General features: G+C 34.4%; 1 long non-coding RNA gene across 3 annotated transcripts; it reads right to left on the minus strand.

Annotated features, from left to right (window-relative positions):
* Positions 1 to 1,593: 1,593 nt before the first annotated feature.
* Positions 1,594 to 31,046, minus strand: LOC111925733 (uncharacterized). Of its 3 annotated transcripts, XR_015284467.1 has the most exons (7): positions 30,958 to 31,010; positions 20,826 to 21,338; positions 16,359 to 16,453; positions 15,142 to 15,300; positions 8,738 to 8,846; positions 8,438 to 8,535; positions 1,594 to 5,248 (listed from the first exon to the last, which is right to left on the minus strand). It is a non-coding gene; the product is annotated as an uncharacterized LOC111925733 (long non-coding RNA). The 3 variants fall into 3 exon arrangements; XR_015284468.1 differs by lacking the exon at positions 8,438 to 8,535 and having other exon boundaries at positions 2,409 to 5,248; positions 15,142 to 15,366; positions 30,958 to 31,021; XR_002862440.2 differs by lacking the exon at positions 8,438 to 8,535 and having other exon boundaries at positions 3,822 to 5,081; positions 30,982 to 31,046.
* Between the last annotated feature and the right edge of the window lie 41,043 nt (positions 31,047 to 72,089).

The raw sequence follows: 72,089 nt of genomic DNA on the forward strand, positions 1-72,089 counted from the left end.
TAGAAGTAAAATATAGAAGTATAGAAGATTTAATTCAAAAATTCAAAATTCAGAAGAGCCCTTACTTTTTTTAAATAGATGTACTGGAACAAAGTAAAATACTCAATAGTTTCACAGGTATTAACCTTTCTTAATATAGACAAAATGTGAGTATATTTTCATATGTGTTCAGGAATGTTGAAGTTGTCTTCTTAGCCATTAGCAATATAAATTAAAGAAATTTATGTGAAAACTTCTATATTCTTATCTCTTTAAGAGCTTCCTATTTCTTTTGGAAAAATCATAAAGACACCAAACATTATTTTGTAAAGACAGATGACAGAATTATTCTGTTTTATTTCTGAAGCACTGAGAAAAATATTCATCAGTCTGAAGAACTTGAAGTTGTCTACTGATAGATGTGGAACTACTTCCAGTTTCCCAGAGGCACTAACAGAAAAATTACACACTCATTAAACAGGTAACTGTAGCCTTTTTACAAAGCTCAGAGAAATCAATGGGGTATTTTTATTTATCTTTCTGTGATTTATATCAGATTCTATATTTCTTGCCCTCTGTGTTCAATTTCCTTTACCAGCCTGGAACAGGAGGGGTTTCTAGCATTTAACAATATCAACTCCTGTTCTTGACCTTTTTGAAGACATAGTTTATATATTTTCTCTTCTCTAATGTTCAAAGATCTTTGCTCTTCAGGGCTTACACAGAAGGGGCAACACTGAAAGCTTTTTGTAAGGAGTCTGCAAGATCCTCAGGGCAAACAGTTTTTCTTGATTCTGTCTGTAAAGCACAAAACACACTTTCCACAGCATAAAAATAAATCATACTCCCCATCATCCCTGGTAGGCAGTCTGACAAATTTTATATTAGGTAATTGTTTTTGGCTTGCTTCTTCAAGATTCCAAGCATCTTTCAGTTCATGATGGACTTTGGGGTAGGGAGTGATGTTTCTCAGACACTTGCACCAAACAAACAGCATCTTTAAATATTGAATGCTCTACAGTAACTTTGTATTTGTTGAAAAAAGTACTTTTGAACATCGAAAATAATTGTGGAATTCATTAAGTCTGAATTTTATTTACCTATTGGTTTTTAAATGACAACCCATTCTAGATTAGGAAAGTATTATCCTGTTTTATTGAATTTCATCTCTTCTGGACATACAAAAGATGATTGAATCCATAGTGCAATAGTCCTGAATGCATGCACTGCAGACCAGTCTTTCTGAATACATTAAGTCCTGATTAGAAATGAAATTCTTAGAGAGTGTCCAAATACTACTGTTAACATAGCTGAATTTAATAAAGGTTAATATGGGTTTTGCATAACATTCACATTTCAACTTAGAAAATGCTTTGACATTACACTTGATATAATGAAATAATTACCAGTGTATGCCTTAAGTTTTAAATAAAAATACAAGTCAATAAGAACAATAACATTTCACTCAGGATTTCTACACTATGAATGGTACGGTAAATAGAAATCCTTTAATTTTGTATATCTTTTAAAAAGAGTACAGAAAAATGTTTTTAATATGGATTAGGGACACAGAAACCAAATAAATATTTTAATCCAAAAGTTCTTAAAAGAATATTTCAAAACAGGTGAATTTTATTCAGAGATTTAATAAAGAATACATCCCAAAACTCTGTAATAGCGTTCCAGTGAAAACTAAGATTTATCAGTAAATTTGGTGAGTAGTCTAAATGTCTAAGCAATTACGTAATTTCTCTAAATTTTGCAAGTAACTTTCAGTGATTTTAAAGCATCTTTGCATTGATGATTAAGACTAAAATAGCTTTTGAGCATCTAGATTTAAATTCTGTGTGATTTTAGATGAGTAAACTACTCCCACCCTCCCAATGACCTTTGCAGCCTTTTTTGACATTGGAGAAAGCTTCTGCTGAAAACTTTGATAGAGCTAAGTGGGTATCTAGACAAATATCTTCTGTCTGAGTTTGTTTGGGATCCACTGAGTAGAGATCCTCCTTTTAGGTCTCTGAAGTAAATTTCTGCACAGAAATACCATTCAGAAATACAGCAGTTGGTAGTGCTGAAGCTTTTTATCCTAACAGTCTTGATAGCATTGAAATCTACACATTTTCATTCCCCGAGTACTCTTCTCATCAGCAGAGAAAATGAGGAGAGACTTCAGTCCTTTAGTTAGAAGCAGACCACAGTGATGCTGAGAATGTAAAAGAGCTGTTCAGCTGTTCAGATGAGGAAAACTATGACAGTGTAGAGTATCTAATAGGTCTTGATGGATAAGCTAAAACTTCTAAGATTTGGTGCTTCTTCTGTGACTTGTTAGGTGATATGCCAATTAATTAAATAAATAAAAATCCCCAAACACACAAACTACCTGCACAATTAATTTGCTATCTCTATTAATTAGGCATAAGTTCTTTGTTGGGCTGCAAGGTATTACCCAATTCTAATTTATAGAATTCATAGATCTACCTCCCAACACAGAAATAATATGAGGAATAAAATTATGTTCCCTTTCCTTTTCCCTTGTCCATCAAATCAGACAGGGGAAGAAGATGAAGAAATGTCATCTATCTGGATTTTTCAAAAGTCTTTCAGTATTTAATGGGGGCATATAAGAAAGATGGAGAAAGACATTTTACAAACTCCTCTAGTAACAGGACAAGAGACAGTGGATTTAAATGAATGAAAGTAGATTTTGGCTGGATGTTGGAAGAACTTCATCACTGTGAGAGTGATGAAGCACCGGACCAGATTGCTCAGAGAAGCTGTTGATGTCACATCCCTGGAAGTGCTCAAGAACAGGTTGGATGGGTCATTGAGCAGTCTGATCTCATGCGTGATGTCCCTTCCAACAATAGGTGATTTAATCTAGATGATCTTTAAGGTCTCTTTAAGCCTATTTTATCATTCTGTGATACTAGGATTTATCTAAGGTAACATCACAAATATTCTTTCCCATAGACTTGTTCATGGGACTCTATGAAGATACCTGTGGTCTCTTTTGCAATCAAAATACTGTTCTCTGACGCATCTTAATATACATTTGTGGAAGTCAGAGGACATCAAGTAGAAAAGGGTAACATTTAAGGGAAGGCCAGAATTAATTATAATATAAATGGATTAGATGCATGTTTTGGAATCAACTGAGAGAGTGAAAAGAAGTAAGAAAAGTGATTGATGTTGCTTCCCACTGTGCATTCAGATGAGTCTGAAGACCATGTCACTATTAATTTGCTCCTAAATATATCACAGCTTCTAGGCTTGTCACAGTAGGAAATTTTAAAGGCTTGATTTGCATAAGCAATCACTTTTATTCCTTTTCAAGTACAATTATACTTTTTTCTTACTCTCTGTGTGGAGTCTTAGGCAGGATCAAAGTCCTGAAGTGTAACGTTTCATAGTGTGATTCAGTACCCTGTGTAGTGCTACTAGAATGAAGATTATTAATTTGATGTGTCCTTTTGTAATATCCTTTGTCCTGATAAGATGCTTGGGCATCAGTTATCTTGAAATTTCAGTCACAGGAGGAAAGGGGAAAGGTGTTTCCCTTTCAGGTACATTTTGAGGCTCAAATACTTCCACCAAAAATGTGTTTTAGGGTCACAGTTCCTTTGTGTTGTCTCTTCTTACTTTGGGGCCAATCAAGGGGCACAGATTTTCTGTGGCAGTTCTTGGCTGCTCAGGAAAAAGATATCCCAAGGCTTTAGATGTTGTTTCTGAATTTCCTACAAGAATAGACAGTATTTATTTTTCATAACAAGCATCTGCTTCTTCATCAACAAACCCTCCAGAAACACTTTGCACTCAAAGAAATAATTAGCATTTACAGTTTGGGGATAATTTTGATTTAATTCTTTGGAATGGCATGATAAGACAAACTAGGAGAGAGAATTAGCAAGTGAAAGAGCAATAAAATCATCTTAAAAGATTAAGATTTGGATTAAAGTAATCAATTCATATGATATTTGTCTTCCATATTTTATATGTATAAGTGCAATTCTCATTCATTTCAGAACTAGAGTAGATAAATGAAGCACTAGAATGCTACCACAAGTATCAGTTTCTGTGTATTTAGCCAACATTTTCCTAAGTTTTAAAATTAGTTTTCTAGGTTTTAAATAACACACCAGGAAATAAAAAGAAAAACAACACCAAACTATTAGAGAGTCCTAGCTCCTACCTAAATATATATATTTATAATTTAAAGCAATCTATTTATACAAATTATCCACTAGGCAAAGAACATAATTGCTGAGTGTAAATTGCTGACTGATAATCCATGAGACTGGATCATGAAAATGGGACTCTATAGCTGAAAAAAATTAATGAATTTGAAATTTAGAGACATCATTATAAAATACAAGACCTCCAGAGGGAGAGATGGAAGAAATTAATACGGCAAAACAGTAATACCTTATTCGAACCATAAATGTTGCGGCCAATCTTAATAAACTATTTACATTTTGTAAATTGTCTATTGTTGTGCATAGGTAGTTTCTCTTTTAATTAAACAGGCAAGATGCAAAATTAATGAAAACTCATGTATTTGCATGTCTCAATCCAACGCTGTAAGAATCCAACACTGATAAACTGCACACTGACAAAGAAAAGCAAATCACTGGCTCCTCAGATTTCCTGCTGGCAAATATCTCCTGAATTCAGAGGTGATATTGAGACATAGGGGATATGGTTAGAGAAAGAGGCCACTTGGATCATAACACAGATGTTTTGATCTCAAGGAAGCTAACTGGAAAAAACCCCAACCAACCATCTCAAGATACCTGAAGCACAGATCTCTGCATAGAGCTACCTGCACACACAGACATGCACACACACAGACATACATGCTCACCTTGCTGTTATTTCTCCAGCAATTCCAATGAACTGTGTAATGGGTAAGGGGAATGCCACTGAGCTCCTGTTGACTCAGGGAGCTGTTTCGCAAGAAAGCAGTGTGGCCTTTGTGCAAAGAGATATCCCTGGCACTTACTGACCCATGATCAACTGATTGATAGTATCTATCTTGCAGGACTCCTGCTGATCTCTTGATGGTGGAAATACTGCCGCCTTACATATCACAAGCTGTCAGTCTGTGCAAAAACGGGAAGGTAGAGACACTATTAGATAGGAGCAGGTGCCTTGCTTCATTGTAGACAATCATCTGTTCTTGGAAAAGGAAAGCCTTCCTAATCTTGCTGAGTTCTCTCAGATTCAATGAAACAGACTGCCTTTCTCTTTGTGAGGCAAAAGTTCCATGCTGTCAGAAAACAAATAAAATAAAGGAAAAATACAGAAATTGTCATTGAGAGTCAAAACCATTGTTCGCAAATGCAGAGTAGTGACATTTTACACTGCTTCGTCTCCTATTCTGAAGCCTTTCAGATTTTTCCTGCCTTCCATATCTAATTTTTAGTTCTCTTTGCACTTTTTTTGATATCCTGTAATTCTCTATAGACTCCATCCAGCTACAAACCTGCTAAGCCCTTAGTGTCTTTTATTTGCTGTTACTGGTAAATCATTCCTTGAGCAATAAGCAAGCATTCAAACAAACTACCTCTTCCTCAAAACTTCTTAAAAGTAGAAATGTGCTCCAGAAATTCTGGAGCGGTCTTATGGGTACAGGAAAAAAAAAAAAAAAAAAAAAAAAATTGGAAATCACAACTCTTCATTTCTCTTCACAGACAGCAAGAAAAAAAAAATTGGAAAATGGAAATATAAATAAAATAAAGAAACCTAAATTTATCCAGAACAGTTTGGAAAAACTCAAAGAAGAAAACAATGGTTTCAGACTGTTTGATAAATTGAAGGGGTTATGCCAACATATGTAAATGGGATATTCTTAAACCTGATGAACAAACCATGGAAAGTATTTCACAGACTTTGCCTGAGGATTTAATCCAAGATAGGAACAGTATTTCTTTCTAAACTAAAGAGAATTGCTTCATCTGAGAAGCCTTAAATGACACGTTACAATCCCTTAGGTTGTTTTTTTCTCCACCAGTTATGAGTTTTTATCTTGGAAATAAATAAGGGTGTATTTGAAAGAAGAATGCTTTTCAGTAAGGACACTGTTTTTTTCAGTTGTTAGTGATGAAAGGGAATGTTACAACACTGGGTAAAGTACATCAGTATTTCAAACCAATATGGCAAGTAGCCAGACTGCTTTTCAGCCCTGCTCCATTTAAGACATTTCTTATTTTAAGTTTTATGAATTAAGCGTATCTGCAGAGACGTGTTAACTAATTTGGTTACTAAAAAGCTTAAGAATGTGGAACTAATATGAAATGAGTAAAACATTATCATTTATTCATAGTGCTTTCAACTGTATCTCATTCTCCATTGTTAATCTCTAAAATGTCAATCTAGATTAAAAATATTTGAGATAAAAACACCAGATTTAATTCTTAAATCTGCTGCTGTGGTACACAAAATACCCAATGGATCTTTTTCCTTTTTTTGCAGGATAACTAATTCACTACAGCTTTTAAAGAAAATGGTAGTGACAAATGATAGCTTCAGATTTATTGCACTTGCCTTTTCAGTCTTTTGGGATTTTTGCAAATGGGTTTTCAGTAGAAGCGCTGGATGTCCCTGGATTGAAGGGCCACTAAAACAAATTTCTTTCTCTCAGAAAACTCTAAGCCAAACATAATCACCTGAGACTTCTTTCAATTTGTCTTTGTGTGATATCTAGTATATAATGATCCCCACATATGCAAACATAATTAGAGGGGTCATCTAACACAGACTGCATTAGAGAAGCTTAGCATTGCCTGGGAACTTGAGAGAGGAAGGAAAGATACTATGGCAAAAACCAAGTCACTCTTGCCCACTAGGCATTCAGCTGTTGTGGTTGTCTGTGCACCCAATATCAACAATAAGAGTTTAGGACTCTCCATAACCTTGGAATTATTTTGGCAGGTGCTTTCAACAGAAGATGCAGCCATGACTTCAAAGAATATTTCTTGCCAGACCACATCAGTATTTAACAGGATTTAGGCTAAAGAAGCCAGCTTCCTCTCTCTGTCTATACCAAACACAGAGTTACTAAAGAATCAGCTCTACTTGGTTTTGATGTGGAAACACATAGCTGATCATTGTTGGAGTACTGATGATAATGACACTCATCTCACCTGACACCTTTGAGTTACAGATTTGTCTAGCAAGTGACAAGACCAAATTATGTCTGTATTAATCTTAAGAACAGAGGGCAAATTAATCAATGTATTCAACTCTGGTTTCATAACAAAAGGTGTGAATAAATTCACCCTACTTTAATTTCATAAAACTGCGTCAAATCTGTAAATTTCATTTGAATAGGTAATGATTAAATTGTAAGTATTGTTTTTGTACCTAATAATAATAGTGATGTCACTTCTGGTTATTGCATGAACATATTTGCTAACCAGAATTACTCTTCTCTTTTCCATACCCAAGTCTGAAGCATTTGCTTAGCCTATGCTACTGGAATGAGTGTGTGAACAGATACTAAAGAGCTTCCCCATTTATAAATAAATAAATGAATTAATAAATAAATTAATGAATAAAATATGAAATGAAAAAAAGTGAGGTAGCAGAAGAGGAGAAAATTTGAAATATTATTACAGTCAAAGGTCAGTATTTGAGCATTTAAGTGTAAAGTTGAAATAATTCTAAACAGATCACATTTGGGATAACCTTGATAATTAATCATGGATGAGAGAAATTAAATGACAGTGCCTCATAAGAGCTAGTCTTGGGCGATATTTAAGTTTATTTCTTCAAATCAAGTTACTTCTAGCAAAATTTATTTCCTACTCTTCAAGTATATTTGCCATGTTCTGTCATGGAATACATGGACTATCATGACATACAGATCCAAGTCAGTCAAAAAATAGGAAAATTCCAATTCTGGTCTTTATACAGGGCCTGTACAAGGTACTTTCTGTATTTTACTAGCCATGAAAGGCATAAATTAAGTTATGTGAGTAGGATAATCTAGGGAGCCCCAAGTCTCTGGCAGTGCTATTGAGTGAAGGTGATATAAGGACAGCAATGCATTAGCTTTTCCTTGGCCTTTTATATATTATGTCGAGTTTGGTAAATTTCTCTTTTGTATGTATCAAAAGGCATTCCCACATTCTATTCATTTAGATGTACTGTCTATGTCTAAATACATGTTATTTAATTACTGAGTTGTTTCTCAGCATATATTTACCCTTCATTGTACAAGATCACAGTTTTAATCAAGGAATTTCTATGTATTTCTAACTTTTCTATTTAATGCAAATTATTTTAAAAACAGGGCTTGTCATGTAAAACAACAAAAAAAGCATTCTACTCTGTCTCTGAGAGACTATGCTTATTCAAATACTGTGTTTCATTAAAAAGTCAGCAGCTTACTTTACTGGTATAGCCTTTGTTCCAAAAGCATTTTTATCCAGCCATAACTAATGTGTATTCATACCTGCAATGCTAAGGGTTGAAGTGCTGTCAGCTTTTGTTGGGGCTGCCCTCCTTTATCCATTAAATTACCTCAGGGGAAGGTAGAACTTCTGAGGCAACCTAAATTCCAAGCAAACTTCTGTCAGAAAACTTTTTTGGAAAAGACGCTGTGACCAGGCATGGGGCGTAAGACATACTGGGCTTGTCATATTTTGTCCAGGTATAGAGCAAATGCTGTGCATCCTGACAACTGCAGGCAGCGCTGTCAACATCATTCTACCCAGGATATAAAGATAATATTTATGAATTTATTTCACTTCACCTCCAGACACTGGCTACTGGCGGTTGGTTTGCTTCTGCAAAATGCACTGTAGTAGCCGGACATAATCCTCCTCTTCTTTCCTTCTTTCATCTTCCATCATTCTGGTGGGCTAGGCAGAGAAACAAATGGTTAGAATCTTTAAAGTTTGCTCTTTTAGGAGATTTATTTTACCTGAAAATGCTTACTTTTGAAGATGTCATTTCACCTTGGTTTTACAGTAGGATTGATAAAACAGTAAAATCCCTTTGAAGTGAAAATAGGCAAAATTAAAGCTTCTTCTGTTTAACCCACTTTTTAGAAAACATTTCAAGAGACAAAATGGCTTAAAAGCAGACATTTTGTCAGGAGCCATGAGCTTCAGAAAAGCTGAGCACCAGCTCTCTAACACATTTCTAATTAAATATGCAATTAAAAAGCTTTCACTGGCCCCTAAGGCTTCCCAGCCTAGTTAATAGAAAACTTCTCATCTTACTTTAACAAGCAAGATAAAACTTTCTTAAAAAAAATTATCCAGTGTTAAATAAAGTTCTTGCCTACTTTGTTTCCTCTCTGTGCTTCAAAAATTTATTTTATGATGAATCAAGTGGCTTGGGATTTTAAAAGCAGAACAGAAAAGATAATGAACATTAAATAAGTTTGTTGGAAAGTTAAAGTAATGTAGACTATATTTTAGGCATTTTCTGGGGGGTGAAGTAATATTCAGATTACGTGAAAGAGTCCTGTTTATTTAGTAAATTGTTTAGTTGGTAATTTTAAAATTTAAAAGTTTGCATTTCAGTAAAAGAATTTAGAAATAATTTTTTCAGTTAAACTGTTTTTATTTCGGTTTGACTATCACAGTTTTTCTACTTAATGGCACAGATGGTGCAAGTTTGATCATAGTAGCATAAATTATAGGATGCTTTTCTTTTTTTACTTAGTCCTCCAATTATTTTTTTTTGTTGGTATTATTATTTTAGTGGGACTGTAGTATTGGCATGGTGTTGGAGTCTGGGATAGAGAGTATGTGCCCTTGTTTCTGATACTTTGTTCTAGGATCCAGAAAAACACTGAATTTCATGTAACATGAAATTTATGGGCATATTTTCATGGTGATACATGAAAACAACTGTTAAACTTTTTTAGAAAAAGCTAAAAGAGTAAGTGTGTAGATTAGAAAGCTTTCTTAAGTTGCTGGGTGAAAAAGTTAGAGAACAGGAGACAAGATGGAGGATTTAGGGTGTTGTCTCTTTTCCCTTCTTTCTTCTTCAAGTTCTTCTCCTAGATGGTTTTGGGTAGTAGTAAGTGATTGGACAGAAAATGCCCCAGTGCATCACAGAGGTGATGGGTCATTGGGTCATTAAGAAAAATAATATACATGTCTATTGTTAATTGGGTAAAAATAGGTATAAAGATAAAAGAACTGCGTAGTTCGGTGCCATTTTGTGCATCAGACACGAAGTGTGCCACAAAGCCTTGTTTGTACCATCAGAAGAAAGAAATGTACCAGATTGCAAAGATTAACTTTGTGTAGCCAGCCTGGGGAGATCTGTCAAGTTTTGTGATCACCTGTTAATAAACATGAGAAACAAGATTTTAAAGAGCTCAGGAGTTTTCTTCAAATCATGAGAACTGAGATAAGCAGGGCTCCCCACCAGGGAGGATTCCAAAAGAATTCAGTCCAAAGGTGGTTGAGAAATCCAGGAAGAGAAAGAAAAATATATAGAAGAAATGCAGCAGAGTCGGAGAAAGAGAAAAAGGATTTTTTAGAAAAAAGCCACATGGTTTTTTCAGTTAAACTGTTTTTATTTCAGTTGGACTATCAAAGTTGTTCTACTGAATGGCACAGATGGTGGAAGTTTGATCATAGTATCATAAATTATAGGATTCTTTTCTTTTATTACTCAGTCCTCCAGTTATTTTTTTTTTTCTTGGTATTATTATTTTAGTGGGACTGCAGCACTGGCATTGAAGCATGGATGAAAGATATACATGAGAATGTCATGTGGACACCTAGGATGGGCGAGAGCAGTCAGAGTACAAGAGAGGAATGGACATAGTCCTTGCCTCAATGGGTAGGTTGAAGCTGGAAAGTGTACGCTGGGAAGCAAATGCAGAAGAAATAAGCCTATGGAAAGTGTCCAGAGATATAGTGAAAGCATTTTGTGCTGTCAAAGAGCCAGCTAAAATTAATCCATGCTGAAAAAATTCCTATACAATATTCCTGTTTTTGAATTGTGGTGATTGGAATATTCCTAACACCAGAATTAATCATAATAATCAAGGCATTTAATTTTGCTGCCAAGTTATACATTTCTTGTGTTAATTTCCTCTCTTTACTGTTAATGCTTACGCACATGCAAATCATTTTTTTTTCTTAAAAATAGCAGATGTCATTTCAACCCACCATATGCTCATGGGACATACAGTGGTTAAACAATTTATATCTAGCTCCTAATTCCTCAAGCCATCTGAAAATAAATCTCCTTAGGTCCTGCAATACATGTTTTGTCTTATAGTCAATTTTCTGTCACAAAAATTTCTCTGGAGCATTACAGTCTTTTTGACATAACAGAATTATAATTAATAAAGAAGTGAGAGCCTTACTGACAGATTTGTTTAGCACAATAACTACCTGAAGGTGTTTTTCCCTTGAAAAATATGGTCACTTTTGGAAGGTGGATAGCTTACCAACTGGATAGAAAACTTTCTACAGTGTTTCAGAACTAAACAGAGTAGGTTACAAAGGATTTTTTTTTTTTTTTCATTTGTCTCCTCACATACCTATTTCTCTAAGCTTCTTTTTAACATTTTATCTTTTCTAGGATCATTTTTGTGACAAATGATTCATGTCTTTATGTGGCTAGTTTACTTACATATTTGAATATATACATGATAAGGTAATAATCATGTATGTATTATATATGTACATTTATATGTACATATAATCATGTATGTATTATATAGGTGTATGTATATAATCACAATAAAGTAATAATTAATTTATTAGTACTAAAGAGCAGCAAAAGAAATATCTCTTAGAGATAAATGCACATTTTTAATCTGAAAACAGAACTGCATAAACACATTCAAATAAATCCAGCTGAATCATTATATGTTGTCTCCAATGACACTCTAAGTACATGATTTTTAAGATCCCACAGTCTTCTGAAAATATAAAAATGTTCAATATATTGTAGCCCTGATCTTGAGAACCTTGTCCAAAATAAATTCTTTTCCAAGATAAATTTTCTCCTTTGCAGCTGCTTTTCTAGAAAAAAACCAAATTTTCTATCTCTTTGGTTTTGCAAATATAACAACCTCCTGGTAATCTAGCTAGCCAACTACTTCCTGTGGTGAGTGTTTTGAAGAGATTTAGATCCTATTTCTCCCATTTAAAATTTTATTTATTTATTTATTTATCTATTTATCTATTTATTTATTTATTTCAATTTATTGTTATGAAATTCAGGAGCAAATACCAGAAAATCATAACTATAATGTTCCCTTGTATGCTCTCACAAATAAGTGTTTATATAATACATATTTAATTTGTGATGAGGACAGGTTTTGTCTCAATAAATTAGTATAACATAGTCAGGAACTCTTGGATTACCCTTGTTTCCTTTGATGACTGGTCTACTCCACTTTTTTTGTCCAGGGAAAATAAATAACTCAGAGTTATATTAATTTTTTTGATTATGCAAGTCCTGAAAATCACTGACTAAACTAGTAAGTAAACTCTTGGGATTGCAGTTCTGTATTGAATATTCATGTTATTGAGTTAAAAATCTGTGTTTTAGCAGTATTTTCTAATATTCCCAGAAGAATTCTTGTAGTCTATCTATTGACTAAAACAGTAGTGTCAAGAGATGAATTCAGCTACAGAGCTGAATCCTTAAAAATGCAAGGGAAAAGGGTATGAAGAAGCACTATCTTCCTGTGCATCTTCATCAAGATTTACTACCATGGAATTTTTGTTTTTGATTTGGAAAGACAAGTGGGGTGAAGTTAATTTTAAATAAATAATAGAACTACAGTTGGAACCTGTACTTGGGTGACTCACCCAAGGCCAATGTATTGCTGTTGGAGGAAAATTAATATTTTTAGAGTAAGTTTAATTTGACCTAAGTCATTCAACAGAAAGATGAAAATATGTAGGATACTTCAAGGGAATAAATAGTGAGTAAATAAATATTTGAAGGAAGGAATAAAGACACATAAATGAAAGAGAAATAAATGTAATCTTGAGACAATGTAAACCACAGATGGGATTTCTGAAGCAACATTGATAGGGCTGCATTAACCAAACGGAAGTAATAAAAATGAATAAGGAATAAAAGTTGAAATGCAGACAATATATCTGAAAATGTAACTACAGCATTTATATATTCCATGCTTTTGAGGAAAGTTGTAATTTTCTTTACCAGACCTGCATGAATAAACAGTAGTAACCTCATTTCTGTTGAGGCTTGTGGCCCAATATCCAATACATATGAGTCACCAAGAGTGTTTAAAACTAGGTAGTATTTATGGCAGAAAATTACATCAGCTGCTATAGAATCATTATTATTGAGAGGTTTCAGAATAAATTAATTTGATACCAGAAAAAGGAATTTGAAGCAATATGATAAAATGTCCAGCAGAATATTTTATGAGTTGAACTGAGCAATTTGGTAGGCAACCCTGGAAGAGCTTAATTCCAAATATAAAAAAAATATATATAACCCTCCCTCTTCCAGTTCCTCAATACTAATTACTAATAGTATTAGTATTGCTAGGTAGTAGTAATTAGTAATATTAGTATTAATTACTAATAGTACTAAATACTAATACTAATTATTTATTCACAGGAGTCATAGACTAGTGAAGAAATCCACAGGAATTCTTTGTCTTATCTTTAGAAGACTATTGATTTGCCATTATCATAGTATTTGTCTTCAAAGTTTATAGATTTATAATGAAAGATGGTGAACTATCTCAAAATATGCCAAATTTTGTGCCCTGTATGAATCAAGAAATACATAAAAGAAGGATTTTCAGTACAGAATCATTTGCACTATGGGAAAACATATTCCTGGTAAACATAATAACTTATTCTTTAAAAAACCTCAAACAAACAAGTAATTTTTCTTCTCCTCTTTCACCTAAGAGATGATTGTCTTTCTTGGCTCTAAGTGCACATTGAAGGCTCATGTGAACTAAGGGACAAAGTAGCATTACATCTATTCATAGAAAAGGTCCAATAGCTTAAGCCATTTACTCATCATAATAACTATGGCAGTATTATGAATAAAAGCTTTAAATACCTTATCTTCCACATCTCAATTTTCAATGGGATTCACAGAGATTTAGTAGCATGTCCCCTATTAGAACATGTCAAATACATAAACGAACACACTCTACTCTGAAAATTGAGATGTTCAGAGCCAATTCAGAGATCATATATTCAGGCAAGTAACTTATATTTGCATTTTCTTTACATTTAGTGGAATTACTGAATTCTGCATATTCAGGATCAAGCTATTAAATGTAGCACAGGAGAACAAATTCCTTGCAATCCTAATTCTAAACAGGAAAACTTTTAATGTGAATAATTTCCTACAGTACTGTGGATTCATAGTTTCTGAATTGAACATAGTAATTTTCAGTTACCAAAAAATTAGGTTATTTTTTTAAGATTGATACCTGACTATTTTTTCCCTCTTGAAGTTTGTCTTACATAATCAACTAGCAATTTGTTGCTGTTAAACATTTCTATAAAATTAAGATCAAAGATTCTAACATGTGCTAGGTTATTTAATTAATCACAGAATTACAGAGGTTTAGAAAGGACTTAAAAAAACATCTAGTTCCAGCCTTCCTGCCACTGAAAGGAACACCTTCCACTAGACCAGGATGCTCAAAGCCCCATTCAGCCTGACCTTGAACACTTGCAGGAATGGGACATCCACAACTTCTCTGGGCAACCTGTTCCAGTGCCTCGCCACCCCCATCCTATCACTACACGATCTTGTGAAAAGTTCTAGTCCAGCTCTCTCGCAGAATCTCTTTAGGCACCAGAAGGATAGCAGGCGATATCTCACAGGAGGGGTGTAGATGTGGAGAACCACTGCCCTTGACCTGTGGATCACACTTCCTCTGGTGCCACCTAGATGATTGTCTTTCTGGGCTCCAAGTTCACATTGAAGCCTGACGTCAAGTTTTTCACACACCAAGACTTCCAAGTCCTTTTCCTCAGGGCTGCTCTCAATGTATTCTCCTCCAAGAATGAGCTTGTACTCATCCTTGGCACCCTGCCCCCTGTCCTTTGGCAAATGTCAGCAGTGTAGGCAGGATGCCTTCCATATTATCCATAAAGGTCCTGTCTGTATCAAACCACAGCGCCATCAATGGAGCAAAGGGCTGGTGTGGCTCTTACTCACCTTCAAGCATAATTTGTGTCACTGATTGTTGCTGCCAGAAGACCCAGCTCAGCATCCCTGGCAGTCCAGCAGAGCCATGGCATCACTTGTGACCCTCTGTTTGCTCGTGGGGACTGAGTCAGTCACTGTGTGAGCGCACTGTGCCTTGCCTTCTCACACCTACATGGAGTCAGAGTACGTGGAGTTGTAAGGTAGCCATCAGGATAATCAAGTCCAGCTCCTGGCCTTCCACAGGACAGCCCAAGAATCACACACCATGATTTAATAAATCTTTCAATAAAGGCATCAATAAAGTTATACTTTTCAATATTAAACACCATTACTATTTAAATTACAGTCAGTCTTAGATCAATGAATTTTTTAACATATAGACAATTAAAGAAAAATATTCATTCTTGAAAAAATATTGAATATACTATTGATTGAAATGCATGAAAACCAACAACTGTTACAATATTAAATCACAGAGCTCCTAAAAATAAGTACACTAAGTCATCTATGTTTTACAAATGTATTTATTAATGTTTTATAATGTTTTAAGTATATAAATATATACAATGTCCAGTTCCTTTTATAATCTCTAATTCTATAGTCCACTTAACATTAATTTCAAAAACAACGTCTGTCACATATTAGCTTGCATAAAGGCATGCATGTTAATATTCTGATTTTGTAGCAATATTCTTCTTAATTTTTACATAAGAATTACTGGCAATATGGCTTTTTTTTATTATTATTATTTTTTCATAGCTGTGACTAAACCACTGTAGAAAAACTGAAAAACATGGAGTAAGTTGTGATGGACTTTACACTCAGTATATATGATCAGAAACTGTATAAAACAGTAATGTCTTTAGTAAAGGAAAAGCACAAAATGCAGATTCTGTGGAACATATTTCTGTTGCAAACTCTGGTGTGAAGATGCAATGAAGTAGAGTATAATGGATGGCACTAGTATTGGATGTGATAGGTAATTCTGGAGAAACATGATTTGGACAAATTCCAAGTCTGCTCATTCATTCAATCACTCTCAGATGTCAATGTCATTAGACCATCCCTTGAAATTATAGCATGCACATCAGAAAAACAGTAGCTTCTCTGTAGTAAAAGTTCTTTCTTTGAAGGAATTTAGCCTTATATTATTTAAAAAAACCCCACAAAATTAAACCACCACAAACTAAACTAAACCCTCATAAAACAAACCAACCCCCACTTACTCAGGTTTCCTGTGAAATGAAAACTGGATTAATATGTTGGTGGCCAGGATGTGCTGTCATCTGCATATATATGTACATCAGTTTCCTGAAACAACCTATAAATAAAAGTTTAATGGTATTTCTCAATACATAAAGTCTTTAGCTGCATTTATTTTAGTTACATTTTGTTTCTGTAATTAATAAATTATTCTTTGTAAAGACTAATGGGAAATGTTTTAGTTTTTTCCACAGTACAAATGCTGACCACATTATATATTAGAAAATGTGGTAAACAGAGTTTATGCACAAAAAAACTCTTTGAAATATAGACAGAATCTTCTCTGAGGTAAACATCAGTGTATTAAACTCATTTATCAAACAGCTCTTTGCCTGAAACAGGATGCAAGCAGCCTTTTTAAACACTGCACACAAATACAGTGTAATGAGCAGCAAAAAAAAAAAGCTTCTTCTTTCTATTTTGTTTCCTTTTTTTTTTTTTAATCTCCTAGTTTTATAAATTACACTGAACAAATCATGCAAATAATGAAAAGAAAATCTGGGTTTTAGGTTTTTGGGGTTTTTTCTTTTTTTCTTTTTTTTCCTTATACAAAAAGGTTTTGCCTCTGGTTGTTTTTTTTTCTTTCAAACAAAATTTAAGATTAGAAACAATCACTCTGAAACCATAACTATTATTTTTTTTATTATTATTTTCGTGCTCTTACACTCACATACTGAAACCTAGCATTTAGTTTGTGATGACTCTTCAAAAACCAAATTCAAGCCTATTTCTGCTTTTGTGAAGTCTGAGTTTTATCAAAGTTCACGAATTTCGTCTTCTCTTACTGCCTCCAGAATCCCTAATGCTGTGTTTTCAATGTAACAGCTAATAATAATAATAATAATAATAGATAGGTAGAGAGATGGATAGATAGATAGATAGATGATAGATAGATAGACAGACAGATAGATAATAAGACATCACTACAGGTTTATTTGAGAAGATTTGTTGCGGGTATGCAGATGCAGAAGGTAATACAGACCCTCCTAAATATAAAACACATCAATATCACCAAGATTTCCATGCATGACTGAAATATGCAGCATTTGGTGATCAGAATGAGAAGTAATGATTAAAAATAAATTCTTTATGTAGTTTGAATATTTGCTTCAGGATGAAAATATTTGAAGACCATCGCTGAAGCAAAATACATTTGGATTAGATTATATCACTGAGTCAGCTTAATAGTTGTGTTCCCTGCAAGTTGCCCTAACAGTGTCAGTCGTACTATTTTTGGACAAATATGTTATTATCGGAGGCAGGACAATCTAATTCTTTTAATAATTATGTATTATTCATCTGCATTAAAGCCATTGGTTTGAACTGTTATTTTTTTTTCAGAAATTGTAAATCAAAATTATTATAAAATAATTTAATCTTGAATCAACTTGCATTTTTTTTCTTTCTTCAAGAAGTTTAATGAGTATGTTTAGGGAATGTCCTCTGCATGCAAATATGCTGAAAAGAAAGGGTGCTCCACCAGCACTTCCATATATTTATTATACAACATGATGATCATCAGCAAAAAAATCTGCAGTTGGTATATTCTCAACATAAACAAAGGAGTGTTAAGTTTATGGTGACCTAAGGGATGCTATAACTTATTTTAAAACCATTAATTTGAAAACTTGTGCCAATCCCTCTGGGTCAAACAAAGAAATAAATACATCATTGCATTTTCTTTGGCAATAACATTTATTATCTAAATAACAGCCAGATTGCTGGTTTTAATGAGTCCAAAGTGATAATGCAGAGGAAGACAAAGATTAATAAACACACGCAGCATCATACTAGATATTGGCTACATCCAGTCTGAGCAGAGAAAAGGATCTATTTGCTCTGATTAACAACTTCAAGATCAGGCCTAACAGCAGAAGTAGAAAAATATTTATGTTTTTGGGTATGTTTTTAAAAGTTTCTGGGTCACAAACAATAGTTCCCATTTATATGAGATCTAGCTCTGCTTTATATTTACATTTAGACAGCTATAGCAACTGGTAATAGTTCTTGCTGTTATCTCAACCATGCAAAAGTAAAAAAGCATTACAAGACCATCTGTTTGCAAATGTGGTGATAAATTTAAAAATGCAATATTAATAAACTGCAAATCAGCTTAGTTTCATGATTTTTTTTTTTTTTCTAATGAACCTGTTTACATTTCCCAGCTGCTGAAAACTTCATGGGTTGAGTAAGGGTAAGCAGAGATTTTGAAACTTTAAGATTAATGATTTTTTACTTACAGGTAAATTCTGCTTATCTCTGAATTAACACCTGGCTCAGAAAAGTCGAGCATGCTTCTTGCTACATCCTCATAGAGTATCACTTTACTGCTTCAAATTCTGAAGTAGCTATGGCAATATTGATATCACTAAAACCTTTCCATCGTAGTATAGAAGAGATTAAACTGCCTCTATGAAATGAAGAGTGAAATAACTATACCTGGAATCTCTCTTCATGTCCTATTTTAATGATGTGAAAGGAACCAAGGAGAGTTTCTGTCCTGTCCCTGCCCCCTGACTTCTTAGAGCAACAAGAATCCCTCTTCCAGCCTGGATCTGTGTTTTCAACTTAACACATCAATGTCCCACCTAAGTCTTTAGGCAGTAAAATAATTTAAATTCTCTGCTTTGAAGGCTAAGCTGAAGCTTTAAATAGCACACTATCAAAAACCTAAATAAAAACATGAGTTCTCTGAATCTATTTACACCTCCAGTGTCACCAGAGCGAGGCAACATAAATGTACTTGAGCAGGTGACAGCTGTCTACTGCAAGTACCCTTATACCCTGCTGTTTCAAACTTCAGAGGAAAATGCTTGCAATCATCCACTTTTGCTGTGGAAGTTCCCAGCCTTACTCAGTCCTTGGCTCGTGTATTGCAAATTGTCAAGCAGTAAGAAAACACAAGTTCTCTGTGGTGCTTTAAATAATTTACTGGTATTGAGTAGCTGAAAATTAGTCTAGCCCACAGATGCAGTGTGAGTTAGCACTTTAACTGATTGCTAAAAAAGTTGATGATAATGAATAATAGAACAACCAATAGTTATCCAGAAAGCATATATTGTAGCAAGTTGTCATGCAGTTGTACCCACAAAGCAAAACTATGTTCTGTATCTGGCTCACGGATACAGATTAAACGAAATCAGCAACAGCATCTTGAAACAAAATTGGCCTCCTGTCACTTCAGATGAATGAGATGCAGGAGAGACAAAGCTTCTTTCCCTCATGCAGACTATGTCTATAGTGGTAGGCTCTTCCTATTTATCCTCCCCTGCTTTGGTACCCTCCATGATGGCAGAACTGAGCAGGTTAGCCTCAGCTGGGCTGTGTGTGGTGCAGTGCTGTGGGCTGCTCTCCCTCTGGGGAGCTGGACCACCTGCCTTGAGGTACTCTCTAGGCTTGCAGCTTCCTCTCCAGGAAGGGCCTGATGTGGCAGGTACATTCTGACAGGAGACATGTGCTCTAAGCCCCCAGCAAAGGAGCCTGGGGGTGCTTTCCCATCTCCCAGCTAGAATACATCATGCTGAGCTAAAGCCTGTGACCTCAGGACTGCCTGGGCCTTTCCTCACCTGACAGCAGTGTGTCTTGCACTGTGCCTATTACACCATGCCATTTACATTGCACTTCAGTGACAACTCTAATTGCATGGTTTTGTATCACCTTTCCTTTTTCACTGCTGCCTTCTTGCACTTCATGTGTTAGTGAAGTACTTTATTATTCCTAGAAGAAGGTAGGAAAGACATCAAAGATAAAAGGGGGGGAGGAGGGAGGGAAGTGAGAGAGACAGGGAGGGAGAGAGGATGACTCAGACTCATAAAAGTTTTTGAAAAATTCTGAAAAAAGGATTCAATCGTAAAATCTTTTCTAAATATGTGCTCTGATACTGGAGAAATTACTGACATTTCTCCCTTTGCTTTAATGGAGTACATGAACATTTTTAAGATAAAGTACATAAAATTTATTTTCAAAATGTCTCATCTTGGCAACTGTAATCTGAAATCAGTGAGAGCCAGGAGGGCTCTTAATAGGTGCATTCAAGTCCCCTTAAAGAGAAGGATTTCTAATAAGAATGTTCCATTTCCCAGAAGAGTTTATAGCTGCTAATTTATTCAATAAAAGAAAATGTCACTGTTTTTCCATTTATATTTTCTGTAAGGTTAACCATCTTGGAGAAAATCCATTTTTAACCCTAGCTGACATAAGAGGGAAAACCCTTAATACTAAATTCCAGTGGTTGCTGAGATTGGGAAAGGCCTGTTCATTGTTGACAAAATACCATAATTTGATGCAGATACTTAAGCGCCCAAAAAAATTATTACCAGTAAAGGTTGGTACCTCTAGAGTTGAAGGGCAAAAGGTTTGACAATGTTAATTTTGGAATTAAAGTATCTCCTTGTAGTGTACAAAAAACAGCAATGGACAGAAACACTTACTAGCTCCAAAAGCAAGATTTGCTGAAGTCATTTATCCTTGTGAGGTGGCTCAGGTGGGCTGTCACTTTCAGTATTTTGTGGAGTGCAGCTACTATCTTTTAATGGGACTTTTCTCCTTTATTTCAAAATACCAGCCTGGGTTTGAAGCATTCATAGGCATTTTTGTGCAGTCCCTGTGGTGCAGTATAGGCTATGCTAGTGGACACTCACAATCCTGAGCTGTAGTCCTCAAAGACACACCAGTATTTCTGCACAGTGTGTTGTTCTCACTACATCAACAGGGACTTGGATATTAAACACCTTTGTCTGCCCAGCACTTAAATCCTTTTAAATATCTAACCCTTAGATACAGAGGTGAGCACGATAAAAATTAAAGTTCAAACTTCCTTCCAGTACAGGTTTATGTAGTATTTAGGGACATATTGCAGGAGGAGGGTGAGGGATCACTCAGTAGCAATTTCTTCCTTCTGTAAGCAGTGGCTATCCTCCCGTGTACAGAACAAAGCAAACATCCTGTGAGGAAAACAACAGCATATGATAAATACTCACAATAATTTAAAATTTTGCTTGAGAATGGAACTAAGCTTAATGAAACAATTTTGTGAATTGTGATCTTGATGGCTTGATTGGTTTATATTTTATAAGAGATATGTACATATATAAATGTTTGCACCAAATAATAATTTTCTTCACTAAGAGCAGCACATACTGAATAAGTATGTTCATAATTTGCTATAGACATAATAGAACCACATAAACTACTATATATGATTGTATGTGTGTATCCTTAATTTCTGCCCTTCTTCCTTCTACTTAGTTGTCTCAGAAATTAAAAAAAACCAGCAAATAGTCCACTCTTCTGAGATGCAGGAGTGTCTAGTGCATTCGCTCAGCTTCAGAGCTTTTTGGTACTATGGAAGAAAAGTGTAGTGTAAGGACATAAAGAATAGGAAAGAAAGAAAGTTAGTGAAAACGTGTTAATTTCTGCAGAGGTGGAACCAGCAGGAGTCTCTCTTGTTCTGTTCTTTATGAAAGCACATGCAGTGTTTCAAAAGGAAGGGTTTTCCAGCTGATAAAGAACAGTAAATTGTAATACATTTCTTACTGCAGAAGTAATTACAACCATTGTAATACTGCTTACACGTATATGTTTTCCTATTCAGCACAAAAACTCAGAGCTGCAACATAATGAATGTGTTTTTGTTTTTCCTTTTTAATCTCAGCATATTAGGGAAGTCATCTTGATGCAGGCTGCATTAGTCATAATCATACCTGCTGTTACAAGGAGAGTGTATGGAATAACTGAAGCACCGACAAATCTTTAGGCTCTTTGTTTGATCAAAGATGCATAATGTATGTAACAGAAGGCATTAGGATAATTTTCTGTTAACAATAAACTGATATTAGCAAACTTCCAAAATGTTGTATCTATGTAAGTAATGACTTTGGCTGTTTATAGTTAATCTGAAAAGGAAGAATATAATGAAAGGGACATGTTAAGAAAATGGCTTTCTTTTTTTAAAAAGAAAACCTAGGGCAAAAGAAAATATTATGTCGAGTAACTGAAGTTCAGTACATGTAATTTTTTGCAAAAATCATGCATAGGTTAAAAAGAAATTGAAAAATTGATGCTAAGATTTTTTTTAAAGGCTGTTTTTAGGTGCTTATGAGTTTGGATACTTTTTCAGAAGGGTTATTAACTTACATCACTTTTCTGAACATTTGCAAGCATGAAAGTGAATTTCTTAGGTAGATATTTACAAGGACAAGTTACTGTGACATTTTCTAAGATTTTTTTTTTTTTTTCCCAAGAAGTCCTGTGAGAAATTCAGCTTTTGGGAGGAAAAAGTGTATAATATAAATTAAAAACTTAATCAGTATTCAGAAAGCATATCAAACATGTTTAAGGCAAAACATGTAACATAATGACAATGAGATCGTTTTCCTGAGTGTTTATACCCAGTAATGGTTCTCCAAACAGAATACAATTCTTCAGTTGAGTAATGACAAAAGAGAGGGCCCACACATTTAAAAAAAAATGATTTTTTGAAGGAAGTGAGGGATGGGAGATTGACAGGAACAAGGAACTAGGAGTATGATAGTAGGAGATGCCATTAGCTGCAGCCATGGCAGTGCTGCATAGTAAGAGGCTGTTAAGGGTGGAGTGGCATATGCCTGCCATGATTGAAAGACCAACTCTCCAGAAGCCTCTATCTCGTGTGAATAATGCATCTGCTACACAGAGCCTTTATTTAAAACATTAAATTAGTGTTTGAAACACACAAACACTGGACTGCAAGAAGGCAGTTACAAGGGCATATAGGGGCAGTAGAACAGCTCATGGCCTTAAACTGAAAGAGGTTAATACCTAGATTAAATATGAAAAAGAAATTCTTTGCTGTGAGTCTGGTGAGGCACTGGAACAGGCACAGGAAGTGTTCAGGGCCAGATTGGATGGGTCTTTCAGCAACCTTTTTAAATGGAAGGGGAGTTGGAACTAGATGATCTTTAAGGTGGTACCTTCCCACCCAAGCCATCCTGTGATCCTATGAGTTTCCTTCTGCAATAACTGAGCACCTGCGTTGACTCATCTGGGCAATCCAAATGGCAGGGGCACTGTTCCCTTGCTGTTCCCACCTACGTCCACCATGTCTGAATCATAGTTAACACCCAGTCCTTTCCTCACAGGTGTTTTTTCCCCCAACATGACACAGTTGTACAAGAAGTCACAGCCACAAAAATCCTCTCAGCTGTGTCAGGCAAAAATTTAAAGCAGTGTCAAGTGCACAAACAGATCCAGAGTATGTGGGTAGACCTGACTAACATACTTCACTGAAGTCCTGTTATGCCAACCTTGAATAGTTAACACCACAAGAGAGAAGAATCATAACACCCAGAAAATGTCATGCATTAGGGAAAGAACAGCTGTTCTTTTCTGCAATTTTAATGTTGTAATGAGAAGGAAAGTCAAGAGCAGTCAGGCTCACAAATTCCTATTTTCCGAGTGTTCACCTCTGCTTTGAATATCACCTCAATATTTTCAGGGTTAAAACTTTTTTTTTTTTTTTTTTTTTCCTGTGGACAGGAATATTTCACATGACCACATCACAAAACCTACTACTCACCTAAATGATTAAATGAGCCAGAGAAATACCTCATGGAAAAATTGTCTGCTTAATTTTATTCAGCCACTCACATTTTGCATGAGCTGTGAGGACATCAGATAAGACCAGAAGTGACTTCCCAAATGCATTTCTTTGAAATGTTTGATATACCATTCCAAAGGACACTGTTTTTCTTTAACCTTTCTGTCTATAAGCATGTCTTATTCAGTAGAGACTAAAGCTCCTTGTGTTTAAATTACTTCTTTTTTAAGGGAAGAAGAATTTCAGGGAGTGGTAGAAGGCATTTTATCTCATGTGAAGCATAGGATTAGTTTTGGTTTGGTTTTGTTTTGTTTTTTAAAAAGCTATGAAGATGCTGTAGTGCAAAAATACTAGACACTCATCCAAGTATTTGGGGTTTATTCCAATCAGGCTCAACCCTAAGTTTTTAAGTGCTTATCCAGCACTAACATGAGGCTTCCAGAACAACAGTACATCTTGTGTATGATATGTCTTATAGGCTGATTTAGTCTACATACTTGAAGACTTGTACTGAAGAGAGCTATCATGGTCTCCAACAGTCTAGTTTAATAAATTCACTAAACACATTCATGCTTTAAAGCACCACATCAGCTTAAAAATGGACAAAAAGCAGTATAAACTCAATTTGATCCCAGTTGTAGCAAGCATTGTAGATCTAGCATGAGGTACAATTTTTTCTGCCTTCATGCAGTTTGCAGGGTGCACAAGAACTGAAATGCCTGTCTTATTTGCTTTTGCCCTTTGGGTAATCACTATCATTTTAGTAAGCTTCTGACTGTACTCCAGGATATTGGTAATGAAAGCCAATATCAGATGCATAGAGTATAAGACAACCTTATTGCAGTGCTGCCACCACACATCATTACTATCAATTTGACCTTGTCAGCACACTGTGCAATATGTTCTTTGCTTTAGGTTTTATTACTGCTATTCTTATTGTCTGCAGGAGTTACGTGATCTAATTGATCTCTACAGCACACTCACCCACACAACGAGAATAAGTGTTCTGTCTTCAGGCATATTATTGTAGTGATTTCTTGCATTTATCCACAGCTCATAAGTGAGCAGACCAGTAATATGCATTATTATGCACTGCAATGTATTTTGCCTTTTAGATAGGATCTTGCACTGCCTGTCATTCACTCTCCTTTAACATGAGTAAAGAGCTTATTAGGAATGCATACTTCATCCTCTGAGATTAGCTGCTGTCAACACATTTATGCCACCATTTATTCTAAAAATGTTGCAGAGAAAATGCCATTCAACAAACATATAGTTTTTGCATACTTATCTTCAGTATATTAAAATTTTATTCAGGTCACTAAGTCAAATTGAAGAGCTCCTGAGACCAGAAACACATAATGTTTTTCAGTTTCAATGGCAGTGTAATGAAGAACTAAATGCATTCTAGAAGGGAGAACTATAGAATTGCAATAAATAGATTATCAAAATTATTTCATATTATGAAATTACAAGGAAAAACTAAACCAGCTGTTATGGCAGTTGGAAAACTTTTCAAGGGTCAGAGAAGGAAGACATTGTGATGGAAATTAAAAACAGCATCTGTTAATCATCTGTTTGAATGGTGAAAATGGAGAAAGCTGATGAAGGGAAGAGACTGAGGCAGCAAAAGGGCAGAGAGAGATTTAAGAATGAAAACAATAAAGAATGAAGAGGCATAGGAAGAAGTAGAACAAGAAATAGAGAAAGTTATGATTGCTTTAGAATAAAGAGTCAAATCCAACTCATTTATTTTAATCTTGTAAAAGCTGGGAATTTTATCTGATATGATCATCTTGGTTCCCTTGATAGTCTGCAGAGAATGTTATTCCAAAGGCTGACTCCTGTCTTCCATCAGAGATATATATTGCTAAGCAGCCTGAATTATAGATGCTTAGTTCATTCCCTCTTTCAGCAATGACTTTGATGAGAGTTTAAACTGACTGTCAACATTTTGCATGGCTTCAGTTAGGTGGGATGCATTTCCCTAACAGTATCAAGACGGATTTACACCTACAACAATACAACCTGGCAGGCAGTAGCAGATGGGCTGATGCAACAAAATATGACAAAATTAAGGTTAAACAAGGTTAAACCTAGCATAACACTGGCAAAAACCTATGGAAGAATGATTCCTCAGTGTTGTTATCAGAAGAACTGGTTAAAAACCCCAAAACAACCCGCTTCCAACAAAAGAGTCTTCAGTGGATTTATTACAGGATTACAGATAAATGTTAATTTTGATTATCTTTAAACAGCCTTACACTGTGCAGAGAAAGACATAAGAGTGTATTTATTTAATCTGATTTTCTTCCAGAGGAAATATGACGTTTTCTCATGAAACAGCTCCATCCCTTTGAGATCATGTGCTTTACATTCAAATCTGCAGTGAAATGATTTGGTAGATTTCCCCTCACTTTTAGAGGCAGCAAGTTAGTGGTGTCAGCACATGGAAAGGACAGTAGGAATGCTAGAGTCATAACAATTCAGCACAGGAAGAATCCTAGATATAAGTATTTAAAGGTCTATTTTTTCTAAAGTATATTTTTCTTTTCTAAAAATACATGGGTTTAGATTAAATCAGCATCATTTGCACAGGCATTAAAATCACTAGCAACGTAGTATTTTCTAGTCTTAAGTTGAAATACCTCACGAACATAATATTACATATCAGAGGATCATTCCAGTAATATAAATCTTGTGGAGAGAGAACAAAAAAAAACATAAAAGGATGAAACCAATAAAAAAAAGGAAACAATGAAAAGAATATAACTAAATACAGTAAAGCATTTTACACATACTTTCAGAAAGCTTACATTTTAACTATTTTTTCAAGTGCATCTATAGCTTTAATAGTTACATTATCCCTGTCACTATAATGTACATTACTTTTTACATTAATTTTTTAAGAAAATCATGGATACAAAACTTTTCCCCTAGTTTTACTGAATAAAATTTTGCATTTAAGGATTTATTTGGTGCTGCAGCATGATTTATTATTTATAGATTATCATTGTAATAATTCTACTGTATTGCTACTTATATAAAAAGCTAATTCAGATCCAAAAAGCAATTTAGTAGGGACAAAATTAATTCTGTTGTAGATGTACTCTGTATGTTCTGTGCTATATTTAAGTAATTGATGCCTTTCTAATGTCATTTCATTAGTAGTATTGAGAAACTGCATAATGAAATGTGCATCTGTGTCTTTAGCACAATAAAACCTGTCTCCAGTTGAAGAGAAATGTATTCTACAGTGAAAATTCACTTAATCTTTCAGGGCAGAGTTACAACATTTGACTGAGTGACTGATATATGTACTAATCATCATAGGTCAAAGCAGACAAAGTTAAGCAGGAGTCTTAAGATAGCCCAAATAATTTCCAAGATAAAAGAAACTACCAAAAAATAAAAAAAAAAAAAAAAAAGAAAGATGTGAAGTTGCTTTAAACTATCAGAAGTTAAATTAGCTATTTGTATGTCAAAAGCAATAACATTACACTTATTAAAAAAAAAAACCAAACAAACAACTGAAAACTGAACCAAAAAATATTAAGTACAAAAAGAAAGCTGATGGAAAGTTGAAAAAAGATTATTTGTAAATATTTGTTTCAATTGCACTTTTTTTTTTCTTCAAACACTTTCACATCCCTTTGTTCCTTAAGAATATTATTCCTATAAATAATGTGTGTTTGGAGGAATGGTTGGGCTTTTTTAATATGTGTTAACATGGTTTGTTATATTTCTAAGTTCACTAGCTCACATTTGTAGACAAAAGTTTTTAAAATAAAAGGGCAGATGTCTGTTAAATGTCTGTGTCCACTTTAGTGTGCTTGCTAAGAGCAGTAAGGAGGTTTCAGAGTGAATCCTCTGGCTATCCCTGAGCATTGATTCAGTTTGAAAGGGATATTCATTAACAAGTATTTGATTATTTTTGTAGTTAACCGCAACAGGACCTCTGGTCTCAGATTGGCCTCAGATGCACTTCCAGTGCTGGGGCAGATTTAAGTGTTTGAACCAATGATTTTTTCTTTTGGACATCTTCATATAAACAACATTGTGGGGACATTTCTCCAGTGGAACTGAGTAAAACTAACCTGGAGGAAATAAAAGCCATATTGTTTACAAAATAGTTCATATATTGTCAATGTAGGCACTTTACCAGTGGTATTTTGAGATAGAAAACCTGTCCTATGCTGCAAAATTGCTTTCTATTGTGGATACAGCATTTTTCATGCACTTTTGATTATTTATTTTCCACCTAAATAAGACAAAGAAGATAGAAGTGGAAACAACTAGATGTAAGTGGTCATCAGATACCAAAAACATAACGCTGATTGCAAACACTTAAATAATTCTCCAGCATGTTTGGAGAAATCAGAAGAATTCTGCAGTTCTTTATTAAATGAGAAAAAAAAAAAAACGACAAATACGTGATGTAGTTACAATTGATAATATGGACAAAACTTGGTTATATAAAAGGTTCTACTGATGACTTACAGGATGAAATTCCATGTATTTTTCCATTAAATTATAAAGGAAAGAGTTTAGCTGATGTTGCCACTTTGCACCTACTTATTGTGGATAGGCAACCTATAAAATGTGGCTTTCTGATTAGGATTTATGGATTTTGTGTGCCGAAAGAACTAAAAGAAAAATTGTCAGTAGTATTCTATTCCATCACAGTTAATGTGTACTTCCAGTTCTTCTGAGTTCCATTTAAATCTCTTTCTCTTTGCAAACAGCCACATCTCTTTCATTCAGCACTTACCTTTTCTTAGCCAAGGCTTTTCAGTGCAGACATTAATCTCCGTGGCTTTCAATGCTGAAGTGTCCCTAATGTTATAATCAGCTTTTTATTTAGGAGGAACAGGAGGCAGTTCCCAATAGCATAGACAAAGATGATTTATTTTAGCAACCCAGCAAGATTTAAGGTTTTGTGGCAAGAAAAAAAGGCACAAAAGTCCTCAGCACATCTGAACTGTACACATCTGATCAGTATGTTTGTTCCACCAAATTTACACTATGGTCTAGATGAAATCCTAGAAACAATTTTTGTAAAGAAGAAGTAGGTATAAATAGTTGTTGGGGGTTGGGTGTCCTTCCTTTTGTTCCTTCTCACCTATGGAATTTTTTGCTCATTAGTTGTGGGGAAAACCTGACTGATCGTACTTGTTGGGTGCCTGAGAAACACAGGGTGTTTGGCTGGGCTCGGGGGAAGGGGAACAGGAGAAGGTGAGAGCTAGGGGCAGCTGGAATTGGCTGATTTCTTGGGCTGGAGAGCAGGACACGCTCTCTCAGAGCTGTTGCTGTGGAGAGAAGGGAATTTCGTCATCACCCAGATGGAGCTGCTGCTTCTTCTCCTTCTTCCCTCTTTGATGGTGGCCTCGCACCCCTGTCCTGCCGGGACGTGTGGCAGTGCCAGGCACCACTGCAGAGCTGCTGATACACCTCATCCACCAGCCTGGGATCTCAGCTCATCCCTGCTGTTCCAGCTGAGTGTTCCTCAGAGCCCTGCAGGAGCACCAGGACTGCCCGAGGGGTTTGTGAAAACAAAGCCTCTCCTCCATCCCGTCTCAGCCGAGAAAGCTGTCACGGGGTCCCTGGTTCTGTTTTGTTGTTAATGCTGTAGTTATTGTTGTTTGTTTGCCTTGTCATACACACTAAGAAAGAACTGTTATTCCTATCCCCAGATCTCTGCCTGAGAGCCCTTTGATTTCAGAATTATAATAATTTGGGGAGGGGGATGCTTACATCAGATACCTGTGTTCTAAACCAATAAGACAATAGTTCTTGCTAAACATGGAAGACCAGAAGCTGGATATTTCTAACAACCCTGTTTAGAGAGATACTGTCTGGAACTCATTCTCCAGAAAAGCTTTATGCAGCTTGGATAGCTAGAATGCAGAGGGTGCTCTTTTGTTTGAGAAGCCCGTATGTTCCACAACAGGCATAGAGTGTTTTACAGCTACATGGAACCAAAATAGAAGACTGTGACATCTAGGAATTATACATGTGTTGATCATCATACAATTAATTTTAACTTGAATATAAGCACACTGAAACAATGTAAGCAAGAACAGAATGTAAGCATTTTTGTAGCATTGTCAGGACATAACACTGTGAGCCAGACAATTCAGCAATTTACCTAATATGAAAATGTTGTGACCACCAAAGGGGAAAAGAGAAGTTGCATATAAGAGGCATCCAAGTAAGACAAAGTTGCAGAGGACAATATAATCACAAGGGTCTGCAAAGCCACAGGACTTCCAATCAAGTTTACCATGATAACTTGAAAGATATCCTTCACCCTCAAAGCAGCATTGGGAGGAGATGATTTCCTTCCTGAGGGTAGGATGGGGAACAGTAGCAGCAAATACTATGAAGACAGCAGGCACAAGTGAGGAAAACTGCAGAAGAAACAAGATAAAACAATACACATTTGACTCATCCTGTCAATAGCTCTCAAGGCTGGTCACCTTATTCTCACCAAAGATGACAACAAACCACATCCAGCAGAGGCATCTCAGTATGGAGTCGCACTCACACAGGTAATTCAGAATTAAGCTATTGAAGACACGTTATGCACTTTGTGTTGAGTTTGTGTTTTTTGAAGACAATGTAATAAACTTTAAAAAAATATTGATTGTTAATGTGCAATAAGTAAGCACTGTCATGAAGCGTGCTGTTAATGAATGAATTTAGTAGACAAAGTTTTTGAAGTCTAAAGGCAATCTGGTTTGTCTGTTTTCTAAGCACTCTTGTCACAGTAATCAAGTTTTTTTCTTTGTTTTTCACTGTATATTTATATACACACACATTTGCAGTTGTAAAGTAATATAGAACTGCTCTTATTTTCTCAACTTTATACTCAGGCATAAAGAAACATTTTTTCATAAAAGAAGAGGAAAATTGAATCTGAATCTTTAAACACTTTTAATTTACAGGCAGGTGTTCACTTATATCATAGTATTTAAAATTTTTACCTCTGTGTCATGGGGTGGCTTTACCTTTAAGATAGTTTCGAGAGCTGAGGAAGTTGAAGCTGCTGGTGGCTGATGGGAGTCTTTTCTCCTGACCAATTATCGGTCATTTCTAAGAATTGACAGCAGTTTTGACCATTGAGAAGTGAGATCAACTTGTGAACACCACCTTAAGATGTAAAGCCGGGGCTCTCTTGTTCTCTTTGTGTTTCCAGCTTCTGAAAAGGTAAGAAGGCTCTGTCTTGGCCTCCTCTCCCCACTCCAGGCCGGACAAGGCCGCAGAGGGTGGTGGGGGGAGAGAAACGGAGCCGGCCAGCCTGGTTAATCTGTAGTTCCTGCTGCTGGATTGAAACCTGACATTATGAACATCTGCAGCTTTTCCAAGACTTTAATTCTTTTACTACCTGGATAAAACGTACAGATTACTCCTTTTTTTTCCCCCAAGAGACAGAGAGAGAGAGAGACAATCAACATGAAGAAGACAGTGAAGAAAAGAGTTAAGTTTTAGATGGGGAAGAGAGAATAAGGAGATGCTTTATAAGCTGAAATATTTTTCTGTTAAAGCTATGGAGATGGACAATAATGTTCTGAAAAAAAACTCATTTAATTAATGACAGAGTATAGTGGGAGGAATGGAGTGTTCAAAGTGTGGATTTTGATCAAAAGGTAGATTAATTGTGATACAGTGAGTTGCTGGAATAGAGTGAAGTGAAGATTTGAAGCCATGAGGGCAATGAGAAAACTGTTGTCCAGCGAAGCTCACAGAGACAGATGAAAAGAACTTTTGCCTTTGAATAACTCATCCTTAAAAATGACATCCCTCGACTCATGGCCCATAACACACCTCAGAGTGATGTGAAATGGGAGGAGAGAACTGATGGCAGGATTTCCGGGCAGCTGGCATCAGAGAAATAGAAAACTATAACAAAAAATAGTTTTCTCATGAGAAACTCCATAGATTAACAGAAGACTTCTGTTTCTCTACAAAGACTGATGAAAAGACTCTAGCAGGAATTGGGACTGTTTTAACCACCAAAGTTCCAAAGTTTTTGTCTCTATGTTGTCATGTGAACAAGGAAAAATGGTGGGTAGTGAGGGATAAAAGGGTTTTCTGGAAGTTTATTCTGGTGTTCTTATAGTTTTGTTAATAAACTTTCTTTATTTCCTTTTAAGTTTCAAGCCTGTTTTGCTCTTGTTCTAATCCATATCTCACAGCAAGAAATAAGTAATTTTTTGTTACTGCCTTAAAACCACTACACTCTGCTATTCCTTTACTTACATTTCCACCCTGTTTCCTGTGGACATGATATAAATTAGTAATCTCTGGCAAATTGCCTAAATAAAGAGTTTAGCCCTTAAGTTTGCTGAGTTTTTCAATTTCCTTATACTAGAAGTCATGAAGTCAGTGAAACTACTCAAGCAAGTATAGTGAGTTCTTGCTTTCTTATAGATTTAATGGACATAGATGAAAGTATTATGACTAAAAAAATAAACAACTCAAGGACTTGTTGAAATTATTTATGACATATAAATTAAAACACCTTAGATATTCATGTTCTTTGTACTTTCTTTGTTGAATAATGAGTTTGAATATCACCAGTCAGACAGTGAGTCAGAAGATATCACTTTTATCTTAAAATGTCTTAGTTTGTTGATTAAAGAGCCAATTTTAGGTCTTTCATTCCTAATTTGCTGCCCACACATTCAGTATTTCTCGTAAGTCTCACTGAATATTTCTTCCCTTTAAAAAACACCCTAAAATGAACTAGTTCTTAAACACAAGAGAATTATTATTCTCTCCAAGCAACACACTGAAAAAAATGACAGGCAATGTGTAAGTCTGAATCCTTATGGCACAAAAAAGAAATCTCATATAAGAAAAAACCAATTAATTATACATAGTAATGAAACATCTTAATCAAGATACACAAACATTTATTCATTGGCTAATAATTTTATTTGTGTTCTAATCTATAGTTAACTGATTAATATGGTAGCCATTGTTAGCCTTAAATTTTGTATTATTTTTTGGTCCCTTCTTTTTTTCATCCACCTCACTTTCTCCCATAACTCAATAATTTGTTACTTCTGTTATATACCATCCACTTGACCTTGTTTCTCTTGACACAGTTCTGAAACGCAAAGAAAACTGCTTTAAAGACATATCCTGATTTTATATTTTTTATTTTTTTATTTTTTTTTTTTATGAAAAGGCCATTCTGACTGGGATTAAATTTCTCCTTCAGAAATTTCAGGAAAACCAGGAAAAGACAGCAAGCAAAATAAACGGTTTACATAATTTCACCATGCCATCCTATTGCAAAGGATAGTGGAGAGGTGATGAGGTCCAAATAGAATAATTGATTAAGGGTATCTAGGATAAATTAATGAAGATCTACAGCTAGACTGGTATCAGTCACCTAAATTCTTGTGCTTAACATTCTGATTCCTTGGTACAAGGATTACAAGGGTGTGCATCAAATACGTGGGTGTACAGAAAGTACTTTTTAGACAGATCAACAACTGGATCTTCACTAATCATCCTTCAATCAGATTATGTTTTTATCAAGTTATATGTGTTATTATTTTATGCATTTCATGCTTCTAAAGAACATATTAAAATTGCCAATTAGAACCAAAGAAAACTGTACATCAAAAAATAATTTTTTTAATGACAGATTAAGTAATTAATTGAAAACAAGAAGAGAAATATACCAATCTTTCATTTTTTTTTTCTTCTGAGGAGGATTTTAAAAATGAAACTGTTAATTAAGATGTTCTGACATTTTTAAACAGTTTTAGTCTCAAAGGCTACATATGGAACCCTTAGAAGCACATAATATGTATCAACTGCAGCTACAAACATCTTATCTAAAATTAAACTAAAGCTTAAAAAAAATAAGCCAAAGAATTGAAAATCACAGGCATAAAGCTTTAATAACTTTACAGGTAATTCAGTTACTTGAGATACCCTGTTAGACATTTGCTTTTGAGCTAGAGATGCCAGATTGTCTTCGTGGCATGGAGAGAAAAAACATACCTCTAGAATGGGTTTATTTTGTTTTCATCCCAAAAATAAATGTCCAGGATGACACTTCTGCACAGAAGCCTTTTCCTTCTCAGAAGATTAAATGGAAAACCTAGAGTGATTTGCACAGTTTAAAGTATTTCTCTAAGCTCCCTAGGTTTCATGTGTATATAGTCAGATGAGAAGAATCATCTCATGTGTCTCTGATTTTCAAAGTCCTTGAGTTGCAGTAGAAAACCTAGGGGAGTTCAATCAACTGATTGCTATATAAATATAAAGATAGTGAAAGACTGCATAGAAAAATGTAAAAGTGAACATGACTTTGAAATGTAATCCTTTGTTTCACTGCATTGCTCCCTAACAATTCAAAGCATTCATACTGTATTATCCTTTCTTCCATAAACAGGTGACTTACAAGTAAGAAAAGAGCTAAAAAACAGAAGCTTGACTCAAGATAGCTTTAAAAGCAAAAACAATACTGTCATCATTGTAGAAGACTAAAAGAAATGAAAACTATTTCCTAGAAACTAAACAAATGCATCCATAACAGGAAGTGAATACATGTCAGGGACACAGTAAATTACTGTGCAAATTGAGAATAACACAGGTACACATTGCACATTCTTCTTTTTAAAGAATGGAGAAGTTGGTAACAGTGAGGTAAAAAAATGAAAGTCTAGTGCAGTAATACTGTGGAATAAAGCAGAATTATAAAGGGACCAGAATTGCCAACTACCTGCTCTCTCATCCTCTAAGGGGTAGTAAGGAATTCTCTAAACAGTTTAGTACCCTATATATCTGGTGTTATTCCATTTAGCTGGAAAATAATATTTTAAAATGCATTATATAATGTAACCCAGAAAGAAAGGTCACACAGATGTTACTACGTTATATGAAAGAGGGAGTTATTCTATATTTCTTTTAAAATATGGATGACAACTAAAAGTTTGTATAAAAGCTTATTTTTTAAATAAAGAATAAACTTCAATGGCCTGGTGTTTAGCTACCTGCATAGGATATATTGCAGATTCAAAATCCTAAATATATACTCATTGTCCATTATTGATTTACTAATTTTTAAGATTTTCAAAGATACAGGGATATGAAAGTGTTATTATGCTTAAAATTTAAATATGTTTTAATTATATTTTTCTACTAAATAGAAATAATTTTCCTGTATTTTGCTGGAGAGATAGAATTTATATAAGGATATGAATTTGGATTATTTACGGTAAGCAGCCTCAGACTCACATATGTGATTTCTTCATTTCTTTATTTCAAGCAGAGATGAACCCTGAAGAGAAAAACAATAATAATTAAGTTCCTGCTAACAAGGATCCAGGTAAACTTTTCTACTCAGCACCAATACTTGGCTGAAGAAAGTTATATACAGCTGTTTGATGTAGAATTTGGATTTAGGTGTTGGATTCTGACTCAGAACACATTCAGAAAATTTTCTTTGGATGTTCACATTTTACTTTCCTCCCCCTCTCACTCTCCTACACCACTCTCCTTCCTGCCCCCTCACCCCTTCCCCCGATGACAGGTTTTGGGAGAATTTTAAAGTACTTCGATTTGACTATGTTGAAATTATTGTAACTTGAATCAATTCAGAGAGTGAATTCAACATAATGCAGATACTAAATCTTTTTCCTACTGCTGATGAAATGCTTCATATCCCTATTATGAGGTCAAAAATCCTGAAATCTAATGAAACAGAAGAATCAAGGGCAATGAATGATACATTGTAGAGATACCAAGCATGCAATTGATTTCACAGATGCTTAATCCCCTGACTCCAGCCCCCTAAAAAGCAAATGGCTATATGTGCGTATTTTCTGCATTTCACTAGCAATCAACCTAAAATTCTTCATATTCCTCACAAGAAAACAATATTTTCAGCTATTATAGAGAAAGGTTTTACACAGTATGAAAGTGTATTATTCTCTCAAGCTGAGCATGGCAAGAACAGTTCTACTAAGCAGTTTAAAACAGATAATGAATAATATTGAAATCTGTGGGAATCCAAATCTGAGGAGGTCTATGATGGGATATTTGGATATACTGGTCCTGCTTGGAGAAGAAAATACAGTGTGTGGATTGTTAACTCACATTTTAAAAGCTATTGATTTAGCATAATGGACCACAAAATCTTTCTTGAGTAATTTTAAGGCAGAACAGGAGTAGCAAAGTCACAGCAATAGCTCGCGAAAGGGATCTTGAGTTTTCTTAAATAAATCAGAATCTGCAATGCACTTTATCATACTATTATGCAGAGATCACAACATGTTGTTAGATTGTGGGGAAGAGTAAATATTATTCCTGAAAATAACACTGAAAAAAGGAACAAAGGCTGGGGGAAAAAAGAGAGACTGTGATTCAAAATAAGACTTTCTTTTTGCAGTCACCTTAAGGGCCAGAGATATTTAGTGCTCCTTATATAATGGTTGTCAAAGTAACATTAGCATTTAGTGCCTCTTGGAGAAGAAATATATCCATATACATATTTAAACATAGATGATCTATTCACAGCATGTGATTGATTGTGAAATTAAATTGTAATATTAAAAAGGACTTTAGTACATATTAATGGATAAGTATAAGGAACAAGACCTCCAACAGTAGATGGATGAAGCACCTAATTGCCACTGTAGGTGAAAAATCAAAAATGCTGATTTTCAAAACTCATTCAATTGTTGATTGATATTCAAAGTGCTGGTGAGTTTCTCAAGTCTCTAGCTGGTGGACAGGCTAAGTCTTGTCTATGGGAACCAGCAGAAAAGTAGATTTTAAACCAAACACATTTGTAACACAGCATATATACAAATATACAAAACATATTATACAAAATTGAAGGAGGTGCTAATTTTACACCTTGTAGGCTGGAAATAAGCATTCAGCTGGCATATGGATAATGTAGATTTTTTTTTGTCTACTGAGTAAGCAAAAGTTGTAATACTATCTTATGTTTTAATTTAGCCTTTCCTGGTTATCTTTAAGACTGTCCCTTTTTCAAAATTTATCTGTCTTTAAATGTTACATTTTTCTAATTGGTAAAACACCAGTCCATGTCTTTTTGTGTCTGTTGTTTCCTATATTTATATGATGCAACCTTGGTTGCCTACTTTTCTTATCAGTTGCTCCTGGGAATCTTAACCTACATATGTTCAAAACACCACTATCACCTCCCTCCACCCTCAACAAACAAACAAAAAGGTAAAAATACTATTCACATAGACAATTAAGAAAGAAAAGTATATATTTGCTTTAAGGAAAGATTCAGAACTGTGATGTATCTTGCAAACAAAATTGCATTTTTCAGTCTTGACCTCCCTGACAAGATTTTTTGATTGACTCTCAGATTTTAAACTAATTTAGATTGGCAGCAATTATTTTGATATCATTGGAGAACACTACTACTGCCACTTGAGAATTTAATTAAACAGCCTTGGGCACTACATTATAAAATGAGTCAGAGTCATGTCAGTAATGTTCAAACTGTGTTTAAACTTCTCAGTGTGGCTGTTTATAATAATCTCCATCTCTGTTCTCATTAGTTGCAAGCAAAGCTGTGACATATCCACCAAACAGATATGGGTTTTGGCTCTTTGAAACTCTTAAATTTTTCAAGGACTCAAATATATTTCAAAGGGAGTAAGAAAATGTGACATTCCACCCTATTGTCTATTTGGAATTATGTACTCTTTTCAGAATAGTAGTAATTTTGTTTGGGAAAAGTTCTTCTAAAACAATTTAAATGTCTCACCTAAAAGTAAAGCTAATATATATTAACTTTAAAGATGGAATAACATTGTGGAGAAAATAATAAGCTTCTCTTTGACAGAGAAATGATCTTTCAAATGCTTCCCAAGACATCTCTTGGTTTGAAACCTGCAGTGTTTTGTGATTCCTTATCCTGCTGTTACCCAGTGATCCTTATCTGAAGGGTCTGTTCACTGCATTTGGAAAGTATGGTGCTCTTTTCTCAGCCATGGATGATAATGTCAGTGCCAAGACCCTAAATATTCCTTTAAAAGAGGCCGTATTTCTGAGCAATATTTTTCATTTGGCAGCAGCAGCTATCTTGCACTGCCTTATTCTCAGTTACCAAAGGAAATCAGTGTTGAGGATTATTTCAACAGTGTTTTTTCATAGCATATTATAGTCTAGTACATCATACTAGGAAGCAAATTTTAGAAATGGACTTTAGTAAAGGCTGTGTCTTAATCCTCTGTGATGTACTACCAAATTTCCCTAAAGGAGAAAATCCTTCCATTGCAGAGGAAATCACAGCAACATTACTCAAGGCTTCCTCCCTGCTGTGTGAATCTTTTTGAAGCTTATTATCTTTTTTTTTTCCTCAGATGTTGAATAAACATTAACATGAACCAGTGCTCTGCTACTAGCAGCTGTGCTTTGTTAAAAGGGTGGGGTCCATTCACAGTCTGATCAATAATACCTGTTGGAAAACCTAGAAAAGTCAGAGCATTCATCCCAAGCCACGTGCCTGTGGTTGTGGGTGTTCTAAACTGTGGGGAAGTACAGTTCAGGCTTGTGCTGGACAGCAGGCTGCCTGCACAAAGATAAATTACTGGCTTCAGGAAAGGCTGGAAATTTTCTCCTATATGTAGTCTGGGTGAGGTCACCTTGGCTTAGAAGAAAGAGCCTCAGGCACAAAATCTGAACCCTGACCTTTCTCTCAGAATAAAACTTGTTCTGTTTTATTTACAGGGATTCTATTCCCTACAGCTGAGGAGAAAGAAGTATTCCCTTCCCAGACGCAGCCACAAACCCCCATATTTTATTTAGTGAACAGGCTATACAATCAATACAGGGATGTTTAAACTGTATTATTATAGTAGCAGACATATAACCATTTGTCTGATTGCAAACAGCTTCCATGTTTATCATGTATGTCCAGTAAGAGCAAGACCTTACAATTCTTAAATGGATCCATCCTTTGATTACATTTTAGATATAGCTTTTAATTTTTTTAAAAAGAAAATAATTCCCTAAGTGGTCTCTTGGTATGTGGTGCACAAATTTTAAGACTTGCAATCTCAGTGGTATTAAATCCCACTGAGATAAACACAGCAGCCTGCTTTAGTCAAGAAAAAAATGTAGACTGTTTTTTTTATTTTTTTAAATTTTTTTTTCAGCATAAGTTATAACTCTACCTGACTGACAATTCCAGTTAGGAAAGAATTCTTACAAGAATTTCATCCTGTGTGTGAAAGGTCAGAATCAGAGGTTAAGTGTTCTACATCCAGGCTCTAGGCTTGTTGTTACAGAAGCTCACAGGAGTAAAAACATTTTCAAGTGAAGAAATAATGGGTAGAGATAAACAAAACAAAAAAAGCTCTGGAGGAAAAAGAAACTAACCCAAATGTCTGCAATTGTCTGTGTTCTAAGTGGAAGTACAGAAAGTAAAAAAAAACCTGAAAAAGAAAATCTTTACTCCAGAAGATTTAAATATCAGAGCCTGTATCAAACAATATGAAAAATTTATTTAAAAAAAATAAAAAAAATCTATTAGCTCTCTCTGTAGTCTCTTATTGGAATATATTACAATCATCCACAAACTAAACTATTCAAAAGAGTGCTTAAAAATTTAAAAAATATTAAGGCATAGAGAAGCACAGTGAAATTATCTATACAATTTAACTTTGCCCCAAAATGATTTTATGCATATTTTAACCATACGATTCTATATTTTGTGTTCTTGAATGAACCTATGGAGTGACTTTACTTGTGAGAACACTACTTATGTAGTGTTACATTGTTGCATGGGCAACAATGAATAAAATACAGACTACAGTTATGAAATTTGGACTCCTGTGTAGAGAGATTACTATCAACTTTTAGTTGTCATATATTTTTAATAGTAGATGAAAAAATATAATTATTTCTCTTTCACGTGAGCACTTGGCCTCTTTTATATATATAAAAAAATCTATTCCAATGTCTGCTGTTTCACATTCACACGTTTCTCACTACTACAATCAATTATATGAGGAGACAAGTTTGGTGTAGATTGCTGCTGTGGGAACTTGAGATAGTTCTGAACTGTGACAGGATCTGTCAAAGGATACCTTTGCATAAAAGCTGGGAACCTGCACACTTTTAAAATAACTTCTTGGTTCATAATGGAAGAGAGAAAAGACAAAAGAGTAACAAGAAGTTTTCTACATATCAGCAAGTTTTCTCGCTACTGCAGTTACACTCTAACTTCCACCCTAAGGATGACGGTAGCACTTGTCAGAATTAAATTACTGGGTGTTAACAGTATTCAAGAAGCAACCAGTCAGAGAAAAAGAGCCTGCCTGCTGCCTATTCCAGCATTTTCCATTTCATGTGTCTGAAGACAAGGTCACTTTACTCTGCATTATGGCATTATAAGATATGTATTTTCTGACCCTCACAAATGCAAAAGGCATTATAATGGCTACTCTGAGTGCCATGTAGGTATGTAGGAGCAAAAAGAAGGCTATAAACAATGTAGCTTATTTCTGTTCTGAATATAAGAACAATTTCTATTCAGTATTGCTTAATGTAGGGCATACTTGAGAGTTATTAACCTGTACAGTATTTAACATTAGTCTTGCAAATGGATGACAATGTAAAAGCTTTCGTTGAAATATTAAAAAATCTGATGATTCATAATTACAAACAAATTCAGTTTCTGATTAAAATTTCTCATTATCACAGGTTATGCCTAATTGTCACAAATTAATAAAATCTGATTGCCCTTTCCAGGTCATATATTTTTGACAGAAGCATTTCTCCTGTAGTTATTGTCTTTTTTCCCCCTTTTTTCAATAAATTTCTGAAATATTTCTGCTATACATTGTTTGTATACACTGGATATATATGTACATCTGTAAAATTAAGCATTGTGTACATATATTTTATTCTGAGACCTAATGTTGAACTATTAAACTTCAGGACAGTTAGGATTAGCCATTTTAGCCCAGAACAAAGATCTAAGTACCTGACAACATTTTAAAAGGCAACAACACTGGTAAATGACTAAGAAGGACTGCATAAAGTGCAGTCCCTATGTACTCAGTTTTCTCAAAAATTTTGATTCATCCCGTATGGTTTTCCTTCAAAATATGACTCAAAACAAAGTTAAGGTATTTATCTTTCTGCACAGGCATTCTCATCTACTTGGAACTTCTTCCCTCTGTCCTGATTTTTATCTTCAATGAAGAAGAAATTGAAAAAATCTACCACATGTATTCCAAATAGATTATTTTCTTTCTGAAAAGTCAGCTCATCTCTAAAACTGAGACCCCTCAAAAAAGGGGTCATGGAAACAATACAGACTGCCATTAAACTAGACCATGATTCAGCCTTTAATATCCTCACTGGGACATAATACATTTTCTTCCTTGCAAAACACCACCTAATCATATATGTTGCTGTTGTATTTTCATTCCTAAACAATTAATTCAATTAAATATTTGAATGTCTCCTAATTCCAACCACTCAGTGACAACGTTGAGAATTTAGAAAATACAGAAAATGTAAAACACTACCAGGAATCTTGAGTACATGATGACATTGAAATAGAATTCTGCCTGTGTTCTGTTTCTTTAATGGAAGATACTGGAAAAGCTTTGTTTTTCCAGTTTGTCACTTTCATCTCTCTTCCCCTCCTACTTATATGATTTCATAACATACAAGTTTTCCAAAAAGAGCATCCTCTTCAAATTTCAAAGCAAACCCCTAGCCCCATCAATGATTTTAACTGTTCTCTCTTTTTTTAAGTCATTCTTCTCTGCTCCAGCCTGAACCATGAAGATTTTGGCTACCTCTTTATGCCAGTCTGCAATGTGACCCACATGAACCTCTGCCCCTAACCATGGAATACAACAATACAGCTATGATACAGAGCAAGATATCTAGAATTCTATTTATGGCTACTGAAAGAAGTTTCCTTTTTTTAACATCCACATGTTTTTAAGTGGCATTGGGACTTCCTTCTGAATAAAAAGCTCACACTGTTGCTGCCATTCTGCAGCATGAACATTTAGATATGTGTCTTGAGCAAGAACACAAAAATTAAAAAACAAACCCACATTGTAATTTATAACATTATAAAGACATGATAGAAGTCAGAGAAATGTTCTGCTGTAAAACAAGTCGTTCCACATTCAAGATCAAAATTATAAAGGGTGACTCTCTCTGATTTAGATGTACTATCAGAAATCCTGTAGATATCTCTGGAACAGTTTCAAATAAATAGAATACAAGTTATTTCAGGAGAAAGAGAGAGGCTAAAAGTGAATATATATGTTTGAAATTGTTCATATATTACACAGAGACATATATATCAAATCAGCTACAGATACAGAAAATGTGTGAAAACATTATGATTTTATTTTTAACTTGGTCTGTCAAGGCTCTGAGTAGTCTTCATGACATACTTTCAAAAAAGATAAAATATAAATGCACATAAAGAAAGACAATCTGTCAAATTGTTTATTTCAGAAGGAAATTCTAAAAAACCTTTAATGACAAAACAAATGCTTTTAGACAGCAAGGTTAATGCTTTGTTTTTAATTTTTTTTTTTTTCTCATGAGGTAATATCAAATAGCCCACTTTATTAAATGGAGTGAGAAAGACAATCAAGAAAAAAGGAATTCCTTTCATTTTGCAAATAGAAGGACAGAGGTCTCTCCATTTATTATAAATCAATATGTATTCGTCAATATGTGATGAATCAGTATACTTAGTGGCCTGGATTTATATGCTAAAATTCATTGAGATGGATCCTATGTTTTATGACTTTTATGAGGAAAGCTTCTTTCTGCAGATTCCATCAAGACACACACACACAAAAAACTTATTGAGTAAAATTACGGTGATGTGAAGAAAAATATATGTAAAGAAGTCTGTTTTCTCTGTTTTCTGTAGTGTTTTAATTTGTCTTGTTTGTTTCTTTGTTTATTTTGTTTATTTTAAATGCTGTTTTAAATATATAGAACTGTGGTCTCAAAATGTTTTTGCATAAACCAGAGAACTCTCAAAACTAAATGCATTTTACTGCACAGCCAGGTCTATCATCCCCTAATCTGGTCATTAGAAGTGACAAAACTTAGGAAATAACTTGAAAGGATTTATTTTATTTTTTTTTAAAGATAGTTAATTATATCTAAAACTTAGAGGTAAGCAAAAAGTCACAAGAGTAAATTACTTTGAAATATTTTTGAACTAGAAAAATGGGCAGTGAATCTTAGTCTGACCTTTTTCAGTGATTTGTTTTATAAGAAACAGCACTGAAATATATATTGAGTTATACCTCAATGAATAAAAAATGCTTTCTAAGATTTCTGAAAAAATGTGAATTTTAATAATTAATTACATAAGTTATGTAATAATATAAGCTACTTTCACAATGAGAAAATTGTAGATCAGACTGTTTTCATACACAGGTTAAGTATGGTTTTCACTTGAGATGTTCTCATTTTAAGGTGAATGCTCTGCTGTTTCTAAGTAATGCTGTAAAACAACCTTCTGAGAAGAGTACAAATAAGACTAATAAAATGGTGCCTAAAATCCCCACATGACAGATTCTATAAAATGAACTGCTGTGCCCATCTCAGAAGAGCATTTTATCTCCATTTTCTATCAATTCACAAACTGAATTATTGGTTCAAATATTTTAAAAGGTATCAAAATATAATCTAATTTTCAGTTTTTTTCCATACTTAGTATTATTGTTGTGATAGTGCTAAGCAATCTCAGTTCTCATCACTCCTGACAGGAGACAAGATATTTTGGTGTTAGAGAAGGTGTTCAGAGTCGTAGGACCTGGAGAAATGGGGTACGTTTTTAATCTAATATGGTGCCATACGGAGCACTACACTGGAGCTTTATAATATAGCTGTAGTGGTTAGAGAATAAAGGCAGCAATGAAATATTAATACATATCTATTTTAGAACAGATTTAGAAGACCCATGTGACATCCACTGAAAATCCAGGTCACTGGGTTGAACATCACCTGTGTGAAGCTGGGTATCCATTCCTGTGCGTGATTTGAATTACTTAGGTCCATTTTCACCACCAGACAATTAAGTTCGGCTTCAAGTGTAAATAGAAAATTACAATCACTTGTGAAAAACAAAAAAATCATTACAATAGATATTTAGATTTAAGATATTTGCCTTCAGCCATGTCAAGAAATCATTTTTCTCAAAAAGGATAAGCTAGAAAAATGGAGGCAGAAATATTAATGCTTTATATAACATATTCTGAGTCTTGGGTTTGATAAGTAGAGCAAAGTCTGCACTTATCCATAATATAATGGAATCATACTGGTATTCTAGAATAATTGGTGTGTTGGGAGCTGCTGTAAAACTACATTTATTCAGGGATAAAAAGAACTACCCTTTTTAGCGATAAGGAATATTAATTGGCCTGGCAAGGTTTGAAGAGCAAAGAGGATAACAGCACAGAACACAGAGGCAATAAATAATCCTTCTATGAAGCTTTCATCATAAAAACAAATCAACAAACTAGATGCTACTGAACATTATAAATACTGGGAAACGTGGGCTTATGGTTGCCACTTAATTCTCAATGAGTCAGTATCTTCAAAGTTACTCCAGTATCATGACACATTTTTATGGTGAAGTGACTCAGTATGACTTCTGTCTCCATTTTATCATGTGTTTGAACTTAGGAAGCTACAGAGCTGCACATAAAAGTACATTAATTTCTGTGTGTAATCACTGTTGTAATGCTCAAATCAAGTCAGAATAAGACAATAATCTTGTCTTTTCAGCTTGCATTACTGCTTATACCTTGTACAGAAATGGGCAAAATAACCTCTAACAAGTTAGTACATATTAGGTACTTTCACATGCAATATCATCTTGCTCAGCTACTAAATGACTATCTAGGTCTCTCAGTTGAAGACACCAAGAATTAAAAAAACCCTTTGCATATTTAATTTATATGGCTTCTAACATTTAACCTAAGGTAATTCTAAATTGTTCATATAGTTAATTTGCTCTGATTATTCTACATGGATCAGATCCATTCATGAGCCAGACACAAGTTCCACCTCTGAAAGACCCTAATGTGTCCTTTGCAAGAAACCAGAAGGGTGTGAAAGTAACCAGTTTTAAGTTGCAGAATGGATTATTTAGATTCTTAGTTTACCAGTAACTATCATGCAGTGATACAAAAGCCACTCATCCATGTAGTGCTGAAAGGCAGAGAAGTGCATGTCGTATGTAATGAGACATCCTGTCCTATAAAAAAGAAAATATACAACAAAGCCAAGGGAGAATGGGGTGGTTTTCATGAGTTTCTGTGAACAAGTGATATTACTCACCTTGCTAGTATTAATTTTGTCCTTTGTTTCAATATGGCATTTCTTGATGCATCCAAGAGAGTAGGATAGTAGAATACAAATCATAGAAGATCAGAGGGAAGCTGAGAGAAACAGTACAGAAATAATTCTCAGTCACCAGCTGTGGAGGCAAACCGTAAATGATGCTAGGTAATGGAGAAAAGCATGTTCCCATTTTTTCAGTGGTAATGTAGTCAAAATTGAAACAACCTACCTGCTGTTTGTGTTTTTCTTCTAATCAGCAAAAGGACCCTGGAGCAGCTGTGCAAAAATACCAGATGCTTCACGTGTACATTTTCTTCCTACTAATTAATTTTTTTTTGACTAGCCACTGTTTTGCATATTCTTAGGAAATCTGAGACCCTTAGACCTCTGCATTCATATCTATTTCCATTATCATCTTCCACCCTACATTCTCCTCCTGACTCCATATTTCTCTGTTTTCTTCTCTTTACCTACTGCTTTACTCCTAGAGCTGTGTTATTCCATTGTATCACATTGCATTGTATAATTCAGTAAAGTATACCGATGCTCCCACAACTGCAAGCATGGTTATTTTCTAAGTGAAATTCAAGATATTCCAATTAAAATTCCAGTTTATTTAATTTTTTTTTTTGCTAAATATTTTTTATCAAGTTCTCTCAGTTATGGTAATAAATGTCTCTTCCTTGATTTTGGAGTCTTTGTATGTCATTTTAATGATGCAGTGAAGATGGGGTTTTTTTTCTGGTTTGGGGGGTTTTTTCCTAGTTATTTTAATATTAATATAGGACTTTCAAGACCTTCCTTTTAAAAATTGTCTGATTTTCCATATATATTTAAAGCTCACGGTGATTATTAATGTATCTGAATGCCTTTATAATATATCTGAAATACTGAAGAGTATTAATTAGATGCCATTTTTACATTTTTTAACTGTAAGTCATCTCAATAACTAGCTAATTGCATTGCTTTTTGGAGCTATATAAAACCTTTTATATTTTTAAAAATAATATTAAAAGAGCCTCTGGTTTTGGGGGTTTTTTGTGTTTAAATTATACAGTAGGCACAAATGACTTGAAAATACTGGATAGATCAGTCATAAAATATATACAGATTATTCTAAGTTTAATGTCATTATTATGAAATGAATTCCTCCTAAAATAGCTAAAGGAGGGAATGATTTCACATAAAAACCTGATTGTGAACATTCATTAAAGCAATCCCAACTCAGAAATACAACAGAGATGTTTAATATGACTTATACATGCAGGACATGCATATGACAAAAAATATACTATAATTGCCATAGAGAAGTAAAAATTTAATTACTTTTTTTAAAGACCTGTATAATGAGTCTTGCATTGTATAGTTGCCTTCTGCAATAAAAGAGAAAAAGACCATAAGAAACTGTCAGGCACTTAAAATACTTAGTAAGAAACACATCAGCAAATACATGTAAAAGAAATTTTGTGTTTGTTTGACTAAGATTTTTTTCAATAAAAGGGGCAGATTTCCTGTATTTAAAAGAATAAAAATGGGGTAGAAAAAAAAACCAGAAGTGGGATTTACTCCTATGATTACTAAATGTTGAACTTTTACTACACTAAATATTTAGTTGAATGCTTACATTGAAGCATATAAGATGTGTAAAAGAATTACTGTATTTGTCACTAAAAAAAGGGGATTTAGAGCCTAAATCTTCAAAAATGAGTATATGATTTTGACCAGTGATAAAAAAAAAAATCCATACTAAATAATGTGCTAAATATTTCCTAGAGGCTAAACCTTTGTAAATGTTAACTGAAGTAGTGTTGGAAATAAAATCCAAATATTGGATAGCCTTTTATACAGAATCCATACACTATTTTCCAAAAAGCATGTGCCCTGCAAGTTAGTTAAATATCAAAGGGTTGAATTCAGAATCCCAGGACTCTGAATAAGACAGAAAAATGTCACTTTTTTTCCTGGTGTTCCAAGTTATCTTACATTTATCAAAAGTACACATACCTTTTGTAATATATGGGGCTTTTTTTGCTTAGTAATAGCAGATTTTCACATCTCTGGACTCTGTTTTTGTATTCTATGTTAGGACACAGAAGAATAGCTATGATTTTTTAATATGCAGAGGTACTTACAAAAATGTATATTGCAAGCCTAACAATGGTTTCATCAGACCACTGACATTTTCTCTTCTCAGTACAATATGTGGTAGAAGAGATTGTAATGTCTTCAGCCACAGATATTTCTTCTGTTCCAGATCTAGAACCAAACTCTACTGCGTATGTGACTTCATGCAAACCATTATTAAAATGTCAGGGTCCCTGTGGAGACCAGGAATTAGATTCAGTTATTGAAATCATACGAAGAAACAATAAAAAATATCCTTGTGGGGCTGGCAGATGTGGCACAGAACAAAAGGAAGCCTGCAATATTGACCTACCAGTAACATGCCAAAGACATGTTAATATATAAAGATATGATCCTTCTGTTTGGGGAGATATTTTAGGAGGCATAGATGCAGGTCATTTTCTCCCAGGAACAAAAATCTTGAAAATCTTGTCTTCTTTTTTTTTTTTTTTTTCCCATGCCTTTCATTAGAATAAAATTAGAATTAGAATTCATTTATAATTTCATTAGAATGCTATTTGATAAGATCCTTGGCAGAAAAGGTGGTGAGTCTTTTAGGCCACACATAGATGATTCATATTTCTACACTATCTCTTAAATGGCTACTTACTCTACATTCTTAGAGTGGCCAAAGTTTCACTGCTTCTAACAATGGATGGAGCTGTGGTGGATTGAAACTGGAGCATTCACAGAATCACAGAAGCAATGACAGAACACTCTAGATAAGGCAAACAGATTGGAACTCAAAGGACTTAGTAAAAAAAAAAAAAAATATCTTGGGCTATGTAGAAAAGGGTGTCATTCCTGCTCCCGAGAAACCACGAAAACATACAGGATAGCATTCAGAGGCTTCAGCAACCTGAATTCTGCTCTGTGTCAAGCACTGTCCAAAAGAAAAAAAAAAAATTTAGTCTCCACAATGAACTAACTCCTTCCCAAAGACATGTACTTGCAGAATTAATCAAAGTGATGTCTGCAAATAGCATACTTATTTTGTTCAGATAATCAAACCCCATTGGAAGAGTCTCATTATTCCATTTTTTTACCAGTAAGATAAGCATTACTTATTAAATCAGACACAGTGTAATACCTTCTTTTCAGAAGTTCAGTCCTCATGATAACTTTTCCAAGTTTCAAAATATTTTATCACTAATGTGATAAATTTAATTAAATATTTATAGAACTGACATAATCTTTAAGTTCTGAATAAATATGCAGGGCCAAATTGCGGAAGCTTTACCCATGCTGGGCAGCAATTATCTCAAATAATTAGTTATTTTTCTTCTATTGATGTTATCTTCAGAACAAAATATTATTGAGTATGATGAAGGTATTGAACTCTGCTGGAAGTAACTACCAGCTTGTACTCTTATTTCCTGCTAGTTTTAATACTTTGTAGCATTCTATATTTTTTCCAGTATCAACTGAAATGTTACTGACACAGAATGGTGGATGACTGAAGTTATTTTCACATCTTCTTTACTTACTTCCTTATTGTCTCAGACTCCACATTAGTTTTTCAGGAGAAAATAGAATACTTCAGACTGCATTTTTTAAAGAAAATCATATGGTACCTCATACCCACCCAAAAAGAGAGAGCAACATGAGAGTTCTTTAAAGTCTAGATTAGAACTATGTGTAATTCTGGTGATAGAAAAAGTCCTTTATCTAAAGAAACCATGGTTTTCAGATGAGAATGATAAATATTATGGTTTTGATAGCATAAACTGATCCATGGGATGTAAATTCTTTCTTTTTCTAGCAATTGCTTTAACACTTCGAAAATATGATTTCTAAAAAGGTTCAGAACTGTTTTCTGTACATGGCAAAGATAAATCATTTGTTCATTTGCTTTAAAGAGAAACTCTAATATCTGAAGTCTATGCAATCAATCTAGTTTCAAGAGAAATACAACTCTGTAAAATACCAGCATATAAATGAAAGGGATATTTTTTATTTGCTTTCAAATGCCATCTCTTTCCATTGTTAAGTATGATGCCTACCTGAATACATTTTCCACAGTATTTTCTCCCTTAATAGGAGAAAATAAAATTGAAAAATCAGCAATATGCTTAAAACTAAATTTGCAATGAGTATCCCCTTTTCTCAAAATACTTTTTGTTAATTAGTTCAGTTCAAATTCCAGAATCATAGCATCTCTGAGTTTGGAAAAGACCTTTAAAATCATCGAGTCCTACTGTGGTTCCAATTGTCTGCACTTCTTATTCAAAGAACATAGGCAGTGTCTTTACCAAATACAGTGAATAAAAGACAGTGCAGTACAACACACACTATCCCAGTATCCAGCATTCCTGCCATGGTCACTTTTCCACTGTCTCTCTGGGTGTTAGGATCAATGCAATCTCTTTGGTGTGTATGTGGGGAGTCATCAACATCCCTCTTTGCTTGAAAGGAGAATAGAGTTTTTGTCAGCTATTTCCCTTTCTACCTTTTAGGATTCCACTTTGTGGTTTTTGTTTTTTTATAGATTTGATAAAATTTAAACCTTGTTCTTGGTCTGCAAGCTACATGCAATTTTACAATAAATGTGGTGTATTTTATGTATGCCAGAGCCTTTTCTGTTGTTCTCTGATGGCAAAAGCTAGCTCAGATCCTGTGCTTTATTTCCTTTACCTATCATGACTGTGTTTCTTACACAAGATGGGATGTCCAGTGCCAACCTTGTCCCTGTTGCCCACCATCCTGTGCCTTCCTCCACATTGTGTATCCCCAGCTCCTGGGGCTTCTACTGTGAGTCCAGGACTGTACTTCTCTGCACAACATCAATACCTGGGCTGTAACTTGCCTCTGCTGAGCAGACAGTGCATCTAGTGTCCCTATATGGGCTTGTGATTAGGGAACTTTCCAGCTTCCATTTCCTGCAGTAGCAAATTATTAGAAATAATTTAGTTTTTAAAGTAAGTGAAATGTATCCTGTAACTCAGCAGTCCATTATCCAAGGTGCAGTTGTATAGAGTACAGTGAGTTATTCCAGCAACACAGAAATCAAATATTTCTGTTTAGCTGCATGGAATTGAGAATATTCTTACCTCTGTCATCCCAGACAGCCTTTTTTATCTGTTTTTAGTGATGACAGGTAGTTCATGCTCCTTCCCCAGAGGAGAAAGGAATTACTTCATCCATATCCTGTAAGAGATCTTTGAGCAGCCAGCATTGGATATATTTAGAACATGTAACTTTTTTCTTACTGCTATTGGCTTTGACCAAGAGAGTTGGAGTATTTGATTATGCACAAAAATGATAAAGATACATAAGTAAGTATTTATGCTGCCATGCTACTTTAGATATGTATGAGTACCTGAACTTTTAATGTACTATGTTGCTGCAGGTTTTTTTTTACCTAAAACAGGGATCTTCAAAGAAGCAGTTAAGTGAATATTCTCAAGTTTTTCCATTAAAATATTAGAGCCATACTTGCTTCTGAATGTGTAATTACTCATGAAAGAAGATATACATGCTACATTTTGAAAAGTACAAAAGAAAACTATTTTTAAAAAATGGGTTCTTTATTCATAGAGCTAATCTGGGAAAATTATTAGACACTGTGATCACACAGTAGGAGGTGTAGGATACTTGGCAGTAGTAATACGTATTGAATTTTTATATAAATACACTCTTCTCATACCTGAGATGCTGTGGATAGACGTTTTCATCCAGAAGACCTCATATTTCTCCCTTAAGAGCAGAAACATCTTTATTTATTTTTTTTTTATTTTATTTTTTCCCAAGGAAAAGATTCCTGACCCACAGGTAGATAATTGGATTTTGGTGCCTTAATACCAGAAAGAATCTTCACCTGGTGAAAATGAAGGTCAAAAAGAGTTAGATTCAATTAACCTGAAATAAACTTCCCATGATATTTAAGCTATCCTTGGATAGCCTTCATGCCTTTCTGCTCTAAACAAGAATCATTCCATTTCACACTGATAATTTTAAGAAGGAGAACTTATATGGCAAGTTGCATTAACTAGTGTAATAATTGCATATTTATTTTACAGTTACAGATGCGACTCGCCTTCTAATAACAGTGCCTTGAGGACAACAATAATGCTTTAGAATTCTATGTATTCCATAACATATCAGCTTATATGTAATTATAGGTCTTTTCCTCAGAGTCACTATTGGATTTGGCTAGTTGTGATCAAATCATGAAAAATCCATGTAATAGAGGAGCTATTAGATTACAAAGAAAACTAAATATTTATCTCCAGAAATAAAACCTTCTCTTTCTTCTTTAATGCCTGATAAGACTCACAGTAAAGCAATTATTCAGCTGAAGAGAAAATGTCAGAAAAAATAGAAGCACAGGAATTGGACCAAAAGATACAGTACATTTGAGAACAAAATAAAGAAAAACCTTTATATGGAAGGAGACCTATTAGAGAAAACAGGGATATTAAACACTGAGGAATACCAAGAAGCAGACTGCAGGCATAAATTGTAATAACATTTTATGTCACTTAAAAGCAAAGCAGTGGCAAGTTGTTGGAAAATTACAAAAAAATTTACACCTGTTGCTATTCTCAGCTGATTAAAGGGATTATTGGTTAAGACTTCGTTATAAACATGTTCACACACTAGTTAAAAACTGAAATAAACCAAATCCCACAATATTTGCAGTTTCTTTCTTTTAGTTATACCTGTTCTCAAAAACAACAGCACAAACAGGAGGTATGTTATGTTTAGAACTGGGCCATAGTGATGTGGTTGTATCCTAATAATTTAGATGCACTAAGTAATTATGATGTAATTTATGTTTGTTTATCTTGTAACTTTTTGCTTGGAGCCTATAAGTTTATAAGCTTATAGACATACAGAGATAGGTATAGTACCTGCATAATTAAAAACAAATAAAAATACTTAATAGAGGAAAAAGCCCATATATATATCATGTTTGCTTATTAATGTTTTTAGTTTACTCATCACAAAAAAAAACCCAATAATAAACCAATTGTTTTGCTCCACCTGACCGCATGGATTTTGCTTTTAAATATCAAACTGTCTTTTATCTCAGCATGCAAGTTCTCACATTTTTACCTTCAATTCTGTCCTCCATACTACTAGAAGGGAGGGAGTGTGTAACTGTGTGGTGCTCAGTTGCCAGCTGGGGTTAAGCAACAACAGAAATGAGAAGAAAATCTGTAAGTAGGAGTAAATTGACCTGAGAAAATTCTTGAAAATGGGAGACCTTAACATAGTGAAAAAACTTCGATTTTTTTCAGAATGGAATGTTAGCTGGTCTAGAGAGCATAATAATTAAATTTATTGCTTTAATTATATGTTTTTCTAAGTAGATAACAAAATGCATTGCAAAAAACTTTGGTAGTAGTAATATCTTAAATCTGGAGAACCAAGAATTAAAGCTAATTCCAGGCTATGTCTCTACTGGTAAATAAACAAGCCAGGGACATTTTTGCTGGTTTTAGGATAAAACAGCATATACAGCTGCCCTTCCACGCTTTTTCCCATGCCCCAGACACCCCCATCCATGTGATTCCCCTTAAGGCTTCCCATTAACAGCAGTCCCTTGTATATAATGTTCCTTGCACTATACCCTGGATTATCTGATTTTTAAAAATATCATTTGGAAAACAAAAATAAGTAAAAGAAGATAAATTCCTAGATTCACTGAAGTTACAGTTTTGCCAGTGTTAGTACTTCAGTCTGAGTTCCTGTGATTAAGTCATTCCCAGAATGAGAGATACTGACAGTAGAAGTTGAGGAGTTTATTTTCTCAGTAAAATATAGAAGCTGTTTCCAGCAAAGCCCTTGGTGTCTGCTGTCTGTATTATTAGCACATCAAATACTGTCTCTACGATGGTAAGCACAGAACACGAGGCAAAATTTATATTTTATATATTTATATTTTATATAAGAGAGAGAGAATCAGCTTTATGGTTTAAGGTTTTATGTTGCAATATACGAAGTAAGCAATTACCTATGAGAAGCACGGCACTACTACTGTAATTCATTTCAAGAAAACTGTGCCCTTCACGAAAAAAAAAGTGAGAAGGTATCAGCTTGAAGAGCTGACACACAGATGGATAATCTGACCCCTTTATAACCAGAATTGTTCAGTGAAGAGAGACTGAATTCCCTTTTCTTAAAGTAATGTTATAAACACTGATTCTACTAAAATAAATGTTTCTAAGTTTAACTAGATGGCTATTTTAAGAGTGGGTAATTAAAAAGAAAATTCTAAATACATAATTTAACCTCAGAAATAGTTTCAAATATCAATTATCAAACCAATTTTTGGTGCTTACTCATAAGAATTGAAGACAGTCATGAACTGTATTTCCTTGCAATCATCTCAGGACATAAGCTATTAGCTATTTTGCCTCATTTGCCTACCTAGGAATTGAATTATTTTGCTTAAAAAGGGACAGTTATCCTTTAATCATATCACTAGATCCTGTTACATTGTGTGACTTCACATGACAAATGTTATAGCTTCAGCCAGCAATGTTTTTTGTGGTGCCTGGCAGCTTATAATTCTAATAACATTCTGTTCTTGATGATGTAGGTGTCATCCCTTTGCAATACAGTCTTTTCAAGAGAAAACTCAGTACCTTAGAGATGCACAATTTTCTATAAATTGGCTTTGATTAGGTGATGAAGGTAGAGTTCAGATAATGTATCTTGTCTGCTGAAGATTGCAGATTCTCTTTTAATAAAATTCTGCTGATAAGAATAAAGCAGTCTCTTACTCAGGATGGAGTAATTAGTAATTAAGCTGTTTGGAACAGGAGCTTAGTTTTGCCTAAAAGAAAAAGGCTTCTCAGAACAAGATGTGAAGATTAAAGCCTATAGTTATATGGCCACTTTATACACCCATAAAATAAACATCACCTTGGAAGAAAAATCAGCTTTATTTTAATTAATATTAGGGAAACTAGTTTTTAAGTAGTTGAAGAAAGCTAAGATTATTTTCCATCTTCATCCTTAGGTAATCAGAAAAGTCTGTTTTCCAGTTCTACATTTGACTGAGAAGGGACATTTATGCAAAAGGTAAAGCAGGGTTATTTTTTCTAGAATCACTACTAAGGAGGCACTTATCCCAACTTCCTCAGTTGCAATAAAATAGGGATAATGCACAGAGTTTAGTTCTGCATTTCCTTTCTTGCAAGAGTATAATTTTTCTCCTTCTACCCAGATGTTTCTTTTGTATTGTATTCCCTGCCTCTGTACTGAGATTCTTTTTCTGCATTAGTTTCTTACGTTGGCTCATAGAATTAAGCAGTGTCTTTCATAAGAAACCACAACTATCCTGGGTTTGGAGGCCAGGCTTTAGAAAACCTTTAGGGCAGGATTTTAAAAATAAATTTAGAAAAAATATCCTGATTAAAGTAATTTAAGCATGCTGGGAACTTGACTCTATCAATTATGCCTAAGCATTTTAATAACATTTCACACTGCTTGTGATTGCACACATAAGATGAAAGATGAGTTGGCTGTTGAGAGCAGGCAAGTAAACTGGAAATGTAAATCATTCAGGTAATTAAAATGCTGACTTACAGAAGCACTCTGAGCTACGATAGAGGCTCTTCTGCCATGAGACTTATCATTTGTGAAAAGGTCAGTTTTCTACTTTCTGAAGCACTTAAAGTGCTTTTATTCTAATAATGATTGTACATGTCAGCCATAATAATCTCGGTTGTCCATGCCTTTCTGTCCCTAATTGGTAGAGAAAACACTTGGGGGATTTATTCACCTTCTTGAACACTGTCTAGTGCCATTGGTACACAATATAAGAGATGCTTGAACTGGATTGGGAGGCAAAGCATAAGACTTAAAGGAAAATCTCTGCTTTCTGGACTAGCAGCTGAATGTTTTGCAAAATTTGGTAGGGCACATCAACCAGCACATCTGAATGATGCTGATAAATTCCTTCATTAAACCATTAATTACATAGTTCAGAAATAACTCAAAATATGAATTGTTAGCATTGGTTGTCCCTTGTCCATCTTCTTTTAATGACATTTGAAGAGCTAGCCACATCTGAGATGAAGAGCTCAATTTTATAATGAAAATTATATATTTTTTCCCTCAAACAATTTTCTTAATGTGGATGAAAATAGAATTTGATTGAAACCTGCTTATATTTCAAATAACATTTCTTTCTTACACTATCTAGCCTCAAATAGTAAAGAAATATCTTTGTTCCTGTTGTCTAGTCATTCGAAATGAGCATTCTGTGCTTCAACACTCTCTCACTGAGTGACAATATACGAAGCCTGTTTTATATTTCCTTTATCTGTATCACTGATGTTTGGAACCAAATTTGACTAAAAATCTTTAGGTAGCAAAGGTTCATTGCACCTTTACTGAAAGATTTGGTTAATATTTTCTCCCTAGTTGTACAGTCTTTGTTTTTGGAGGTTCTCTGGCTTTTATTTATTTCCTTACTCCTCATATGAAATTTTCTTGTCCTGGGCTATTTACCTTTGAGGTCTCAGATTCTGCTTTTGCCTTATGTAGAAATCAGTCTTGAAGATGTGATGGATGATATATTTGTAATTGTATTTAAATTGTCACTCTTTTTTATAAGTTCCCCCAAAATTCATAGGAGTTGTCTGAAAAAAAATTCCTGTTTATTTTTTTTTATCCATTAAAATTATTGTCCATTGTAGTATTTAATGCCAACATGAGAATCCATTCCTTCCATTCCTATCACTTCTCGTGAAAAATTCCCTTTAACTTTCTTTTTCCAAGTAAATAAATTCTCATTTAATTCTTGTTTTTCTACTATTTGTTTTTATTCTGCCTAAACAGAGAGAAGATCACTACTAAGCCTCTGCCTTTCTATTGATTCACAGTCCACAATTTTCTCCTGTGAATATCTACATGAGGACTGTACTCTGGGAGAGATTTTGGTCATCCCAGACATTCATAATCAAGCTATGCAAGATATGGGTATTCAAGGGAATACACTTCTCTGCATAGCCATAAGTAAAATTCCTTTCCTATTTGCTGGATTTTCTCTTTGTTGGCTAAAACATTCGGATGGTAATCTGCTTTCCTATGGGAGCTCCCCAGTCATTCCCACAAGTGTGAAGCTGATACCGATCATCAGCAACAGTGTCTGCAAAGAGGAGAGACATAGCTTAAGCACATCAGCTCTATAATTTACTCACACTGATATTTTATTGATTTTTAAGTTAACTTTAAACTTGGTTTTGGCATTATCTTAGGTAACCAAATGCGCTGACATAATAGTTTCTACCCACTTAGGAAGTGGTATAAATGTAGCACTTTGAATTGGTGAGTGCAGGAAAACGCACTAGAAATCACTACTTTACCCCTGAATGCTCTGTGCTACTTATTAGGAGATTTTCTTGAGTGCTCTTTCCATGGTTGGTTTTGTTTGCATTAGGGGACTTTGCCCTGCTGTTCTCAATTACAGTCAAGTTGAAGACTGTGGCCAGAAAATCTGAATTACTATTGGAGTAAGTATAAGAACTAAAAGCTAATTCAGGCAAATTTGGAGAACATGTTTATTGTGACAAAATTTCCCTCTTTTTCACATGCAATCTCTTTCCAATACTCTTTGTGAACAAGCTCTGCTACTTCTTTCTAACTGTGTTTTCTGTCTTTCATTTTCAAGTTGCATTAAGTAATTTTGCCTAGCGTTAATGCTGATTGGAATATCCTAGGCAATCGAGATTTTAAAAAGAAACATTTGTATTAATTGCAAAGGAGAGGAAAACTAACAACCCACATTATCATGTTTGTTTTCCATCTAACTGAACTGATGAGGTGGTAATGAAGGCTAAATGTCTTTCTCTTCAGTAGTTTTATTCTGAGTGTGATTTCTTTATGCAGTAAGGAGGTAAAAAAATAGATCAAGAAAGGTATTAACAAATTCTGTATTTTGGCTCCACTACTGAAATATTCTAGCAGTACTTTAATATTTTAAAATCTATATATTCTAGTAGCTAAACATACCCAACTTTCAGGAAGCTAGGGTAAAAAAGAATATCCATTGATAGAGTGGCAATTCGCCCAATTCATGCTATAACCATGAAACAGGGATGGGTCTTCCATCACTTTCTCATTCTTGTAATTAAAGAGGCTTGAGAGACATTTAAACCATTCCACAAAATATTCTTCTCAAAGGTTCCTATTTCATGTGGCCTAGTTTCCATTTAGGATTTACTGTTGTATTCAGTGGTCTTATCAGGCATACTCCTTTGTCTTTTGTCCACAGCTACATTAGAATGAAATAAGCTAGTGTGTGACTGCATAATTTCTGTCTGATTTTTCTTTTATCCTTTAATAAAAAAATAAAAAAAGAGACATTTATAAGTAAGACACTTGCTGAGTTTTCATTCTATTTCATTCTTTCATTCTATTGCATATCTTAATATTTAATATCTCTGAACTTTCATTTTTCATTGGTTTGGGATTCGTTTTTGCTTTTGCTTTCTGATATAGAAAAATAAAAAAGGCAGGATTAAATCTCCGTATTTTAATTCTGACTTGAATTAAGAAGCTGACTGGTTTGGAGCTCTTAGTTTGTTTTTTTTCCTAAACAGTTTAAAAGCTCAAAGGAAAACACTTCTTTTTCCATTTTGTCAGTCTCCATTTGAATTAATTGTGCATAAATTACGATGTGTGTTTTTAAAATGTGTGTTTAATCTGTGCAGGCTCAGATTCTGTTTGCCATTGCAGGAGAGCATGATCATTCCTCAAGAATATCTGCCAAAGTATCTTTTCTAGGCCCACTCAACCAATGGAAGGTGTCCCTGGCCATGGCAGGGCAGGTTAGAACTACATTATGTTTAAGGTCTCACAACTCAAATCATTCTCTGAGTCTGTGATCTCAAATAGCACAAACCCATCTTTAGGTAAGTATCTGAGCTGTTAGTTTCCATGTGTAATTGGATCTTCAAATTCAGATACCTACCTGTCTACAGACACATTCCTGATATTGATATATTTCTAACCTGTGACTTCATATAAAAACCCAATAATTTTAGGTGTCTCAAACTTTTACCGAAACTTTGCTGGAAGTAATTACATGTCATTCAGTGGAAACAAATAGAAAAATGTCTGCAAGGAGATACTGCAAAAATTGAGCAATTGCTGTCTTGAAGAAAGCAGAAAACCTGGTTCAACCCCTTTTGTAGTGGTTTAAGCCGAGCTTGCAACTAAGCTCCATGCAGCAGCTCACTCATTATTTCACCCATGGGATTAGGTGGAGATTCTGGAGACTAAAAGTGAGAAAATTCATGGGCAGAGATAAAGATGAAAGCTATGCATGCAAAAAAACCAAAATAAGGAATAATTCACCACTTCTCTTTAGCAGACAGTCATTCAGCAATTCCCAGGAAGGCAGAGCTCTGTTATGCACAATGGATTCTTGAGGAGACAAACTCCAAATTTCCACCTTTCTTCCTTCATCTCCCAGCTTTATATACTGAGCATGACACATCAGATACAGAATTTCCCTTTGGTCAGTTGGGGAAATCTGTTCTGGCTGTGTTTCCTCCCAGCCTCCAGCTCGCGCCCAGTCTCCTTGCCCATGTGGCAGTACAGAAGATCAACAAAAGGCCTTGGCTCTGTGTAAGCCCGGCCAAGCACTGACAAAAACAACTCTATATTATCAATACTGTTCCCAGCACAAATCCAAAACACAGCCCCATACAGCTGTTGTGAAGAAACTTAACTCTACCCCAGCCAAATCCAGCGCATCCCAGTATGTGCAACTTGAAATAAATGGTACTCCTTTGAAAAACATCTGTTTTTTATAACGAAAAGAAAAACTCCATGTTGAAATGTGATTCTGGAACCACAGATTTCCTCAGTAGCAGCAAAAATTTGCAGTCAAAAGCGGATCATTATGCATAGCTAAACAGGCTTTAGGGCTTTTCTCTCTTTGACAGCAGAAGCATAACATTAAATTCATCAGCAGTCGGCCAAAGCCAAGCATTTATACTCCTGATGCCTTAAGCACCCTTATTTCATATCATTGGTCACTTCATGTCTGTAGTATTCTTCCTAAAAATTCTGATGAAAATATTATTCTATGTATACTTCTTTCATTATGCTGATACCCATATACTTTATGAGATACTATATCAATCCTTGACTTTTATGTGTGTTATCAGATTAGCAGTTAATGCCTTATGCTAAGTCAAATGGTGGACATACTGTTTTATTTTCAAGATGAAAAAATTCATTTTACAAAAAAGAAATAGACATTCTTAGCACTCTTTAAACATTAAATATTGCATATACTTGTTCTAGTCAACCCCTCTGCTAGAGAAAGGAACATAAAGAGCACCTACTACTGAGAAATTCTCTTACAAACTAATTTATGTGAAATATGTATTTGTGAATTGCCATGTCTTCAGATCCTTTGGTAAACATACAATTTATTAAACTTGATGTAGTATGAAGAGATTTGGTGATGTTTTCAGTTTTATGGGATATATTTAAGGCACACTGCTTCAGGGAGTGGTGCAGTTTCTCATATGTATTTGCTTCATTTCTTTAAAGTGATAACAACAAACTTGCATGTCCCTAAATAATTTTTTTTTCCTTTTTCTTTTGTTGTTTAACTGATATAAATATCACTGCAGACACAGTGGGCATTAAATTCCAAGCCGTAGAGATATGTGTGAGGATTAGACCTTAATATTATTAAAAATACTGTGACTGTGAAAATTCACTTATCTGGAATTTCTTAATGAAGATAGAACAGTATGTCAGGTGTGGTCATATGGTCAGGTATGGTGGTATCAGTCTGCTGTGATCAGTGCCTAGAGTGTTATAGCTTTTTGCATGAGAGAAAACCTGACTGGTTCCATTGTTTCTTGTCCCCAGTTCCCACTGTTTAAAAGTGGGGAAAAAGATGGCCAGCAGAAGGATGAGCAAGGGCCAAGCATGCAGTCCTGCATGCAAAAAGGACTGAAGAAGTAAGATGACAGCAGTTAATGATGAGAAAGAGGAAGTTTAAACTAAGCAACAGTCTGCACTGACAATAAAGGACAGAAGGACAACTGTAGACACAACTGAAGGGGTGCAGAAGGGAAAAGCTGGTATGAGTAGTAGTGAAAAGGAAAAGCATGCAATGTCAACATCATGTCACACATGTTGATGTTAGAACATACCCATATTCATTCACAGCTGGAAAGGAAAATGGTAAGCTCTAGAGCAGGTATAGGAAATACATATTTGACTGAACTGAAGCCTAAGAGAATGGAAGGAGCAATTAGAAAGAGCAAATTCCCCAGCTTCTCTAAACCAAAATAGTTTTGCTGAAGACAAACAAACCATATTAGTCCAGTTTTCAGAGAGGAGTTAAGATTTTAAATTATAAAACTGAGGATCTGGAATTATAAACAGTGTGTTTTCAGAGATATATTAGTGCCAAAAGCCATGCATAGTCATAACCATAATGAGTATCTGTGGGTAATTTAAATGAAAAAAATTACATTAAAATACAAAACTTAATGATGTCTTAATGTAAAAATGTCAAAGAGAAAAATTCAAAAAGAGGAAGCACATGATAATGATTATATAAATTATCCTAGTTAGCAGTTAGTTTTGGAATAAATGCATATTCTCTGTGATATATAGTGTTGCAATACAGTTTGTTCAATCAAGTTACTTTCTAATTTTCAAATTTTGAAACGTAATATGTAATTATGTTCTACTTAATATCTTCTATTTAGCAGTTGCTTTAACTAAGGCCAGATGGACTGCAATTAGATTTCAAATGGGAACATTTAGCACTTTCAAAATTAAACTGGTTATTCTAATTCTTCATGAAAGTGATAAAAATAGAGATGGGGGATGAACCACACAAAAGTCTGAGACAAGCCATAGAACACTTAAAAAGGAGAAGGAGGTCTTTCCACCATTGCTCTCTGAAGAGCTGGAATCTTAAAGAAGAAGAAAAAAAAAAGGTTTTCTATTGTGGTAAAAGAAATATTAACAGAAGAAAAATAAATACCAGAGTGTTTTCCCCTCTCCATAAGAAACATCCGTACTTGTGAATTTTTGTAAAATGTAATAGATGAAAATACAGGTGCTAGAATTAATCAGGCACTGCTTGTGTTTAACATGCATACAGTCTCTTCAAATGAGGTGACCTAGCAGTCCTTTTACATCTTTGATTTCCCTAGTAATGCATCTCTTCTAATGAAACTAATTTACGAGAAGAATTGGATGTGTGAGAAAATGGAGAAGCAGTGGCCTGTATATCTCTCACGTTTGCCACTGTAAATACAGTTCAGTCTGATTGTTACCTACCTTTAGACAGTGCTTAATATAGCACTGGCTTTTTTTATTTCTTTTTTTTTTTTTTTTTTTTTTTTTCTTTTCAAATTACCTTGTTCTTGTTTCATTTTGTCTTTCCAGTCTCCTATAAATGTTTGGTTCATTGTGGTAGGTCTAGATGTGTGTTTAAAAACTAAAAGTCATCCTACTGAAGTGAGACCACATGTAGAAAAGGATGAAAGGTTCATAAATAGAAGAAAAAAAAAAAAAAAAGAGAAATGGCTTTTCAGTTTAAAAGGTCATGTGAGAGCTTATTGCTTTTTTTGCCTGGTTTACTTGTACACATGTACAATGTACACATTGTAGTAAAAGCTCCACTGGATGTGAAATTTAAAATTTAGTTTTTAAAAATTAAAGTATAATTTATCCAAATAGTTGCAGGTGACAGAAATTCACACACCTGTTTTAGAAACTAGTAGCATTCCTGATTCTTCAGTCTGAAGAAGGCAAAAAAAGTCAAGTATCCACTACCTGAATAAGCATGTTAACTTTTGACAGTACTCTGTATGTATGTCTACCCATCTCTACATGAATATTAAAATTACATTTCCATTTGGTTAATTGTAGGTAGTTTTTTTGTCTAATAAAAAGAACATTGTGCTTCATATTTTGAAGCACATAAGCACTGCTCATGTCGGAATATTGGACTTCATGCTGTGAAAGAAGTATGTCTGGTTAATTTGTAAGTAGTATGTATTTGGGATTGAGGAGCTGGGGCTCTAGTTGTTGAAACAAACCTTGTCAATGTATTTCAACTCACTGTTTTATTTGGAACTTTCTTTAGCTTCCTATTTAGCAAAAAATCCTAAAGGCAATGAAGATTTATGTTACTTATAGATAGATATAGTCATTGCAAAATAATGCATTCTTGGCTTTTACTTTTTTTAACAGTAACACAGTACTATTCAGATCATTGTCTTCCTTCTAAGATTCCCTGATAAAAAAATTAATACACTTGAACTAATTAGACAGGTTTTGTTTTGCTTAACCTTCAAAAGGCAATACTTCATATTTCATCTATAATTAAATATGATTAAATATCAATTAAGGTGATGGTAAGGCCTAAGTAAGGCAATTTGATTCTAGGTTTTAATTGCTTTACTAATACTCCATACCAAACATAACAATGGAAATTTAATTGTTTTCAGCACTCACTTCACCTCATCCCTGTTCCATGATGTATCTTGAACTCATTACCCATATAACTATTTTTTTCTTAACCTATGGAATTTCAAACAAGTGAAGCTACTTGAATAAGTAATTTCGTAATTTCCTTAAATCAAGCTTCAGATTTTTCAGTAGTGGCATTTCAACATGCCTGAAAAAGCCCAACCGACCAACCAATCAACCAACGAACACCCCCCAAAAACAACAATGAAAAGTAAAATCCAATTTAAAAAAAAAAACCAAAAAACCACAGAAAATAACCAAACAAAATTATGAATAAAGATGACCCAGTTAAGAAATTTACTTGTGAATTTTTAACTAAATAATGGCTAATACTGATAGATGTATTCATATTTTAACTCTGGTAAGAAACAAAATTTTCTTTAAACATTATTTAGTGTGACTTCCTTTTTTTTTTTTTGTGATTATGCAGCCTCATTTGGGTGAGAACAAGAATAATTTCCTAACAGAGTTTAAAAAATGCAGTGCAAGATATTTATGTATAGCTTGTTCACAATGTTAGCTCAAAACCATTACTTTGATGTATGATCCTGAGATTCACAATTTTTACCCTACAGAGCTAACTGCATTCATTCACTTTAAAGTCAACCTATGAGAACCACCAAAACTCGATTATCTAACTCTGAGAAGTCTGTGTTTAAGGAAAGATGAATCTTTTCCCAGATGTGTTGCCTAGCCTAACAGTAAGGTTTTAAGATACTTGATTTTATATTAACAAGTGATCAGAAAAAACTGTTTAGCATAGAAATAATTCTAGGGCTCTGAAAGGGGCTTTGAGCACCCCTCCTCATGAAGCTGACCTGCTCCACAGCTGCAAATGCAAAAACCCAGGCAGATAATGTGGACCATATAAATAGTGACACACTCATCCCAGAGTGTTATTTTAATCTCACTCAGAAGTGTGAGCTCATTAGAGGTGGCATGCATGTGTGTCCACCAAGCTTATGCTACGTGTTTGAGGTGAGGCAAAGAGCATGGATGCCAAATCACTGAATAACAGAACGGCTGGAGTCAGAAGACACCGCTGGGGATGGTTTCAGCCACCCTCCACCCAAAAAAAGAGTATCTTCACCTATGGAAAGTTTCCCAGGACAGTGTTCAGTCAGGTTTTAGATATCTCCACAGATAAAGACACCAGAACTTCCCTAAGAAACCTGTTCCAGGGTTCACCCACCCTTAGAGCAAGCAAATGTTTTCTTATGTTCAAACAGAATAGCATGTGTTTTAATTCACGCAGATTGTCTCAGGGAACCATTGAGAAGAGTCTGTCTTTCTGTTTTTCTCTCTTCTTCAAACTGAACAGTCACAGCCCTTTCCATCTCTTTTCAAATGAAAGATGCCTCAGTCCCTTGATTCCCTTTGTGGCCTTCATTGGACTCACTCCCTGTTCAAGCCTTATGTACTGAATTTTGGCCTAGATCCGTCATTGTTTTCTATTGTAAAGGTGTACAGCCTGCTCAGGTAAATGAAACCTAGAGTGTGCCTACTCAGCTCTGTGGAGAAGGAAGGAAGGTAGGAGGGAGGGAGGGAGGCAGGAAGGCAGGAAGGAAGGCAGGAAGGCAGGCAGGAAGGACCCACGTTGTAAGACTACTGCTAACAGCTTTATATTTGTGTTGTTTTTGAGCTGTACTTATGAACTAACAAATGCTAATTAGCTCTAAATATGGGGATACTCTGTATCCCTTATAGAGGTCTAAAATGGACCGGGGGGATGAAGCCATAATTTTTCACTAATGTGAACCCTGTGCACTTCAAAACATAGAAATCACTAACCAGCTGTTGGAATCATATTGCTTATAAATTAATTTGAGACTATATAAAACTGAGTTCTGTGCTTCTTTTCTCATGGCTTTAGCATCCAAATTCTCTTACTGGAGATTGGTTCCCCATTTTACACTGGACCATGACTGAACAATAGATAGGAATGAGTTCGTTGAATGGATGTGTCCAGAAATTTATCAATATTGCTAAATTATAATTACTACTATGTTTTAATCACAATTACCTAAAATTAAAAAAAAAAAACCAAAACCAAATACATTATAACAAAAGAACAAGGTTTTCAAATAGCATGCAGATGGCAATTTTTGTTTTTCTCCAGGTGATGCTTTTGAATAATTTTTCAATACTTGTGACATTCACATTTTTAATTTATTATCCTGTTTTTGTTTAGGACAAAAAAACTAAAGGGAAATAAAAATTCCCTTCAGCTATTCAAATACCACAATCCAGGTGCTTTTGAGATTAATGTATTACTATTAGAAAGACTGTGGAGTAGTTAAGGGAATAGTTCTTTGTAATAAGTAGAGGAGAAAGTGCATTGTTATGAGGAAACTGTGAAGGAGCAAAGAAATACAAGGATGCATACTAATAGACTTTTGTTTTTACCTTCAATTTATACTGCATAATTGAGGACATCTACTCTTCAAGAAGTCATCATTATTATTACTGTCACATAGGGACTGATCAACCTTCTAAAAGGCAGAAGAAATGGAAAGTTAAAGATATTTAAGTATTTTTTTTTTAGTTTTTCTGCTGTGGGATTTTAAACTCTTGAGTTTTTCATACTAGCTGAAGGACTTTTGACCTTCACGAATTAATGAATTATAGATAAAAATGAAATCCAAGGAAAGTAGCAGAGATCGTATTGGCTGGAGAGACTATGAGAGTTGTACTTTCAGAGGCATTCCCAGTTGAATATATAATATTTGAAAGTTCACTTGCATAAGTAACATTATGAGTGAGAAAAATTAATATTCAGGTGATATTTGTGCAGAGAATTGTACAGCATAACAAAAATGATATTTTGACCATGCATTTAATATTTTTATATAAGAACTCTATACAATCTGTATAAGATTTGGATGATTTCCAACCCTAGTTTTTTGTTCTAAGAGTTTCATCTAAAGCCTGTAAAAAATAAAATATGCTTTCAAAAAATAAAATAAACCCTTTCAGATTAAAGAAAACCCAAACAACAAAACACATACACCCCAAAAAATATGACCCAAGACAAAAAATCCCAAATGACTCAACAAAAACCTGTCTCCATTAATTTCTTGTTACTTGCACCTTAAGCATTTCAGAAAGTATTAACATAAAAAATGAAGGCTTGGCTAAACAAAGCAGGCTCATTTATTCCTCAGTTCTGATAACTTATATTAGTTTATACTAAAGTTTAATCACACAGAGAAATTATTTTAATTTTCATTCTATTTTTTAACATCACTAATAATTTAATTTTTTTAATATTCATGCAACATTTTAATTGCAGATTACTTCAAATTCTTGCCAAGTATTTTCCTTCCACTTTCAATTAATTTATTTAAGAAAAATACTGATACTCTTGGTATTTGATGCTATTTACTCTTTAAGAAAAAATTGGATTAGTTTGTAAAATATAATTGTGATGGTCAGCCTATATAGGTTTTCTACTTGGTAGAGTAGTACATTTCTCTGCCACTGATTCCAATTTTCTTAAAACTGGGTTGTTTGCAGAAACATTGCAGAATGTGCTTGTGAAACTTTAAAGTCAAAGGATGTGAGTAGGTGATTTCATTTTAAGAAAGGGTCTCGCAGGACGCAGGTCTATGTGAGGAAACAGACGCGTCTTCAAGACATTTCACTTGAAGCACTTGTAACTAACACATAACCTCAGCCCAGCTGCCCATAATGAGTGCAACCACTTGAAGGGTAACAGATCTTACCAAGACAGGAAAAAACTCTGAAGGTAGCCACCCTTCCCAGCTAATTCCAGTGGGAAGAGAGGACTGTCTTCAAAACTCTGAGGAGAGGCTGTGCGTACTTTAGCAAACAGTGCAGCACCACTAGAGTGGACCTAGAGAGTGAAACAGTTGATGTGAGGACCAGCAGCCCAAGCCATACTATTTTTAGGAATTGTGATGCATGCTAAATATAGTGCTCCCATGGCTAAATTCTGCGTAGGTGTTGCAGTACACTGGGTGCTCTCCTGAACTGCATTTCCCTGTATTGTTTCATCTGGGAATCATCTAGCTTTGGCACTCAAGGGTTGCTAAACTGAGAAAGTATAACAGAAATTCACTTTCCACCCTCAATGAAGTTTTGAAAATGAGAATGGAATGAATCCAGGTCACTGTGGAAAATTATGAGTGCATTGTAATTCATTTACTGGTCAATATATCTATCTTCCTAAGATCATACTGACTATATGTCCTAATTTTTTTTTTTTTCCATTATGAGCAATTTTGTTTTATTATGGCAATTTAACTGAGTAACTCAAGAAATAACTTTAATACTGCTGTCACATTACATATCAGACTTGAGAAAATTTCAGCCAGCCATCTTCTATTCTCTGATCTGCTGAAGGGAATATTATCTAAATGGCTAAGTAACCACAAAAACAAACAAATTAAAAAGAAAAAAAAATTAAGGCAGCTAGAGTAAAAGAGTAAACTTGTACACAGTTAAGATGCAGCTATCCATGTTATAATTTTTCTTAATGTGTGTCAAATAAATGAACAACAATTAATTGCCAGCACTTTTGTCTTGAACATATTAGGCCATGTGGAAAATAATTTGTTATTTACAATTCCCTTGCAATTCTTCTGTTACTTATGACAATGTAATATTACATGAAGATACACCACTCAGAGAAGATTTCTGCATATAATTATTATACATCAGGCTGAAAATTTCACTAGTTAAGTTGCCTTTGTAAATTCTATTAATGTACTCAGGAGAAATGGGCTGAAACTCATGTGGCACAGTAAATTTTTCTACAGAGCAGGGGTCTTCATCCAGGCTAGTCATCCCATCACCTTCTGTTCCTCTGTAAGATACTTTCAGAAAAAGAATCTTTTCTATATGTTATTGATATAAAGGTCAACTGCTCCTTTTTTGAAAGTATTTCCAGCTCTTTGTTCACATTAAATTTGTAATTTAGCTAGAAGTTTACAGAGAAAATACCCAAATAAAGATGAATATCAACTATAAATTTAGAAAATCAGATCCTTATTATATCCCAGAATCTGAAAGAAGTCTGTCCATATTTTCCATTTCATAAGATTAAAAAAAAAATTTATAGATGCTTTTTAATGTACATATTGATTATATCATCAAGGACAAACAATGTGCATAGGTACATATGCATCCATGTGTCTGTTCTGTGTATGAGTCTTAGGACCTGAGTTAAAGAATGAATAATACAGAGGAGTCCTTTCAGAAAATACACAACATATTTAACAAAAAGGTTTGTAATATTTGTTACACATCCACCTATAGCTTGGGAAGGAAAGCAAATATTAGGAGAGAAGGGAAGTAACTTGATCACTATTTCTGAGAAATGCAGAGTAATTTGATTCCTCTAGTATTCATCATTCAGAATATTCCTAAGCCAGCATGTGATCAAAATATTTGTCATCATGTTTTTAAGTCCTTTCCAAGACCATAACTTAAAAGAGTCTGATTTATTTGTGTGCACTTGTGTTTATGGAATCTTCAGTGTCATAAAAATACCAGATTCTTCTGTGAAAGGAGGGAGTTTTTTTGTAAAAAACTCACTTACCTTCCCTGAATATTCAATGTTTTTCAGTTATTTGCAGTAATTCTCCTATCTCCCCTTAGCACTGACAGGTTCTGGGAAGAGTAGAACATATAAGTTTAGTTTTTTAAAGACATGCCATGGCTTAACCTCAGCCACAGCCACTTGCTCCCTCCCCCGCAATGGGCTCAGAGAGCAAATCAGAAGGGTAAAAGCAGGAGAACTTGTGGGATGAGATAAAACCAGCTTAATAGGTAAGGCAAGAGCTACATGCCAGAAAAGCAAAACCAAGGAATTAATTCTCTGGTTCTCATGGGCAGGCAGGTGCTCAGCCATCTCCAGGAGAGCAGGGCTCCATCATGGGTAACTGTGACTTGGGAAGCCAAACAGCATCAGTCCAAATGTCCCCCCCCCTCCTTTTTTCTTTCTTCACTATATATTTCTCTACTATATTTCATATAATTCTTCCAGATTTATATACTGGGCATGATGTCATATGGACATGTGTTAGCTGGGGTCATCTGTTCTGGCTGCGTCTCCTCCCAATTTCCCCAACATCCTTGTCACCATGGCAATACAAAAAGCAGAGAAGTCCTTGGCTCTGTGCAAGCCCTGCCCAGCAATAACAAAGACATCTCTGTATGATCAGCACTGTTCCCAGCACAACTCCAAAACACAGCCCCATATGAGCCACAATGAAGAAAATTAACTCTACCTCAGCCAAAACCATAGGATAACAGTCCTTGTCCTATTCCTTAAACTGAAGCCTAGATGGGTAGAAATTTGTGAAAATTTAGATGAAAGCTTCTTAAAAAGCCCCCCTATCAATGTGTGTGAGTGGATGTGTGTATATACACTCATATTTAATATGAATATATAAAGAAATGCATAGACATTCTATGTGCTTGCACATTTTATATAAAATCTCCCTATAAAATCTTTCAGTTAGGAATTTGATGCATCTATTGATCTGTTAAAAAACCATTGTGGAATAATGGTACAGAAGATGCAGATGGTTGACACAAAGATAAAAACTGTCACACTATTTTTACAATCACTATTCTTCTCTTCAAAATGTGACTCAGGGCTTTATCTTCTGATTTGGCAATTAGGCAAACAAAGTGAATGAGTGGGCAATGAAGACATCAGGGTAAGTACTCACCATCTGTGCTTTATGCAATGTATTCACTGTCATCTTGCTATTAAAGCTTCCCCAGATATTTTCCTGCAGTTAAGTTTTTATTTTTTTTTTTTCAAGGTGTGACATTTCAATGTTTTTTTCCCTTAAAAGAGTGTCCTGGTAATGACATTCTGTAGATAAGTGGATATTTGAGATTAGAACTTGGAGGTAGTCCAAAATGGGACAGTTAAATAAATAAAGACACCAGCTTCAAACAAATCTACTCTACCCAGAAATTCCTTCTTCAACTTCCTACGAAAAGAGCTACTTACCAAAAATTAAGAAATGCTAAGACTAAATTTAATTTAATAAAATTTGATAACTATATAATTTTAAAAGTATTACAAACAAATGGAAAAAAAGAAAGAAAATTGCTGATTAAACAGTTGTTTTCATTCCTATTAAAATTTATTTTTGCCATTTCCTAAATTCTACGAGAGAGTGGAAAAGAAAAGGTGGAAAGAGATTGTGAGAAGGGGTGAAAGTAATCTATATGTTACAGTGAAAGTAGCAGCATGTGTTTTATATTTTCCTGTCCTTTTTTTTGCATATGTATCTGCATTTTTCCCCCCATTTAAAAAAATAAATTCTTCTACATCAGGATATGAGTGAAAATATTCAGAATTACATTACTGATAATCATAATTACATTGAAAATGATGCAAGTATATCAAAACTTAGTTTTGTACTTGAAAAATATGTAGTTATGTGCAATCTTACAGGAATAGTCCAGGAACATAAGAATATTTTTTTTGTCAGAGGCAAAATTTTGCTGTAAAATCTCATATGTTCTCACTACATATATAAATATAAACAGCAGTCAAATTGCAAATCTATTAATTTTATGTATCACTGATGCTCTGTTTGAAATAGTTGAAAGTCATTATCATTTTTATTCTTTTGGTTTGGATATATTTGCATTTATTGACACATTTAAGGAATTAGAATGTCAAAGATATTTCTTTTTAAAAGGCAATTTCAGTCCTAGCTACGTATAAAACAAAGTTACAGAATCTGTAATTCTTTTCCTTTTTTTACGTCTCTGTTTCTTTTCTTCTATCTGTAATCCTTTTCCTTCCCTTGAAAAAGTTGTATCGAACAAGGTAACTCTTGAAAGAAAATGAGCATTATCAGAAGTAGAAATTGACTTCATATTAGCTTTAATATTTTGAAGTTTTCAAGCAAGGGAGCCCTGTTTTTCCCAGAGGTCTCTCTTTCCATTTAAGCAGTGATAAACAATCTAGATGAGTGTGCATAATTTCTTCAGGGAATTACCAGTAATAAGAAGACCAAATCTTCCACAAAAGAATAAGGTAAATTCCAGTGGAGTAAAATAAGTGCTAAAACCCAAATAAAGTGCCAAAGCAAATAAATAAACAAATAAATAAATTGCAGAGCACAATAGTATCTTAATTGGGTACATGTCTGAGTACCCAGTTCTGAAAAACAGAACTTTTGCAATTCTACTCTCCAGCCACTAAATTATACAAAAGATGAACATAGATTTACTATTGAGAATAATTTTAGCAACAGTTTCTGTAGTGTAGTTGATATAAATAATTCTAAAATTCTGAAAGATGATTAAATTAGATAACCCTTAAGGGATTGCATGACAGACTAGTGGGAGGCTGGTTCAAGGTGATAAGAATGATAATATTGTGGAAGAATTTAATGAGGGATTTTAAATTTCCTTGGAGTGGTTAGTAAATGGAGTAGCCTTTTAAATAATTTAAAACAGTAAAACAATAAGAAAAAATTGAGTTTAGTATTGTTCTGGAGATTTGGAGATTGATCTGGACTAGTTTACTAGGACATATTTTCCTGTAGACTAAAAATATTTGCCAATTTACCTTAAAAGAAGCTTTTAAACTAAATATGACATTAAAGTGAGCTGGATCACTTAGCTTTCTCAGAGTCACTGTCAGCCAGCTCATGATTTGTCCCCATAAATACACTTACACACGATTTGACAGATAATAATATTAAAAAGGTATATATTTTTTTTTTAATAGATAGATCTTTTTACAGGAGATTAAAAGCAGTATTGTGGTTGATATAACTATGTGATCAAGTCAGGTTAAGAAAGTAAGTTCTATGAGAATATATTGGGTTAGAACTTCATCAGATGTACAGCCAAGTTCATGTCAACAGGCAAGTTTATATTCCTCTAAAATATTGATTCCTTTATGCTGTTGCTTGATGGGTCAAATAGTTGTGATACTCTGTTGGATCAGTTACAAAGAAAGAATATCCCACTACAGATACGAAGGCTGAAGGCAGCCTTGGCAGCAGTATTACCATGAGTTTAGGGAGATTAAAATCCTGGAAGAAGAGAGAAAAATCAATAGTATAGCCACAGCCCTGGATTTCAGGAGAGTAAAGTTCAGCTTGCTTTTGGAATTTCCATTGGAAAACTGAACTGGAAAGTTGAG

Source organism: Cyanistes caeruleus, chromosome 3, assembly GCF_971803275.1.
Source record: "Cyanistes caeruleus chromosome 3, bCyaCae1.hap1.1, whole genome shotgun sequence".
In the NCBI taxonomy this organism is placed as follows: Eukaryota; Metazoa; Chordata; class Aves; order Passeriformes; family Paridae; genus Cyanistes; species Cyanistes caeruleus.